Here is a 72,089-nt window from a genome sequence, read left to right as displayed (position 1 = left end):
TTTCTGTGATGAGATCTCGGTTCTAAAAAATGAATGTGACTGGGCCTTGGCAGCGGCTTCTCCTGATCTCTGGGACAGTTTGACTCCTTATATCAGAACTGCTCAGACCCTAGAAACATTTCAATCATTCAAGAGCAGTCACCTTCAATTGGAGATGTTGATTTCGTCTGTTATTGTGCAATATTTTAAACCTCAAATATACACAATGTTTAACATTTCACATTGCTTTTATATTTTTTCTGTTTATTCTCAGTTTTTTTAATATTATTTTATGTTCAATCTAAGCCTGTTCAGCCCTTTGGTCAACAGTAGTTGTTTTAAACGTGCTTTATAAATAAACCTTTTAACTTGACTTGACAACAAAATACCCTATAGAAATTCAGACAATCTTCCCTAAAATTAAAGTTTAAAAAAGAAGCACAAGAATACATGGTGGCGATGACAGGAACTAGAGAAAGTGAAAGTGTTGACGCAGGATTAGAGACAAATGTTGCAGTGTCGTTGGGACCACCACACAGGCGAAGGCCATCCAACACCTCGGCTCTCTGTTGACAAGTGGCTGTGAGAGACAGGAGCTGGTCGGCACAATATCCAGAGGTGTGCAAACCACACAGGGGAAAATATAATCCCCTCGCCACCACAGAGTGATCCAAATAATGAGAGGGGGTGTTAGATGTCCTCTTCCTGTCTGATTTTGATTTGTTCCTCCCTAATTTCAAAACAGCAACTGGGTCACACAAGGACAGGGAAGACTTGACCACATAGAGCAGAAGAAATGAGACTTAAAGCCGTGTGACGGTTTCACATCAGTGAAAGAAGAAGCCTGATGCCAGATGTTGCAGTCACGGTGGATAATTGATGTCACGTGGTGTTTAAAGATGGAAAATGAGGAGCTTCTTTGAACACCGTGTAATACAGCACACCAGGATCTCCTGTTGCTGGTTTACTTTGTGTGTGTGGGCAAATAATCTTCAACATGCTGCACAGCCCCATTATCTTCCTCATTGTCTTAATAGAAAACTCAACATTCACTGAATGACTGGATTTTCTTTTATGATTTTCCTCTGACTGAGGGCCCTGGATCTATAAACCTGCAACATGCCATTACCATGGTAACACATCAGTTTAATTGTATGTCATTAGTGTGAATAAAGGCTCCATTATGCTTCTACGTATCCGTTTCTCGGAGAGGGTTGCACGGAGAGCGGAGAGTCTTTTTGATTTTTACTTCTCCGACGACTGTACGTTGAAAACAATTCTCCGCCAAACCCATAGGTGGCGCAACGGAAGACGAGCTCAGAGAAGCCTACCCCAAGAAGAAGAAGTCCACGTGTGTCTGTTTACCTCTGTCAGCTAGCCTCCCACACACTGAACCATGGCAACTAACAGAACTAAATAAAGTGACACCCAGCGGGTCAAAATGCTGATGTTATCGTTTCTTAGCGCAGAGGTTCCCCGGTCTTGTTTCCGAACTCTGTTGCTAATTCCACAGCTTAAAGCTCCGTCTAGCTTCAAGCTACACGGAGCCAGCTAGCTCCCCTCCCAGCTTCCACACACAGTCAGCAGGGACTCCCGGCACTAACCCTAACCCAGTGTTTGCTTCTAACCTGGCGGTATTCTAGAAACAGTGTCATGATAGAAGTGGAATTAAAGTCGTGACGGCGGGTTTTTGCACTGTTACCACCGCAGTTAGCATGGTGGCTAGCCCGCTAGCGCCGTTTTGAAAGCTCGTTATAACCGTATGTGACCGTGCACACATGCCGTCAGTGCTCTAACGAGCCACCGTCAGCCAGACAACTCCGCTGGCTTAAAAAACACATCACATTCATCGTAGAATCGTAGTTGTGTTTGGGTTTATTGTCAAGCAGGAAGTTTGAGGTCCGGAAATGTGAAATCTGGAAATGACGTCGTAGGGAAATGATGTCGTTCGCGGACCAATCACAGCCAAGAGCTGTCCGTGGGGTCTCCGAAATAAAGACGGACAGTTAAAAAAATCAGAGGTGTACGAAAAGCTGTCTGAGGCGCTCGGAGAGGGTGTTCCACGACGGATAGGGCGGTCTTATCTGTCCGTTTTAGAAAAGACGGACAAGCATAAATTGGCCTTAAGTCCTATAGATTGCAACAGAAATAACAGTTTTAACAGAAAAATTCAAATACGTGGCTAATTCGGGTAAAAAAATGTGGGTTCTATACATTGGAAAGTAAAATAATAGACGAAGGATTTAATATGGGTGAGGGAAGAACAAATTAAACTCTGATGTGGATGCAGATCAGAGAGCTGATCCAGGATTTTTTTCATCTTTTTTGAATCATTATGACATAGGTAGTTTTAAGACGTCACCTTGATTAATTCATAGCGCTTGATGGAAAAAATATATCTATAAGTGTGAGGATGGTGCAAATCCCCCCAAAAATGTATCGAGTTAAATATAGATTCATAAGGGGACTGTTGGACCTTTGTGACCCTTGCGAACTCTACATAGTGTCAGAGTAGTTTCCGCTTGGTTTAGGTTTGATTGTCAGCATGTAGATCTGACATTTGGTGTTTTTCTTTTTATATTCATGCTATGATTCTAACACTTAATAAGACAAATCCTATGAATAAGATACCAAAAATGAAAAAGAATATTGAGGAAAAACAGTGGGTCACAGAAGGCTGGAAGGACATTGCATGTAGAGACATAGGGTATTTATGTAATATTATCAGAAATCAGTCACCAGCATCTGTTAAAGCGTGTTCATTTATCCTTTAAGAGAAGAAGAGCCGAACTCAGTCTGCTCAATTAAGTATTTATTTAGAAAGCAATGAACAGGTTACAGCAAAGCAATGGGCTTCCACACATTAGTTGTATCAGAGCGCTATGAACATCCGGGGTCTGTCTATTTTATAACAGTAGATCTTCGTTCCTCCTCCTCGGAAGTGCGCAGGCGTAATCCATCCTCCTGGCTTTTGGAATACGGAAGTAGAACAGGGAGACACTCCCAATGACGCTATAGTTGCTTGGCAACCTGTTTACTTCATAGAAGGCCTTGAACCAGCAGATGCAATGTGGGGCAAAATTGTTGTCCAGCGAAGCAAAGAATATTACGTTTCAGCTATATCAAAACAAACCTGACTGTGTAAACATACGGATCCTCGAAACCAAAGCAACATACAAAATTAAGTCAACAACGTCACTCTGTCTGACCTCATATCAAGACAGCTGTGAGACTGACCATCAATATGACACACACACAATTCTAGCTAGTTTCAAGATTGAACATTCTGAGAATCAAAAGATTATTGCTAATATTCTGTATGAAGGCCTAATATCTAACTAAAAATACTTCTATTTTTATTGTTAAGAGTACAAATATAATTTGAAATGCTTCTATCTTTATTTGTTTAGAATTCTGTCAGACACAACCTATAGTTAAAAGTTGGAAATCCCAACACATCTTCATGGTATTTTGAATCTTAACCAACATAAACAACCAGGAAGGGGAGGAAACAGATGGAGAGACATTTGCATTCCCGAGCAGTTGGAGGGAACAAGACACCAGATGCTTTGCTTTTATTTTCTACATTTTCGCTCACTCATTTGATGGTATGGTGGCCCGAGTGGGACAAAGAACCAAGGCCAAATATCTTTGGCTCTGAGGAGACAACAGCTGGAAGGAGCAAACCAGGAAGTCGCTCCACTTCATTAAAGACCCAGCAGGGGAGCAGCAGAGCTTCTCCCTGTCTCCTCCCACTCTCTCCATCATTCTGCTCCTCCCTTCTGTTTGTCATAACACACACACACACACGCGCACACACACACACACACACACACACACACACACACCCTCCCTCCCTCACCAGTGTAGATTTGCAGCATCAACTGAGAACATAAACTCATTCCCACTGCAGAGAGACAGAAAACAACATTTTGAAGTTTGTATATCAGAACATTTGACATTCATAATGCCTGGTGCTCATTTTTTATTTCAAAATGTGTTTTTTAATGTCTGCTGAGATGCATTCTCCTTTAAGCTGAGGTTAATAATAATGTTATGGAGCCCCTAAAATCCTGAAAGGTGACATTACCTCCGCAATGCAGGTCATGTTCCCCCCCATGTCCGTTTGTTTGTGATTTTGCAGAAACTAGAAGATGGATTACCATGAAACTTGAAAGGAGCCAGTATAGTTTAGGAAAGAAACCATTCAATTTCTGTGGTGATCCTGATCAGGAGGCAGATGCAGGATTTATTTCGAACAATCAATTAATTGACCTTGATGGAAAAAATGTGGCCCATCTAGGGGACTGGTATTTATGAGTGTGTGTAATATGATGAAAATATAAAATGTAAAAAATAAAAACCTAGATCCATTGAATGTGTATGTGGTTTCATGAGGGGACTGCTGTGTTCCACTCTAGAATGTTAGTTATTTATCAAATGAGATTTTGATAAAAAATAAAAAATTCAATCAAAAGTTTTATTTTATTCTACTTAATACCTTTTCATCATCTGTGATCAAACACTGTATTGATACTTCACTGTGAGCACTTTTCACTTGCAAAACTGATGAAATAACAAATGTCAGTTACAAGTTCACGGACCTGTCAGGTCTGCAGTGTAGTGCACTCTCTGCTGTGTGTGTTTGTGTGTGTGTGTGTGTGTGTGTGTGTGTGTGTGTGTGTGTGTGTGTGTGTGTGTGTGTGTGTGTGTGTGTGTGTGTGTGTGTGTGTGTGTGTGTGTGTGTGTGTATTCTTAGCTGAGGTGGTCAGTAACTCTTTCCCTTCTAAGCTCTTCTGATCTGATCCTCTCTCCAGCAACAGCAACGCTAATCTCATGCACAGTGAATCCCGGCCACTTTCTTAACTGGTGTTAAAACGCGACATTACTCACACACACAAACACACATTTAAGTTAAAACTTGATCCTTCTACACGCATCTGATTCATATCCTCCAGATTTGACCCTGCCGCTTGAAAAACTGACCAGCACACACTCATCTTTAAGCAGTCCAAAACACCCATTAAACAACACACACACACACACACACACACACACACAAACACAAACACACATGCTGTGGCCTTTTGGCATCACGGGCCCCATCAGCAATAGTTGATCACTTCATGATTTGCTCATTCAGTGAGTGATGGACAGAACCCCCCTCAGCACCACAAAAGAAGACACCTGTTAGAATCTGCTTAATCCTAGTCAGCGGCCCTGCTCTCGAGGCTGTTTGGGGCCCCGTCTAATCCGCACAAGGGCACAGGGCCAAGGCCAGGGTAGATTAGACCCCCACCATCCATCATCTATACACACACACCTCAGAGTCTGCCCCCTATAACGAGGGTTTGAATTGGCCCCTTAATCCTTGGACTCAGCGGAGCCCTCCACGCTGCACACACCTACCTCCCCCCGCCCTCAGCAGAAAGCCTGTAATCTCCATGCATCGCCTTCCCACTTGCAGACCTGGCTCAGCCCAGCCCAGCACTCACTTAGCCCCCCTCCTCCACCACCTTTCCCCTTCCCCAGTGGGGCTGAAAGCCCATTGATTTGTTGATTTCTCCTCTTTTGTTTGCAGCCGGCCGAGTGTTAACGAGACATCCAGGGTCCGGGGCCCAGTGCCAGGACTTTTGGCATGGGAGATTAAGGTCCTGATCTGGGCATCTGTCACTGCCCAGTCTCCCTAGTGGCTCTGGGACAGTCCTCTCTTCCAGCCATTTTCAGAGTGATTGATGCAAAGAGGAGAGGATATGACCACAAATAAAAACATAGTGTTGGAATATATTTTGAGATCAGTTGCAATTTGACCAGGCAGACTGGCTTTGAGTGTCTCATCAGCATAAATACACACTTGCAGTTTCACAAACACATGCAGATACACATGACAAATTGGGGAAAATACATAGAGACAGATTTTGCCTGCTGCCGTCTGGCCGACGGTACAGCAGCATCCGGGCCCGCACCACCAGGCTCAGAGACAGTTTCATCCCCAGGCCATAAGAGTTTTACACTCCTCTGAACTGCAATAACTCCACTAAACCAGCACCGTGGCATATTTGCACTATTGCACATAATTGCACTATTGTTGTTTTTTTTCTTCAGCTGTATATATATATATATATTTTATTTTCTATTTTAAATTTTTTATATTCTATTTTATTCTATTTTATACTATTTCTTTTTTTTTTGGTTGTAATTACTTGAGCATAACCAGAAGAGAGCCTGTAACTCAAGCATTTCATTGCCAGCGACTGCTTAATGTTATTGTTGGGCATTTGATAATAAACTCTTGAATTTTTAATCTTGAATCAATGCAGGACTAGAATGACAGTCAGTAGAGTGCATACCTCCTACAAGGCCCTACGTTTCCCTTATAATACCACACTTAAATTCAATAGATCCAGAATTTTAGGGGGATGATTCTCTGATAAATCAACAATAATTGTGAAAAATACACTCTCTCAAAATGTTAAGGAAAGATTACCCCATTATCCGGATTCTACACCAAAGTTCAATGGCATCTTCCCTGACCCATCCCTCATTATTCTCCTTAATTTCATGGTAATCCATCCAGAAGTGTTTGCGTGATGCTGCCAACTTCGATGATTCTTAATAGAGCCCTAACAGAAGGAATCTTTCCTGCCAGTTTTAAAAATGCTGTGGCTCCACCTATATTAAAGAAACCTCACCTTGAACTCTCTGTTCTTAGCAATTTTGGGCAATCTCTAAACTTCCACTGTTTCAACACAACTTTTATCTTTTATCTGTCATAAAAACATCTCTGAGAAATTTCTGTCAGGTTTTAGATAATTACACAGTACAGACACTGCCCTCCTCAAAGTAACCAATGACCTTCTTTTAGCAGCTGACAGAGGAGAGGACCTCCAAGACCTAAGTGGAGCCTTTGATACTGTAGATCAGATTAAATGACCGTCTTAGAAACTGGGTTGGCATCAAGGATACACTATGCACTTAGTTGGTCTCTATCCGTTACCATGGTGAATGGTAGTATTTATGCACCACATGCACGTTCAACACTCTTCGAGTTAACTGAACTGACTCAGAACAGCTGAACAGACTCAGGGTTGATCAGCACAGAGGTCAGGGTTAGCATCAGTTTGTTGCTTCAGAAACAACACCAACATCACAAAACGAATGAAATGTATAACAAAAATATCATAAAAGCTCTTAGGTATATTGACGGTTTAAACAGAAAGTTTACTTGGACTTGGTCTCCCTCTAGTGGTTAAAACGTAACTCACCTACAGGCTGAAGAGGAGTGTTTTATTAAGATACACTTACAGCACTTATGTTTGTGTGAGGTTAAACTGATGTGTGGGATTTTGAAGGCAAACCACAAAAAAAGTTATATGATATCAACATATAAAATTACCTATATTGTATTTTATATATTTATTTTATTTTATTTATTATTGTGTGAAGCTATATAACCATCACCAGTGTATATCAGTTTGTTTCTCTGTGTTTAGTCGTTGAACGTAGCTAAACATAATGTAAATAAAATAGTAATTTGTTCGAGACCACTTCTGCTTAAGGCAATTGAGCTAGATATTGTTGTCAAACAAAGACAAAAACCCTGCTTCCACCAAAACACTACGCTACTTCATAATGCCATCTAACTATATACTCTGTTTTCATTATTTTGATTCAAAGATCCCTAACAGTAGAAGTTGTGCGTTGGGGTATTACTGTGCCCAAATTTGTCTTATTATACAGGCCATACTAAGGAGGAGGAAACATATAAAGGTTATTGCATTCAGACCAGCCTCTCGTACACCTGAGCCACCACACAGTAAGATGTTCTTCTTCCCCCTAAATTGGACAAACCTGTTCGCCAAAGGAGGGAAATCAAACAAAGCCAGCATAGAAGAGAACTGAGGAGTGAGAGTGTCTGAAGGAAGGAGATCACAAAAATTTGTTTCTGGATATATGTGCTGAGGGAGGTGGCTGTTGATCCAAGAACTGGCTGGTTTTGTTTACACAATCTCCCTGGACAGAGGCAAATGAGCTGATCCCTGGAGCCTGATGAAGGATTTCGAAATCGGTCTAAACTTCTGGGATTTGGCTGTGATCCCCTCTGTCCTGGTTGAACCATAAAAGCCAAGTCTCCGTACTGAAACTCTCCTGGCTTCCCCGATTCCCTTTAATTTAGCCTCGAGTCAGTTTAACCCTCAACCCTGTGGCTCCACACCACGATCACTACTGTGCAGACTCTGACTCAAACTAACGTCAAACGTGCGAGAGAATGTAGTGTCCAACATAATTGACCTCCATTTGTGTAAAACTGGAGGGAGTGGAGTTCTGTCATACATCTATATATACAGTATGTGATACCAACATATATGATGACTGATTTATGTCATGTTGAATTCTGTCACTATGATTTAACTCTGTATTTCAACTCATAGAATCGAATTTTAAACTCCAGCATTGGCGTGAATGTACAGGTGCAGGTTCTAACATCTATCAGAAGGAGGCGCTATGAACACTTAATACATAGGGATAAAAAGTTGTACCCTGTCTCTCTGTCGGACCTTCGCAGTGTGACACAGACCGGAAGTCGAGACAGCGCTAGCAGCGTTACCTCGGTGCTAGCTGTTAGCTGGAAGACAATCGAGTGGTCGTGTCTCGGGTAAATATTCAAGTAGTTGACGGAGCAGTGATGTCTTCGGTTCAGTGCCTGAGAGGCTTCATCAGTGAGCGGCTCACTGCGGCTGCTGGAGAAATATTCACAGTGTTTGAGAAAACCATCGTCCAGTACGAAGAAGAGGTCGCTCGCCAGCGCAGACTGCTGGACGTCCTTTTGAAACCTGAAATAAAGCTACACAGGATCGGTATGTGCAACCACAATAAGACTGATCTAGCTATGGGTAGCTAGTAAGAAATGAAGTCAACAGCTTTTGTGCATATTAAAGTCTTGCATGCATCAGTTGTGCAGAATCAGTCATGTGAAATGAATGGCAGGTGCTCTGTAGGGAGTACATACTGTATGGGTCATTTTTGGACAATTCTACATATACATTATGTAGAATTGGTGTATAAAATACAAAATGCATGTTTGTTCATGAAGTAAGCAAATCAAAATTATGAGTTGAGATTATATAAAAAAAGTTTCAACAAATACCTGCAATATTAAATGATAAAATCAATTTATTTCAAAGATACAGCAAAAACAATACTCAGCCAAGGAACAATAGACTCAGATTGTTCAAATCAGGCCTAGATTATCACAAAGAAGCAAATCACTCTTAAGAACATACTTCATCTTTGTGAAAATGTATTCTATTTTAAAATAAGGAAGCTTGTTTACTTTCATGTCAAGACCACATCACACCAGGTCCAGATCAATAACATCTGAACCTGGACTGGTTCTTTATACGGACCTGACCTTATATGGTCTGGATGGAGAAAACACTACATGTTCCTTAATTTTTTTATTGCTTTATAATTTACTTCATAAATTTGAATGTTTGTTTCAAACAACATTAATTATTCAATGAAAATATTAAACTCTTACACAACAATATGTGGAGCTAAAACTGGAGAAGCAGTTAATATTGTTACTCAGCTTTCACAGTAATTAACAAATATGAAACTATATTGTCTTTTATTTTATCATCCCAGTTGTATCCTCTGTCTTGTGGCTCTTTGTTCCTCCAGAGCTCCCACAGCAGCATGCCTGTAATAAGGAGGAGGTTTTCTCTGACCAGCAGCTCTGTAATCAGGAGAGGAACTCAAGTCTGGACCAAGAGAACCCAGAGCCACGACAAATTAAAGGGGAACAGGAGGAAATGTGCATCCGTCCGGAGGGAGAGCAGCTCGTACTGAAGCAGGAGACTGATACCGTAATGTTGACTCCTGATTATGAGGAAAGTGATCCCAGAGAACCAGAATCAGAGAGTGAGCACCAGCTCTTCTCTCACAACTCTACTGTAGCTGAGAGTCAAGATCAGAACAGAATAAAACATGTGGAATCAGGATCAACTAGAAATGAAGAACCAAACCCACAGAAGAGTCTTCATGGAAACAGAAGTCCCAGTAAAACTGTTTACATATCAGAGATTACAGCTGATACTCATAGTGGTGGAAATTCTTTCAAATGTGACAAAGGTGAAGGTTTTATGTATAAACATCAAATGAAAATACATCTGAGAAACTACACAGGTGAGAAACCTTATATATGCAAAATATGTCAGAAACGTTTTATTGGGATGGTCTACTTCAAAGTCCACATGAGGATTCACGCAGGTGAGAAGCCATATTCTTGCAAAACATGTGGAAAACGTTTTTCAAATTGTGGGCTTTTGAAAATCCATACGAGAATTCACACAGGTGAGAAGCCATTTACTTGCCAAACATGTGCAAAACGTTTTAGAACCTCTGGGCATTTGACTGTCCACATGAGAATTCACTCAGATGAGAAGCCATATTCTTGTAAAACATGTGGAAAACGTTTCTCAAACTGTGGGCTTTTGAAAATCCACAAGAGAATTCACACAGGCGAGAAGCCATTTACTTGCCAAACATGTTCAAGACGTTTTAGAACCTCTGGGCATTTGACTGTCCACATGAGAATTCACTCAGATGAGAAGCCATATTCTTGCAAAACATGTGGAAAACGTTTTTTAAACTGTCGGCTTTTGAAAATCCACACGAGAATTCACACAGGCGGGAAGCCATTTACTTGCCAAACATGTGCAAGACCTTTTAGAACCTCTGGGCATTTGACTGTCCACATGAGAATTCACTCAGATGAGAAGCCATATTCTTGCCAAACATGTGCAAAACTTTTTAGAACCTGTGGGCATTTGAATGTCCACATGAGAATTCACTCAGATGAGAGGCCATATTCTTGCCAAACATGTCAGAAAAGTTTTACAGATAATAGTACATTGACAAACCACATGAGAATCCACACAGGTGAGAAGCCATATTCTTGCAAAACATGTGGGAATGGTTTCAGACGTAGGAGTGATTTGAACGTCCACGAGAGAATTCACACAGGTGAGAGGCCGTATTCTTGCCAAACATGTGGGAAATGTTTTAGACGTAGTGGTGATTTGAAAGCCCACATGAAAGTTCACAGTCGTGAGAGGCCGTATTCTTGCCAAACATGTGAGAAAACCTTTGCACGTAAAAAAGACTTGAAAACCCATATGAGAACTCACACTGGTGAGAGGCCATTTTCTTGCAAAGCATGTGGGAAAGGTTTTGGTCAACGTGGGCATTTGGCAGCACACATGAGGAGACACACAGAAGATGAGGAACCTTATTCTTGCGATACCTGTCAGACAAGTTTTGGAGAAAGAAGTCAATTGAACGTCCACATGAGAACTCACACAGATGAGACATTTTCTTGCCAAACTTGTGGGAAATGTTTTGGAAGTAGTGGTGATTTGAAAGCCCACATGATAGTTCACAGTGGTGAGAGGCCGTATTCTTGCCAAACATGTGGGAAAACCTTTGCACGTAATAATGACTTGAAAATGCATGTGAGAAGTCACACTGGTGAGAGGCCATATTCTTGCAAAGCAGGTGATTGATTGATATATAAATTGAGTGTTGTTGAAGATGATAAATTATCTGGTCATCCTGCAACTATAATCTGCAGGGGAGATACCAACTCATGTAGTAGATCTTCTATGTGGCTTAATGAAATGTACCATATTAATAAACTTGTATTTGAATAACCATAATTTTTTCTTCAATGCTGGTTCTTCAGATCGATCTTGCCAATTTGAGGATAATTATGAGCACCATTTTTACTCGATCGACTATGAAAATAAATAGATATGTCTATTTCAAACTCTGTATTCATCACTGCCTACATACTACCGTGTAGGGCTGGGAGATATGGAAAAAAAATCTTAAATTTAGGGGGATAGACCTAGACATTCTAACATTGACAACAACAGTATGAACCCATTTAATAGTAAATATGGACACATCATTAAATATGAATATCCAACAGTAGTCAAAGATTAACAACTAAAAATCTTAATAAGGAAACAATGGGCTTACTAACATGTGCGCAGAAATGTTCTTACTCCGCAGAAAATAAGTGCGTGCCCAAAATTGCCGCCGGATTCATGACACGTGTGCACCAGCCGATTTTGTTCTCACAACCATATGTTTGTGAATTAGAATCAATCTACAGTGGATATAAAAAGTCTACACACCCCTGTTAAAATGCAAGGTTTTTGTGATGTTAACAAATGAGACAAAGATAAATCCTGTCTGAACTTTTTTCACCTTTAGTGTGACCTTTAACGTGAATAATTCAATTGAAAAAACAAATGGAAATCTTTTAGGGGGAAAAATTAAAAAATTAAATAATGTGGTTGCATAAGTGTGCACACCCTCTTATAACTAGGGATGTGGCTGTATTCAAAATTAATCATCACATTTAAACACATGTTCAATAGTAGTCAGTACACACCTGCCATCATTTACAGTTACTGCTTAATCCCAAATAAAGTTCAACTGAGGGGGAGGTGTGTATGGCCTGTACTTCAGTCAGCCACCAGGAGGCAGTCAAGACTCGGCATCACCATTCACATTGATATAAAGTCATCTATGAAAACAGTTTTCATTGTGTGGGTGTGACAAGATCTGTAAACCGGTTACTTTGGTTTGAGTTTGAAAACCACACATTTATAGCTGAAACCCTGAAATATAAAGTGAGGGAGTAAAGTTTAAAGGGAGGTGGAAGCTATCAGGTGCAATGAAAAATACTTTAAAGTTGCATTATGGGAAATTTAGATCACAGACAGTCCTCCCTTGGCCTCTGCTTCCATGTTCGTTTTTTAAATAATTGTCTCTGACATCAACAGTCTAAACTCATGAAACCAGAACTTTATAATAAAACAGAAAGTTAAACTACTTCACACACATGATCTGTTTGTAGAGATTAGGAAACATTGAACTCTCACACGAAGCTCTCAACTTTCTCTCTGAGGTTTCTACGTCCTTTTTACCCTGTTAAAGGGGATTTTAGTAGTTTTTCCTTACTGTAGTTTAGGCTTAAGGGCAGAGGATGTCACACCTTTCTAAAGCCCTATGAGACAAATTGTGATTTGTGAATATGGGCTGTACAAATAACATTTGATTGATTGATTGAACTTTATGGAGGTACAACACTCAGTTGCTGGAATATCCCTGGGATAGTTTTATTGATTATCACTAACACATAGAATCTTGTTTTTATATGCAGTATATCAGTAGAGGGATTTTCTATATGTTTTTGCGAGTGTAAGAGTGTACTCATGATCTAGATATGTTGGTTGCTTCTTCCACACGTCTTTATGAATGTACTCTCCTGAAAGCACAGTTTATATGTAGTGCAGTGAACCCCTCCCTCTCTTACCTTTTCTGAAGCCTCGTGGGGAAGGAGCGTCTCTTACAGATGTTACGGTAGCACATTGGAGGCCCAGCGCAGGCTGCAGGCTCGAGGCCGTTCTCCATCCGAGAGCTTGCATGCCCTTATGACCAGGGTTTTTACACACAAGCTTTTGTTTGCGTGTTTGAGTATGAACACAGCAAATACACACGGAGACAATCAGTCAGAAGGGTTGTGTTTGTATTATATGATGTTTGTTCCTCTAATATATTATTATTTATTTATTTGATTTGAGTTCTATACACTCAAAAACATTATTCAAACCCTTCTTAGAGGTGACACATTTAAATATCCTTTGCTTTATTATTATATATCCATTTAAAAAATGGACATAAATATTTTACAGATGTAACACACAATATTTAAATTGTTTCACCGATCACATTCATGAACGCAAAATAAATGAGATTAATTGGGGGGACCGCCCCTGGTGTTTGATTCTCCAGATTTTCTTTGGCGACTATTTTCTCATTCTGCTTCGAGGTGCAAGCCAGAGTCACTGCCGCAGGTGGAAGACCAAACCTTGGTGAGTTGATATATTTAATGTTTCCTGCTGTCAAATAATGGGCTTTCCATAATATTGACCGAAATATGCGCAATAGCCGTCAAAACTTAATCCAGGCAACATCTGCTCGGTTTTTAGTCAAATCAGAATTGGCAGGCAATCTGGCTAGCTAGCTAGTTATGTCAGCCTTTTCCACGCTGCAGTGTGACAGTGACTGTAACTCACTAAAGGTTTAAGTGAGTTACAGTGGTGACTTGCCCAGGTCTATAACCACGAGTCTTTAGTCTTAAAGCACCGGTATTTTTAGTAGCCACAATGTGGATTATGTATAGGAACTATGAGCTCATATAGCCACCTACCGGCCACATAACGTCCGCACAACGCCGGCACCGCGGAATGTCGCCACCGTTGAATGGCTCCGTGTCACGGTTGTCAGTTGTTCACACCGGCAGCGGCTCTGTTTCATCATTATGAATTAGCATCTCATTATTATCAGATCAAAGTCATGGACAATTTAGGAAGGGTGATAATGGGGTCCATCATGCTGTTTGGGCTTATTAATGCCCTTGATCGGAGCTTTCCAGACAACCTCAAGTACACTTTCGAGTTTATTCAGAAATGAATTTGGATTGGCACAAGCTCAATGCAAAGATACAGCAGCTGAAAAACAAGTTGTCTGCATGAGTGGGAAACACAGCCGACAAAGTTCTGAGACCTCAGGGGTGTTTTTCCTGGGTCCGATATTTTAATGAGTGGATTTCCATGAGCTGGGAGAAGTCTGTCCACAAATGGAAATGTTGTCCACATAACTTCCCCTTTCCATCTATGTGACACCACCTGTGTACTGCTGCCTTGTCACCTTCATGACGCTCAACTCAGGCCAAATGGACATAAACACGATTTGACTTTAGTTTTCCTTGGTTGTGAATGACCTCTTAATGCTGCTAGTCACTCTGTTACAGAATAGAAGCTACATTTCAATTACCGCCTTAATGAGTTATAATGAGTTAAAACCGGTAACTGTAAATGTTTTCATTTACAGACCAACAAGTTTTTTTGCCTTGCTGTTTTGGGGACAGATCTGTAGCTTTTCACCAGCTACAGATCTGGGCATGAGACTCAAACTGGTGAAAGGCTTTTTTCTGAACAATTGTGATCAATATTGCTAGATGTATGGACCCAAGGGGATATATTCCTTTGTAAGTTGGCTTCTTTATGACTGTATGGATGTCATGTTAAATATAAGGAGAACACTGTAGTTTTCTTGGCCTCTTAATGCTGCAAGTCACTCTGCCACAGAGCTGTAAAGATTACCATTTGTTTCCAGTGCACTTCAAAAGGTTTAGCATTAAAGAAAAGTGTATTCAAGTAAAAGATGACATATTATAAGTATACAAATAAATGTATTTGTATTGATGTTTAATTCAGTATAACTGTCAGGATTGTGTTGCTTTTATTTCCTGATCAGGTTGTTTCTTGATATTTGTTGTATGTAAAACAAACAAAAAAGTTTTCAATGTTGGTTAGTTTTTACAATGCCAGTTTGTGAGCATTTTAAAATAAAAAAAACCTCAAATGAGGTTTGTCTCATGCGTCTAAACGGCGGATCAGATGAAAAGCAATATTACCATATTAATTTCCAATTATATAATTTTGAACTAAAATCAATTTACATTAACATCATCATAGATATTTTACTTTAGCTGCCTTTAAAAAAGATAAGTTGGTGTTATGTAAATCAACTTAACTAAGCAACCAGTTAATGTAATAATGTTATTTTATGTGAGAGAAATTAGTTGGACTAATGGAAGAAATTATATTGCAGGGATTTTATTAAATTGAGTTGGAGCTACAATTGAATTGAGTTCACCCAATGAGTTATTATTGGGTAGCCACTTACAGGAAATATCTTTTACAAATTATAAATAAATTCATTGATTTCAGGGTATTTAATGGATTTTACTTTCACTTTTTCAGAAAGTGTAACTGAACAGTTGATTGGCTGGTGTACTGCAGGAGTCTGTCTCAGGATGGTTGGGGTCAGGGAGTAGTTCAGAGGAACATGTTGGTCTCCTCCATCCCAGTTCAGCACAGCTCTAACACAGCCTCAGAGTTTGAGACGAGAGAAAGTCGAAAAATGCCAAACAGTTACACAGACAAAGGGAGTAAACAGTCCTGCAGATGCACTCGTTGATGTTACCACCAACAAATGTCTGATTTCCTTCTTGCTCACTATGGATGTCTTGCAAACATAAAACAGCTTTAAACATAAGTTTGGTGGGAATTTTAGGCCCTATAATCAAACTACAATGCCACTGAGTAAACTGCATAACTCCACCAAGGCCCAACATTCCCCTTAAATTCAACCAAGTTGCACCAATCGTGCTTGATTTCTTTTTCAGTCAAAATACATAAATGATTTCCTGAAAAACCATCAAAAATGTTATCAAACACTCTCATCTTGCAGTCTTAAAGAAACTGAAAAAATTCCTGGACCCACAACAACATTATCTGAATTCTTTCTATAGTCCACGATGTGAAAACAAAGGAGGAGCACTGATTCCTCTGTGAGCATCAGGAGACTTTCCCAATTATAGTAGCTGGGAGAGAGATATCGGAAAGAAGCAGCTATTTAGATCAATAATGTCAGTTATAGTGAAGAGTAATATATGTGAATTTAAATATTGATCATATTGTTGCATCACACAACTCATCCAGCTCATCTGCATGTTTCCTGAGGTAATGTCCTGTCAGTTGTCTAAATAAAATAATAACTTTATTTTCCAGGTTTTTTGGAAGAACACAATGTGCTTGAACGAGAAAAACATTTAAAATATATTTAATGGTGTGTGTTCAATGCTATAGAGCTAAAGTAAACATGGAATGAATTAAAGGTTCAGTGTGTATGATTTTGGTGAAAGGGATCGATTGGCAGAAAATTAATATGAAATAATCCTACTGATGTTTTATCTAGTGTGTTTCATCTAAATTAAAAAAATGTTGTACTTCTTTCCCCCTTAAATGAGCCCCTTATATTTAAATACTTTATCTTGTCATCAGGAGAGGGTCTGGACGGGGAGCGAGCTGTGAGGGGAACTCAGCTGAAATGTGCAACTGCACCACTACATCTTTCGAATTCTAATTCTGAATCTTTAAATGCACATCTTACTGAATCAGGAATTGGACATGGATGTTTGATATATCATTGGCCCCTCTGTTTAAATTGTGGCCCCTGATTTATGATCAGCCTCTGGAGAACAACCCCCCCAAGCTAGCTTGTCCTTGACCATGACCTGACAGACATGTTCAGCCAGAAGTGACCACACTGAAAGACATGTTGGTCTAATGTTTAATGTGTATTTTTCCTTTGATGCAGAAAAACCTAGGTGGAGGTTTCCAGGTTGATCGTCTGCCCCATTTTTATGAAAACATGTCAAATTCTGTACGAAGCTTCAGTTGAAGTCAGATATGAACTGAAACGATGTTGGTGATTGAAGGTAAAATGTCAAGGTCACGCTGACCTCATGTTCTTGTGAATGTGATATATCACAAACACCTTCAGGGAATTTTGTTATATCACTTCAAGGATGATTTGGTTACAACTGAAATTAGTTCAAGGTCATTGGCTACACAAAAAGCCTTTTTTGCCTCGTTAATGTCACGTTTGTGCAGGGAAAAATACTTAAACGACAAATTTAATTGGTTACACTCAGAAGGCTGGTAAGAGAACTCAGGTAATCCAAAAGCTGAAACTCAAAACAGAGACAGAGGAGCTGGACTGAACAGAACCAAAGTGAAGAGACAACCGCACAGAGACAGAATAACTGAACCCAGGTGAAACAGGTGAGGTCAGGTGCGCACTCCGAAAAAGGAAATGGCACAACATGGACGTAACTAAACTGAGGCGAGGGACACACAAGAAAGAGGAATATTAAAATACAGAGTACCAATCCAAAAACATGAATATACGAAAAACGAAGTCCAAACAAAAGATCATAACTTAAATGAAGAGTCCGAAAAGTGTTTGCTATATAGAGCACTATAAAGTGAGCTCATCGGAAAAGAACCAGAAGCTTTCAGACACTAATCCGAGCATTTTCTCTGCATCGAAAAATGACATCATTGCCACAGGAATTAAATGTACAACAACAGCAACGTGTAAAATCCGAAAGTCAATTTTAAATGTTTATTTTGTTCCTGCTGCCCTCGCTCCTCCCCTCACTCCACCACGAGTGCATGCATGATGGTATATACTGTTTGGTTAGTGACCATTGGTTGTACACTACTTCTCATGATGCATTGTGGGAAACAATGAGTCCATTATAAAAAAAACTGTAAACATTTGGACACCAATAAATAATGGCGAACTCAGCATTTAATGCACTAAACAGATATTAGTGAGGGATTTGGAACACAGCCATAGACTCACAGATGAACTGTTTAGATTTCAGTTGGTGGTCGTTAACTTATAAAACATGTTTTAGCCTCTTGAACATGATATTTCAAGTCTGTGTTTCGATCATTTCCTCACATTTTGAGCAATTTTCACTTGAAGATGTTGAAGACGAACAGACTTGATTTCAGTGGTCAAAGGTCAGGGTGACCTCATATGAGTCCAGACATTTTTTTATGCAGAATTAAACTGCACAGGTTGAAGTTAGGCAAACCACAGGGTGAAAGTTTATTTCTGAGTTACTTGGTTTTGTGAATTGTCTGAAAGGCCTGATCGAACTGTCCTGTGGGCAACGTGCAGCCTGGAGACCAAAGGTTCCTCACTGTGTTTTGAACAAAAGATCCAAGTACTTCTTCACAAAGCTACTACCACTGTAAACTTGTGTTTTCTTTCTCTCCTCATTCTTGAAGTGAAGCTGCAGGACTCCTCTGGACCTGAAGGACCCTGCTGTGTAAGCAGACATTCTGAAATCAGCAAGTTTCCAAAATCCACCCAGAAACACATTCACAGACCCAGGACAGATATAATACAGAGTTTGATGACATCAAATAACCCTGAGGGAGATGAGTGAATACAAAGAACTCCTGCCAGAGAGGATTTACAATGCAAAGCAACCAGAACACTGGAAAGAAGAGTTACCATGTTGACTCCTCTGAATTATTTTAATAATTCTTCAACGCATTGCTGCTGTAGAGCTGCTGTTTTTGGTTGAGATCAGGAAACACACAACATGAAGGACTTGATCTGAGACATGCGGTGCAAATTGTGTCTCCATGAACACATCCATGTTGTAAAGATGAACACTGGATACCTGAAGGCAGGCTTCAATATCTAGTGGGGTTACGTTGTCAGAATGGTTGTTGTAATGAACATAATTTATAGATGATAGCATCATATTAATAATAAAAATAACAATAATAATACTATTTTTTAATAATACTCATAATTTATTGTTCTTCTCTTTACATCTGATCTACATTTTGGATGGAATTAGATTTTGTTTGCATCTTTGCCTTTTTGCATAAAGAAACAGAACACTGACTAGTGTCAGTAGAAGAGGAGGAGCTGGTGTTACATTTCCCTAAAGCTGCACGAGAACTGGTTCAGTTTGGTGTTAGTGGTGAACACTGGCACAGACAGTCCACAGAGCAGCATCAGGATGGAAGGGATCTTCATTGGTGTCTTGTGTCTCTCAGGTCAGTGAATTTCATTGTTTGTATGATGTCTAACAGGAAATCTGAATATAGAGATTAACTTGAGTCCTCATACATAACACAAATAATTGGTTTCATCCTCAGGGTGCCTCACCTTCTGCACATGCCTCCCCCATCAGTACCACTTTGTGTCTGATGCAATGACTTGGACTGAAGCTCAGAGCTACTGCAGAGCGACGTACACAGACCTGGCCACTATTGAAAACACTGAAGAAATGAAGAATCTTAACGACACAGTTTCCGCTGTTGGTAACAGCTCTGAGGTTTGGATTGGTCTGTACAGTCATATTGACTGGAAGTGGTCAGATGGATTCAACCAGAGTGGAGCTCAATATAGGAACTGGCGTCAAGCTGAACCAAACAATTATAAAGGCAATGAGCTCTGTATGGCCATGACGAACAATAGAACATGGAATGATTATAACTGCAATACACAGATTCCATTTGTCTGCTACAATGGTAATGTTGTGCTTTATATTGATCTTTACTATACAACATAATGTATAAGATATGATTTTGAAAACCATTATGTGATCTCAACAATCCCTCTTTTCTTCTCACACTGAACTGCAGGAACATTAGATGATTTTGACTTTGTGCTAGTGAATCCAGCAAAGAATTGGTCTGAGGCTCAGAGGCACTGCAGAACACACTACACAGATCTGGTCACTGTGAGGAACGACACTGACTACAACAAGATACTGCGCACGGCACCGCACTCGAACAAATGTCCCAACTTGGCATGGATCGGTTTGTACAGAGATCCTCAGATTTACTGGTCCGACGGGAGTAACTACTCATTCAGCTCCTGGTATCAGAAGGGACACCCACTTGGCTCGATGAAAGACGTATGTGGTGTTGCAGATTTGGAGAAGGGAGGAAACTGGAGCTTAATTTCCTGTGAAGAAAGAAAACCATTTGTCTGCTACGGCATGCGTGGATGGTGCTTCCTTGAGTGAAAGAGAGAGAACACATCCTGACATTAGAAAACAAGTTATGTTATGTTATGTCTCAATATGGATTCTAATAACATTAATGCATTAGTGAATATTTGGATGATGTTTTTTCTCTCCATTGATTCTTTACAGTGAGTGAAACTAGAAATGTCTTGTGATGTACTTGTATGTTATTACTTCATGAATCTGCTCTGTGATGGTTCTTCGAGACAAACTGACACTTTGGAACATTTCGACTCTATCTGGTTTCAGACTCCTTCACTAATTCTCCATGTGAATGAGATTTCAGCTCTTAGCTTTCAGCAGTTTTTTTTGGTCAGATTTAAAAGCATTATTACACTTCACTATTTTGGGTTTTATGGAAATGCATGTCTTATAGAAAACTGATTGGTAAGATTAAGTAGATGGACAAAAAGGTGTAAATTAATAAATGCATCAATAAATATATTAAATGCAACATAAATAAATGACTTGTATGTTCTTCTATTTTATTTTTGACACAAAATACCTTGAGCAGCACACATTAGGGGCGTCATTAAATATATTGTATTGAAAAAGTGACCAGCAGATGCCGCTAAGTGTTACCAAATTCCTCATATCTCCAAATACGACCAGCTAATTAATATTTTGAATGGACATTTTCCTCCTCGGTTACATTAGTTCATAGTGGATGAATCAATTGGCCACGGCAGTATTGATCATCGGCTTTTTAGGCTGTTTATTTAATCATTAATATTTAAATCATAATGTTGGATTGCTTTGGTAGTGAATACAATACAAAATCAATGTAACAATAATATTTCACTGCTCATTAGAAAACACATGAGGTAGAGAAACATAAAATAAACGGAACACTTGGTTATATTGTAGAGTTGTGCTCAGTGAAGAGACTACCTCTCCTCTCTATTACATATTCTATATTTATAGGGAATGATCCCCCTGCTCTCAAGGTGCGTAGACATTTATTTTATATTCTCCAGCTTGCCCGGCCACACCCTGCAGTTCACCTATAAAACACCTGTGTTGTTGTGATATCCATTGATAGTTGAATGACACATGTCTCCGAAAGGCCTTGTAGTGGGAGAAACAGTCTCTTCACTCAGAGAACCACGGTGACAATGTAACCCAGCATCATCTGTTGCATCGAGATTATTTCTAAAACATTTTCCATATGTAAGGGGCAAATTTTTAGACACCTTGCAAAGAGACAATACATCCCACAAGCAGTATTTGACAAATGCACAATTTACAAATGCACACTATTTTCATACCAACCAGGTCAAAGCCCCACAGTACAAAGGCCAAGCCAGATAGGCAAAAGGGCTGCAGAGGTTAGTCTTCAAGAAGCAACACTGAGCAAATAAAACAAATATTGGCCCTGCAAGATGCAAGTAAACAGGATGGCCCCTCTGGCCAGCTTGTGATCACTACATGACTCGCAGTAAAGTGCAAACCTCCGCCAAGGCCTATCTGCCCCAATAAATTGAAGTAAACTGCACCAAATTGCACACATTCATAAATATCAGTCCCCTAAACATGCCTGATATTTTTGCATCAAGTTTTAGGAATTATTTCCCTTGGAAATGAACTGAAATGTTGTAAAACGCCCTTTCTCACGTTCTATTTCTAATTCAGTTCAAATTCTATTCAATTCAACACATTTTTATTTGTGTAGCGACAAATCACAACATGTCCTCACTATATAAAGAGCCTCCATATAATGTATGTTGTGATATGAAGCTATATAAATATAATTAAATTGAATTGAACATATATTATCTCATGCCACTTTACATAGGACAACTGAGACCTTATAACATTGTAGCTAAACCCAACAGCTCCCACTATGAGCACTGACGACTGTTGAGAGAAAAAACTCCCTCATTAACTGGAAGAAACCTCTAGAACCAGACTGAGTGTGGGCAACATCCGCCTCGAACGTTTGGGTGAGAGGAGAAAAATGGTGGAAGGGTGAGAGGAGGAGAGAGAGGGGAGAGACAGACCTTCGTTCTCTCCTCGTTCTTGAAGTGAAGCTACAGGACTCCTCTGGACCTGAATGACCCTGCTGTGAAAGCAGACATTCTGAAATCAGCAAGTCTCCCAAAACCACCCTGAAACCCATTCACAGACCCAGGACAGATGTGATACAGAGTTTGATGACATCAAATAACCCTGAGGGAGATGAGTGAATACAAAGAACTCCTGTCAGAGAGGATTTACAATGCAAAGCAGCCAGAACACTGGAAAGAAGAGTTATCATGTTGACTCCTCTGAACCAAATTATATGTATCCATGTTATTTACCTATTAGGATTTTACTGATCACTTTTAAAGCACGCCATGGTCCAGCCCCAAGCTACATCACAGACCTGTTGACCCCTTATGTGCCTGCACGTACCTTAGATCCTCAGGTGGAGCCATGCTTGCTGTTCCAAAGTCAAGGTTTAAAACTAAAGGGCCCCTCAGCTTTAAACGGCCTACAAGAGGACATAAGGCTTGCAGAGTCAGTAACTTCTTTTAAATCACTTTTAAATCCCATTTTTATAGACTTGTTTTTTATAGACCTTTAATTTTCCTTGTTCACTTATTTTTATTGTCATATAACTGCTTTTACGTGTTCAAGTTTTAATTTACTTTTCATGCCTGTTGTCAAAGCACTTTGTAAACTGTTTTTTAAAAAGTGCAATATAAATAAAGTGTATTACTATTATAACTAACTGACAGACAATCAGACGAACACATCGCGGATGCAATCAAATCTATTCACTGTCTGTCTTCACAGCACTAACTCTGTAGACATTAAGACAACAGTCAGTATTCTTGATTGCATTGTTGGAATATTCCTATAGTTATAGCATGAGATGACGTAAGAGGGCATGACATGTGGCTGAAAAGACAAGGCTGCATACAGATAGGCCAGCATTATTTTAAAGGTTCTACATGTTGAAATGAAATAAAGAAAATTCTGATGTAAAATAGACATCCAACTATGTATTGATAGAATGTTTTTTAGCACTTTAATTGAGGCTTTTTCAACAACAAATCACACAAAACCTGAGGCAGTTGGGTCAAACTATATTGTAACAATCACTGATCTATAAATTATTTTATCTTTATTTTCATCGTCTGCAGCCTGCACCACTTTTTGCCCTTCAGGATATAGCTAAATAAATATATTCAACATTTTAAACTAATTTAGCTCTTCAGAATGCATCAAGGAAATTAAAACCGAATAATGTGGTCCTTTGAACAACACTCAATAAAATGTAATGGTGTTAACCTCTTGGTTCTCTCAGTGCTGTTTATAAGTAAATGCCCAGTTACGCATTAATCTTTCCAGCTCAAGTTGCTTAAAATAAATCTTTTTCCTTTATCCGTTACCATGGTGAATGGCAGTATTTATACACCACATGCACGTTTAACATTCTCAGAGTTAACTGAAATGACTCAGAACAGCTGAACCATCTCAGGGTTGATCAGAGCAGAGGTCAGGGTTAGCCTCAGTTTGTTGCTTTCTGCAAATTACACTACAAACAATACCAACATCACAGAACTAAATTGGGCTAAAAGAAAATATACAGTCAAAGTATATTGATGGCCTACTCTAAACAGAAAGTTTTCGTAAACTTGGTCTCCCTCTAGTGGTTAAAACATACATATTTAGCTCATGTTTGTGTGAAATTAAACTGCTGTGTGCGATTTTGCTTTAAAATAAACTTGATTAATTTAAATTTTAACAAGTTAAGGAAAACGTGTAAAAATGAATAGCTGGTACTCAATTGATGAAGGCAAACCACCAAAAACGCAGATTTGAACATAGTTAAATCATAACACGCAATAATTAATAAAATATATTAAAGATGACATTCATATATATATATATAAACTGTGAGTTAAAGGTGTGTTGATAAATGGAAATTCACTAAGAAATTGTAAGTCATGTTGCTATCTGGTGGTTGATATGCATATGGGTTCTTGTTTTGAAGATACAGAAGATGTTATTGTAATCCACTTTGGATAAAAGCGTCAGCTAAATGAAATGTAATGTAATGTAATGTTGAAAAACAGATATGAAGCAAAGGCATAGATGTAAAAGTATATTTTTTTAATAAGGCACAAATGAATATTGTTTTATGATAACGTTGGCGTAAAAAGAAAATCTGAACATGGTCCCATAGACAATTTAAAATGCTTTTATAAAGTATATTTCTAAAAAATGGTTTATACAGGGAATGAGCCAACTGGCTCGTTATGAACAAACCAAATTATCTTTAAACATTACCACCCAGTCTTTCTTAGATCATTTACATCCATCAGTCAAATCCAATGGTAAACAAGAGCTTCAGACAAATGTGTATATTTCACTCAGAGAGAAACAACATCTTGAAGACATGTTTACGTTTTGACATCTGCAGATGAATTATCTCCAGACATCCAAAAATGTTAAAAATAAGTTTTCAAAATTTCCCTTGAACTTCTGATCTTTTCCTTTCCACTTAACATTTACATGGGAAAACTTTTCAAAATGAACAATTGAAAAATGTGCAAAAGACATGACTGTCAACATGCAGTACATGAAGCCACATTCCCAACTTGCCCTGCGGAGGAGCAAAGGGGTCAAGATGAGCAAAAGAGCCAGATTCCTTCAATGTTGAGAATTTCAGCTGGCATGATTATTAATCGGAGATGAGCTTGTCACATGGCAGCAGCTGGCTGACGCCGATTTTCTGTGCACATTCATTCTGTAGACAAATCAAAAATCAAGTCAGGTTAGGTCAGCCTGAAATAGTATTTGGCTTAATGCACTAGCGGGACATTTAGGGTAATATGCTCAACTGATTTCCTGCAGAAGTTATGCCCCTTTTCCACCCGTCAAAAACCAACTGACATACTTTCACTCCTGGATAAAATGTTTCTGCAGTAGTTTTTTTAATTGGCTCTGGCCCCAATAGGCAGGGATGAAAACATGACACTTTGGTGAACGCGCCAATTTTGTTCTTCTTACGGGCATCGACACATAAATAGCCAGGAACAGGAACGACTCAACTGTTTAAAAACACCAATTGTACTTGCTAATTTTGGTCTGAGATTTATTAGATAAGATGATCGATATCATTGTCATGTGTGTACAGTAACCATGAAGCTCAAGCGGGCAGCTAACTGTCTCAGCTTAGCATATGAGCTAGAAGGGACACAGCGAGCCTGGTTTGGTCCAAAGATCAACCTACAGACACCCCTAAAGCTCACTAATACACCACATGCTCTACAGGGCTCCACGTTCCAGACTGTTTGGTGTCGTCACTTTCTGAAATCTTACCATGAAGTTGACAACATTGATGTGGTAGGGAATCCCACCCATCTCTTCACACTTCTTCATATTCATCCTCTCTGGGTCTCCAGCAGCCAGGACAGGACTCTCTGCATCAGCCTAGGACCACAAAAAGAAGTTAAACTAGTCACTTTGCTTTAAACTTGAATAGTTTTCAGCATTGCAACATTAGGATGTACTCACGGGGTCCAGGCCTCTCTGGATGGACAGCAGGTCAGCCATCCTGTCGTTAAAACCATCAGCAAAGTTCTCTGGGTTGATCGCCACAAAACACTGACCCTGTGAACATAGAGAGGACAATGACCAGACTGTGCACATAGAGCTAATATAAAGTAAAGGGACTTATAAACATGTCAGAATCGAGCCAACGTCTGACTCTGTGATTTCTTTTAGATAACAGTGGCTGTAAAAGTCTGCTGATACAACTCGGCTCCACAGAACTCTGCCCATCATGCCTCATTTATTTGCTGTCGTTAACAGAGTAATAAATTAAACTGATGCTTAGTCAACTGGGCAATAATAAAACAAACCGGTCTTTTATCATTACTTTGGAGAGAGGAACGTAAGATACGTGGCTCCATGCAGGAGTTAAATACATTTCTAAAGATTACTTTTCCAATCCAGATAATGAGGGGTTTTGAAGTAGGGTTAGGGTTAGGTCAAGTAAAAAAAACAAAAAATAAAAAAAACGTACCAGGTCTGCAACACGATCCGTTACTTTCCATGTGCGGACATGTTTGCTGTACTTGGCGCCGGCCAAGATACCACAGAACACCTCCACCATCATTCCCAAGCCGTAGCCTTTATATCCTCCTGAAACAAACAAACAAAATGATATGAATGTAAAGGAGTCGTTTAATATATAGAAAAAATCTGTACAGTATAGAAAAAGAAATATACCATGGGGCAGAATGTACAATTATGCAACAACAGAGTGAACTAGGATATTGCCCCTCCCACCCATTAAGAGCGCAAATTAAACTAAACTAGAAACGGGCCCACATGTTATTTCATGTGGGCCTTTTGCATTCCTTATGTAGTGAATGATAAAGTAGAAAACAGTTAGCTCTGTTAATTTCTCTTCAAAGACGATGTGATAAATTTCATCTCCTGACCAATGAAAATAAATTTCTATGAGAAGTAGAAAGTGTGAGGGCTGTTTCTGTGTGTGTTCTTTCACTCTACACCTGCAGCTGACGGCTGTGTCACAAGCCAGACACAGTCAGACACCTCAAACTCACGGTAAACTGAGACAGTTGATAACCAGCTTCGTAGTGCAGGTTATCAGGACGGCTTATGTTCGGTTGAGTGAGGCCGGAATACAAAAAATGTCTTGGCTACGTTAAACTTGCTTTGCAGTAAAGGCCCCAGGATTTCTATCCCCCTGAGTTGAATGCCAGCAGTTGTATCTTTTGGTTTCTGACCTGTGGCTTCACTGCCGCCGACAGGCACCAGTCCTCCTCCGTCTAGGACTCTCTTGGGATCTGTTGTCAGCTTTCCCTGAGCGTCACAGCCCCAGCCCTCGGGAATGGTGTCTCCACGACGCTCATGCAGCTCCACCTGTGCACATTACACATTCAGTACAAGAGTGGGATGACTTAACATACGCACATATCTCATTTAGCTGATAAGAACACAACATGTGATGTCATTGTATCAGGTAGATAAAGATTCTGAGTAGTCATTTCTGTCTAATCACAAACTTAAATAAGGCTAGGTGTATATGAGTCAAATAATTTAACTTCCTTGTCCAATGAACAACCATTGTGAACCATGTTAAAAAATCAATTCCGAAAAGTTTAGATATTTATCAGACAAACATGTGGTGTTACATCTAAAATAATCCACATCCAGCTGCATTAGTGTGGCATCGTTTCTCTGCATTAAGGAGGTGACGTGCAGTTTGTACGGCATGCTCTGACGACCTATAATGATAAACCTGATCTCACCTTTCCAAGTGCCACTGCTGATGTGGCCATATCCAGAACAAAGCTGTCTCCGTCTTTGGAAGGAGCTGCCACACTGATGGGGTTGGTTCCCAGAGTGCACTGCAAACAGCAGGATCACAGTGTTAGGAGGGGACAGATTTTTTACATGTTTTTTCACTAAATAAATAAAAACACACAGTAAATGCATAAAACTTCCAGAGTACCAAAGGACCCGCTCATAAGTGGCATGCACATATGGTTTATATTATCAAATACATTTACCTCTTTAGCGCGTGAAGGAACCACCAGTGGGGATGTATTGGTAAAGGACATGCCCTGTGTCGGTCAGAAGATTATTATTAATACAAATAGAAAATACGCTAGGAAATACTGCACATTCACTCACATTTGTATTTCGCAATGACACACAACATTGGATACATGTTTAAATTCCAGCTTCCATCTGGAAAAAGAAAAATGAAATGAAACTGAGAGATTCAAAGTTTTTAAACTAGATGCTGAAAGCATGTCAGCAATCCTTGTCCAGTCTTCTCCCCTTTTTACATAACCTGCATCAGACTTGCAAAGATAGAACAAGCCTTAATAAGAAAACAGGAACTCCTTCAAAACCAGTGACGGGAAACCTCAGGTCTATATCAAAATAATGAACTTCTTTATAGAATTGTCAAGGACTACTTGCCTACCCTCGACCCACTCACACCTCAGCATGTTAAATTGAAGATCTCTGTAAAGCTGAATCCAATCCCACACAAAAAACATTGCATCACAGTTCAGATTTTGTTTTCTTTCTCATCAATATTCTCTACAAAAGCCATTTGTGTCCACTCAGAGACAAAGTCCAATAATCAGGATCCTGCTGTCTTTCGGCCCTTGGACATCACTGCTTATACCCTCAACATGCAAATATGTCTGACATTTCCATTGATTCTTATCTTTTAACTAAAATGCAGCAAAAAAAAGCCCATACAACCAACCTTAACCCATCTGCCTCTTTCGACTTGACTCATACCTCAGTCCATACGAATCTATATTGACTCCAGGCTAGCCAGAGCTCACCCCCACCCCCCCAAGGCCCTTTATTCATCTCAGAATCAGGTGAGGTGGTCGCAAGCTGAACAGAATTATCCTGCATGCTACAAGCTGAGAATTTTTTCCACATCCACGCTTCCTTCACTGCTGGTAGGGAAGATGATGTGAAAAACGTCTCAGTCGCTGGTCTTCCCCAGCATCCTTACCTACAATGTATATAGTTTTATAGTTTCTATACAAGATCCAAAACTATCCAGGCAACATAAAAAACACCAATCTACATCTTTCCCAATGAAAATTGTCTTGGGGGCTTTATTCATCAAACTTACAGAGCGACAGGCCCCTGACTTTGAGTCTCAACTCCCCCGGTTCCCTATGGTATTCCCACCGCTGCAGCTGACATCAGCACATCTTCTCCCATGACCTCAATTCATTGCTTCATGTCTTAACCGTCACCCCCATCTCTTCATTTTTCAACCATTACCCAAAGCCTTCATCCTTCAAACCTTCCTCCAGACCCTCAATCATTTCACCTCACATTGTACAATAAATTATTCTGATCCATACGATTATTGGTATGGTCTTTGGTAAGGAAATAAAATAGGAGAAACTTAAGATGATTTTAACTATTTGTCCTCAGCAGCAGTGTAATGTTAAAGATAGGTCAATAGGCTGAGAAATGCTTCACTCACAATCATGTTTTCCTTCAGAGCTTGCATTGCATAGTATCCGGCAATACCATAATGATTGGAACCTACAAAAGAAAAGTAGCATTAGCACACATGGTTTAAAAGAAATGGTATTTCATTGTCGATGTCAAAATTGACTTGAGAGGGATTTTAATTTCCGAAATTAAAGTGAATTGTAAGGAAATACCAACTTGCTGAGTGCTTATTATCCAGTCATTAATCTTAACTACAGTTTACTGTTGTGTACCAAATACTTTTCATCTTATAAAAAGTGAAAATAATTCCTTATGAACACTGAACATTCAGTCTACTCAAATAAAGACCTGTATCTGATGCCAGAGCATGTTGGAGTGAAACATTGATATTACACTCACAATAAAGTTACCATGGTCTGAACCTTTATTGTTGTGGCCTTCTACAGTGTTGATGCAGTTAAAAGAAGACGGGACTGACCATGTGCCACCACCCAGCCAATGCCGACTTCTTTGGCTTTCTTTACAGCCAGATTCATACAGAAGTTTCCCACCACAGGACCCAGGAGGTTCTTCCCATCCACCAGCGCAGTGGCCACGCTCTCCTTCTCGATCATAGGCTCACCGTCCTTGGCACAGATCCCTGTCTTGATGTCCTTCACATACATGTCTGTCAAAAAGAACAGCAATAGTCCTATTCAACCCACATCCTTATTACATGCAAAGACAATTGTGCTACTACCTTAAATTAAATGTGCAGGTAAGTTCCAGCACCGCACTAACCCATCCTGTTGAGTCCATGGCTATAGTGGCCTCTGTGGTCTCCTTCCACCAGCACCTCAGCCAGGCTACGGGCATGATGCGGCTTGGTGCCAACAGCAGTCATGCATCTCTCAATGAAGCCTTGCACCTCCAACTGGCTGATCAGACACCTGCAGAGAGGACAAATGGTATCAGATGTGAGAGGCGGGAATCTTTGACGGAAACGAAGAGCCAGTCAGACACACATTTTCTCAGGTCAGACACTTTTAATAACAGGTTTGGGTCAATACTGCACATGCAACTACACAGATATCCACTAAAAGAGAAACCCACAACTTGTATAGGTTTAGCATATACAGGCTGGATAACATGTGGAGCTATCCTCATAGTATAGTCTGTATAGGGACTCTCCTACACATCTGCAAACCATCAAACAGGCTGCACACCTACTGGCGCCCTTGGAACAACATATGCTTGAGGAATGTAGCCTGAAGTCATCAGCAGATTGTTACACAACAAGGAAGAATTGGTTGAGCATGGTTCAATACAAACTAAATAGCAAGAGGATCTCAACATTGTCGGAATCTTTTTTAAGCTGCAGCAGAGTAATGCATTCAAAAGATGAAAGAAAAAGAGTTAGCAAAACATTTCTTAAGACATTACAACAACAAAGACACATACAAAAAAACTAAATCCAAAACAAATCTGTGAAGTCAACACAATGAGCTATAACAAAGGATCTAACCATAAGAAAAGCAACTGCTATAAAATCTTGAGTTGCATAACTGGTTAACAAAAACAGAGGCTCTGTTTTCGACCTTAACCTTTTAAACATTTAGAGGGGAGGATATTGGGAAACTGTCCTCCAGCCGTTACTCAGGAGGAAACGTGTGAAAATCAAGATCTGGCAGAAGCAAGAACTCAAGAAAGAACTCTGTGTACGACTTCAAGTACTCCCCCACCAAACTTGAGCTGTGACCAAAAAACACACAACGTGTTGCATTACTTTTATCGGACACCACCGTGCTCTGATGTGTTATATAACTGAAAGATCCCTCCCCATCTTACAGCAAACACGCTGAACTTTCAACACTGATCCAATGATTCAAAGCAGAGAAGTGTGCTGAGGGATGGATGCCACCGTCATGTGCCTACAGTAAACATGAAGCTACAACAAACAGCCAGTCAGTGAGGGTAGCAAAAGTATCAGCACATATAGACTGTAAAAACTGAACGTCAGCATTTGTACTCCTGTTGGTTGGCAGTCACATCCTGAAGTCTTGCTAGACGCCTGATAACAGCTTAATAAGGATATTTACTGGCAGATAAACTCCCCCAATACTGCACATACAACTACACAGATATTCACAAAGGAGAAACCCACAACTTGTATAGGGTTAGCATATACAGGTATGATAATGTGGATCTATCCCCATATTATAGTCTGTAGGGACTCTCCTATCCATCTGCAAAGACATACTGGTGCCTATGAAACAACATAGGCTTGAGGAATGTAGCATGAAGCCATTGGCAATTTGTTTCACAACAAGTAAGAATTGGGAATGGTTCATAGCAAGATGATTACATCATTGTTTGAAGCAATTTTAGCTGCACCAGAGTAATGCATTCATAAAATGTTAGAACAATAATTAGCATTACATTTCTTTAAATTCAGACAACATAGACCCAGACAAAAAACCTTAATCCAAAACAAGTCAGTTAAGTCAACACAACAGCTTTCGGTTTACATAAATGTTGGACTCTGATATCTGGTCTAAAAAGCAAAGCAAGGCAAATGCAAAGTTGCCAATTCATGTCATTTCCCACTAAGGTCAACACTTCCATTGCCCCACATTCTGCAGGGTTGGACAGCATGGACAGTGCCCTGCTAACTCAAAGTTTGAAGTCTGCGTTTGCAACACAGACTTCAAACTTGTTATAAAATGTTATCACTGTCTCTGTCAAAGTTTTATTTATTTATATACACATATTATTGCTTATACATTGTGCTCACATAATAAGGAAGCATAATTGATCCAGCTCAAAGTTTACTATCATTCACAGTTTACAGCCACAACCTGAAGAAGCAGCAAATGAGAAGTAAAAGTTGAAAGAAATTATAATGTGACATTTATCCAGATAAATATAGATATCCACTGAAGGGAAACGATCTTTGAATTTTTTCAATTCCCTATTCCCTATTAAGGAGTTACATGTTTGACTAAATGCATGACTACAGTCAGCCCACTTAATCTTTGAATTCACATTACGAGATTAGATAATGTTCCAGGGTAAATTTCAATAAATGTTAAAGGACAATTTAACATAATGATCAAGTGCCATTTCTACCAAAATTCTGCAAACGCTATTTAACTGGAAAATGATGACCACAGTTATGAGAACATCTCGTCTTAACACTGATTTTTTTTTTTTTTTTAAAAACCCACATCTGTGTTCCAAAACTGTATTATGCAATGTTCCATTCTTTTTCCTCTGTTCTCCTTCATTTCCCTCAGGTTTCCACCACTGAGCTTTGTGGTATTTGTTGGTAACTGTTTTGTCGACTTGTGTCATAAATTTAGGAATGCACCATGATTGAATCCAGACCTAGGCAGGAGTGTTGGCGGGCTGGCCTTTCACTTCCTGTGCAAAGAAACCGTTTTTCTGTACGAACGGCTTCACCATTGACTGATGCACATCAGTAGGAGCCTCTGCATTGAGCATTGAGACTGTATTTGGGTAATTATCGTGTGATGCATCACTTTTTGCTGGCTGGTTCTAGTTTCTTACAAGGATCAAATCATAAAAAAATCACATGTTGTAAAATCTTGAGAGTTGCATAACTGGTTAAAAAAACAGATGCTCTGTTTTCGACATCAACTTTTTGAACATTCAAGTCCTTAACTGAAAAAAATTGGGGAGAATAATGGAAAACTGTCCTTCGGCTGTTATTAAGGAGGAACTGGCGTAAATCAAGATCTGACAGAAGCAAGAGCTCAAGAAGAACTCGTATGACCTCAAGTCCTCCCCCACTAATCTTCAGCTGTGAGCAAAAACACACAAAACGTGTTGCATTACTTTTATCCCAGACATCTGACACCACTGTGCTCGGATGTGTTACATAACTGAAAGATCCCACGCCATCTTACAGCAAACACGCTGAACTTTAACACTGTTCCAATGATTCGAAGCAGAGACGTGTGCTGAGGGTTGGATGAGAAGATGCCACCGTCATGTGTGTACAGTAAACATGAAGCTACAGCAAACAGTGAGGGTAACAAAAGAATCAGCACGTCTAGACTGTAAAAACTAAACCTTAGCATGTTGACTCCTGTTGGTCGGCAGTCACATCCTGAAGTCTTGCTAGTCGCCTGATAACAGCTCAATGAAGATATTTTCTGGCAGTTAAATTCTCCCAATTGGATGTTAAATATTTAAAACATATTGACTGTATCTGAAATATGAGGCAGATTTTGTAACATTTGGATAAAACTATGCTAGGCTAAGCTAGCTAGCTACTGTTTAGCTATTGTTTTGATATAGCAGAAACATAATATTCTTTGTCCCTCATAGCATCAGCTGTGTCAAGGCCTTGGGAGTGGCTCCTTGTTACTTCCGTATTCCAATGCCAAGAGGATGGACTGTTATAAAATAGACAGGCGCCGGCTGTTTGAGGCGCTCTGATACGACTGGAGACTGTCCGGTACTGCTAGAGTACCGGGCAGTGTGTTGGATGCCCATTGTTTTTCTGATTCATACCTGTTCATTGCTTTCTAAATAAATACTTGATTGAACCAAACCATTGGATCGGCTCTTCTCATATTTTAGGATAAACGAACACGCCTGACAAAGGTCAAGCTTTAATTTAACCTCACTAGGAAATATTGGCATCAGATGTTATATTAAACCATTTATACATGAATTCAGATTACTTTTGTGTATACGAATCACCTGGACAGAACAAGGCTAGCAGCCTCCCTCCGTATCCAGTCTTTATGCTAAGCTAAGCAACAAGCTGCTGGCTCCAGCCACATATTTAGCACAAAGATGTGAGAGTGGCATCAATCTTTTCTCTGCAATACAATAATTTGTGTATTTCCTTCAATGTTGTTCTCCTCTATATACAGCAGCACTTTAGTTTATTTCCAGCAGGTCAAACCTTAAGTTGACCTCACTTGCTAATAGTAGGTACTGAAATCAATCAGTTTTACATTATATTTACCAGTTAACACATTAATTCAAATTATCATTGTGTGTTTGTAACATTTGGACCGAAGTAGTCTTTGTTTTCCTGTTTGCAGTTTTTACGCTAAGCTAAGCAAACCAACCACATATTAAGCATACATATAAGAGAGTAATATCAATCATCTCTTAGAAACTAAGCTAATAAGTGTAGTTTCGACAATGTAATAAAGGATCTCAGCAGCAGTAGTTGTGTATTTTCAGCAGAAGGTCAAGCATTTGACCTCACTAGCAAATATGTAAGCCTAGTGAACTCCACCAAATTCAAAGCCACACATTCACATTATATTAAACAATGCATACTTATTATTATGTCTTCCTATGTTCACATGACTGCAGAAACCGCATGATATTGCAGTGAATGATCAAATAAAGCACATTAAATTGAAGTGTCGGAAAGGAAATCGAAATGGACATATCTGCATCCTGGTTCTGGTGAGGCTTCACATTTACACGCACACAAACACAGGTTCAATTGTTCGCACTGGTCTTCGAAAGTTAAAATAAGCACATCAGCCAGCGAGCATGTGAACACGATAGTCACTTGTGCAGAATACATGCTCTGTGCACAAAGGAAGAGCTATGAAACTGATAGAGCTGCCGAGACTCACCCTTTTCAGTTGAGCTTCACTTACTTCCTCTACTTCCTCATTGTCACAATTAGCGCTGACAACCGCACGCTGTCCATTATTGAGAAGTTGAATGAAGTTAAATGCAGTCCTGTATTTGCATTCATTAGAATTTGGGAGCAACCCAACCACAGCATGTTGCTTGCGGTGTAGCAGAAGGTAAAGAAGATGCATAGATCCTGAGGTGCAGAGCCAGCGGGCCTTCCTCTGAGTCCTGAAGCAAAGTGAAGTGTATGGATCGGACTCATCTAATGCAGAGATGCTTTCAGTTTCCATTTGATACCTGCAGGACACCGTCTCTCCTCTGCACACGGGTTAACACTGGCACTGGGAAGAGTTCCTTACCTGCTCATGTTGACTGTCCTTCGTGCTTCCACAGGTCGGTGTGTGTGTGAACGTCCTTCTTTCCTGGTTGAAGCAGCTTGTGACCCACAGCTGGAGTCGATGATCCACCATGGACTCCACCTCCTTCAGCCTCAGGCCCCCCCACACAGCAGGGTTTGGAAACGCCCCCGTGTCGTAGACTCTCCCAGGTGTCCGGACTCCTGGCTGCCTGTGGGTGTGTTCAGTGGGAGGGTTTTTATGAGGAGAGGCCTGGAGGGGGAGGGGGATGGGGGGGGGGGTTGTCTCTGTCTACCTCCTTAACATAGCATCAGTGCCTGATACTGTGAGTGGGGGTGGAGGTGGGAAGTTATGTAAACTTTGAGTGGTGTTGCTGCAAAGTTTGACATTGTTCCCTTGCAAGGAGGCCACCAAGAAGAATAGCAACACAACCGCAGTGGATACAATAAATCTAAGGAATCTATATGCATGCTAACATATCATACATATATAATTATTCTGTGTGGGCATTTGGCCCGTCCCTTCTTAGAGTGACAAGACAACCCTTACTTACAAACACATACAACCTCTTAGATATTGTATCATATTTTTAATCATACTACATATAAATACATACGTACATAAAAACATGTGGGAAAATAATGAAGAGACGAGATTAAATGACTTCCAAATTAACTTAAAGAATTATATGTATTAGAAATCTGTCACTGGATTTGATAATGAGCTTTTTTCTCTTCTCCCAGGATTTCTCCAGATAACTGTCCAGTTCATTAACTTATACTTATATAAATATGCCTACTTAGATAAAATATAAAAAGTTTCCACACTGTACAGGTACATAGTGTACCTCAAAGGCAATGTGTACATTTTTGGTAATACAATTATATATACAAAGATTTTTCTCTGTACATGAGTAATATGATTCTCCTCATCTCCTCTTTCAAACAAACAATGACTTTTCACTTATTGGCCCAGGGATAACCATGCAAAGTGTTCCGGGTAAATCTCTGTAATTGCACATTTTAAGAAATGATAATGGACAATGCGTACTGCATATAATACTGACAGGACTAGGGCCTTTCAGTGGGGTGTGCAGTCTGTCTGTGAAGCACGAAAACATCTTAAGTGCTTGAAAGAAGTGGAAACATGAGACTTGCTTTAACCGTGGGGCGTTTTCAGTTACATAAGACCCATGGAGGAAGAGGATCAGTGGAGAAAAACTTCTAACCAATCTGAGCATTGCTCCCTCTAGTGATGTTGATCATCTGTTTTAGATCAAGTCCACCATTGTACGTCTTGAGCTCATGGTGGAATGTTGGAGTGGAAGCAAGAGGAGCAGAGGAAAAGCAAAACACAAAGTTGAATCTGGCTTCAAGCATATTCTTAAGAAAAAGGAACCTGATTATGATTTGGTTGTCACATGTTTTTGTCTATTTTTTGCAACATAAATTTACAGAACATTTCTGAAGTTCAGCAGACCACAGGATCAGCCACTCACTAGGGGTGGTGAAGATGCACACAGCAAACTGCATATAACCTGTTCAATGCACAAGTGTGTTCCATTTGGACACAGTCCACACAGTTGGAACACATCAGTCGAAACATAATGCATCCCAGATGTTGGCAAGCTTGTGTTCGGACACATTTCACTGATCTGCACTGATCTGCCGTGAAGGAACCGTGTTCACGTTCGCCGTTTAAATGTTCAGACAGAAAGAAAACAAGATAATGATAATTTAATACTTCGATCTCTGCAGTTTAAAATACTAGTTATAAAACTGTTGTGAGTTATGAACTCATTTACACGACAAATAAAACTCTAGATAAAAAAAGGCTTATCTTATTCAGAATGGGAGTAAGGCTAATAGCTTAATGTGGCCAGTGTTTTCTTTTATAGTGTTAACATCTATGAATATTTTTGATAAAGGCTTAACCTGACTTTATCTTGCTGTTGAAACTGGGAGAGCAAAGTCTGTGGAAACCAGTTTAACGGCTCTATTAATTACAGGTCACATCACACAAAAGCTTCTACTGTTCCATGTTTCAGGCACTGTAACCAAATCATGTAGCAGGCTGTGCATAGATACAATAAGTTTACAACCTTTTGACTAAACTCTGTGCCCAATCCCACATTTATGGTCTGGGTATTTTAGAGCTACAACCTCCCGTGTTCAGGAAATCTCTTATAGAACTGGACATAATCAGTTGTTTACTGTTGTGTCCTTCAGCAGTCAATGACAGGAATTGTCCATTGCTACTTTCCTGCAGTCACTGTACGACATGCATCTGTTAAAAATACGGGCTGAGACAATGTGTTCGTCTGTTTACCAGCCGGAGGATTCCACTTGTCTGCAGTTAAACCCCGGGCTGGGAGGAGCACATCTGAAATGTCAGGAGACACAGTGAAACCCTGCTGCAACTTGGAAACGTTGGTCATTTAGACGTTAATAATTTTCTTTCAGAGGATGGTTAGTTTACATTTGATTACAGTTACTTCTTAAAAATGCAAGATAGTGCCTAACTTTTACACATGATTTAAAAAATATGAGTTTCATAAAGAGTCCAATGTGGTGATCAGCATGTCTCAACAGGAGCAAACAATGAATCAGAGCTCAAAGATGGTGTCTGTAGATGGGCGACACGTCTCCACTTCATCCCACCTTCCAGAAATATCCCGGATGCAAACACTGCCATCTGGCGGCAATTTAGAAATTTGGATCCACAGTCCACACAGTTGTGATTGGGGAAGGGCAATCGAGTCAATCTTTCTATAGCATCAAATAACTTAAAAAAAAAAAAAAAAAACTTACTGGAAAAACTATCACTTGTACAAACATTAGTGTGACAAGAACTACCTACAATGACAGAAACCACTGAGAAAATATGTATTTGATCTGTACTGTATAACACTGAAGAGGCAGGGTTTATGCTGTATACTACAACCAGCCAGCCAGCAGGGGGCAATCAAGACACTGTGGCTTCACTTTTGGAGAGCAGTGATGTCGTCCATTGTTTTTTAACAGCAGGAAACAAAGGCTCAGATCAACAGTTACTTAATGTGTGTGCGTGACAGGATGTTTGCGTGTGACTATGTGTACTGCACGTCCTGCTCTCTCCACCGGGATCTGTGAACAGGGGTGTCATTTAAAAACACTTCTGTGTGTCGTATCTGTATATGTGTCACAATTCAGATGAGATTGCAATGAAATGCTTTGAATAGTCTGGGCGTTATCTCAGAGTTGCTCCCTTGGCAGGTGGCTAAGGGGGGGCAGCTCAATTTGGTTGAGGTCTCCTATAACTTTGGTTTGATTGTTACTGTTTTATTCATCCTAATCATGTTACACAGACTTTATGATAAGTCTAAAACATACCGCTTACTGTAAGTAAAAACATTTTTGTGTGTGTTCTTCCAGCATGTCTTCCAGGCAGAAGTTCCTGCCCTCTCCCTCTGTGCAAGCCTGTAATTCTCCTCTGCTCGAGGACATCTGTAAGTCATTCTCTCAAACCACAGGAGGAAAATAGAAAGTTGGAAGCTTCAGGCTGTGATTTGGGTATGTATAAATAAAGTAGCGAGCAGAGGAGAGGCTGCTAATATGATGGCATTACAGAGGGTGGGAGGTCAGCAGGAGCAGGACACCCAAGTTATCAAAGACAGGGGAGAAGGAGAGGCAGGAGAAATCAGACCTCAACGGGGTATGGCGTCCACATTTAGTTTCTGTATTGCTCAAGAGCTTCTCCGCTGGGTTTATTCCAAAATTCTGACGTGTACTGACTGGAATCGTTCTCAGCTATCACTTCCTTCTTGCTTGATTTACATTTTGCCGCCCCCCCCTGTTTTAATCATCACATACTGTATGAGATGTTCAATGGCTACACATTGTACACACAGTTCAAATCTTTAGGAGAAATTTGGCCCAAGCCCAACTGTCCCCTTAAATTCAAGCCGCACCAAATTTCACACATTCATAGATATCAGCACCCTGAACATGTCTGATTTTTTTTCATCGGGAACCATGAATTTTTCATTCGTGAATCATTGAAAACACCCTATTTCGCAATGTTAAACACAGCAAATATTATTTTCTTGATCCGCCCCCTGAAAAGCCTGATAGGTTGCCATGTTTGGTCTTTGGAAACATGGACTTTTGACTTTTTGTAGCGTTCTAATTTATTATTATTTGTTCCAGCACAACATGTGATGGTGATGCAAAAAGCATAGACTCAGGCTTTGTAGATTTACCAGGACCACTGGAGGAGTGGACACGAGCCATCGTACAGCTGCAGGCTTTCAGACTGCTGTTAACTCCTCTGTAGTGGTCTGCCCGGGCAGCCCTGCCTTACAGCTGGACAGCACATACACACTTCCCTTAAATGGTATGTTCTGTTTATAGCTGGTACAGCAGCGAGCTCACAGCTGGGATGAAAACAACCATGCCTCGCCTGTTTCACACAGACACCACCCCAGGATCAAACTCGAACATGGAGCCCATAAGTATCCCTGTAAAGTTGGGTGTAGGTGCTGCAGCAGAACCGCAACCGCCATCTGAACCTTCATCTCTTCATCCCTGTGTTCATTAGCTGAGAGGTGATCTGAAAATGACCTGAACATTTTGGTGTAGTTGGTAAAAGCAGAAAAAGAAGGTTAGTTTGTTTTCTAATACTGAGTTCACAGTATCTGTTTATTAAGCTCATTCACAAGAGGTTGGAAGAAGATCAAGATACGTAGAACAACAAATAAATGAATAAAATACATGAATAATGACATCAAATATATGTAGCCTATTGATGCAGTAATACAATTAAAAAAAAATTATTTAAGACATAAAATAGAGGACCGTCAATGAGAGGTGGGTGTTGATCGTCCTTTTAAAGTGGCTTTTCATCATCACGGTCTTCAAACTCCGCAGTTCTCTCTTCCCTCTCTGTTCTCTCTCTATCTCTCTCTTCTCTCTCTCTCTCTCCTCTGTCTGCGCTGACCAGAGGGAACTCCAGCTGTTATCCAAATTCCCCATTCATCATAAATACAATAAATAACAACAAATATGACTCAGAGTAGCTGCATGATCAGTCTTTCAGTCTGGATTCAGCTCTTAGTCATTGTTCGTTTTATATTTTATTTCAGGCATCTTCAATCTGTGCATCAAATTTCTAACCATTTCTGAGAGACTGGCAGGTGCAGGCTGAACAGCCTCTGATAGTGACATTACAATTAGGAATGTACTGATACTAATTTTTTTTTTAATTCAAAATACGAATTAGGAGAAATGTTAAATCACAGGGCTGAAAATGTATCACATGGTTGACCTATTCAAAAGTCTTACGCTTTATTTATGATTTTTTTTAAATGTGTAACTCTCAGATATAGGTCAAATTTCCTGTCTAGTTTCGAATTGACAAATATTTGATTTCAGCACTTCATTATCAATGCATCCCTATAACACACAACCCCAAATTACACTTACTTTTGCCAATAGGATCATTTTAATACTGAACAGGTTTTCAAAAGCTCGGCAGTCTCAGACATCCGTACAGAAAAGAAGGCTCAGACTTGTATCACATGCTGAACTCTGACTAAGGTTAAAAGAAGCTGTCACGTCTGACCTAATCTGCTGAGCCTAATCAAATGCCTTTTCCTGACGGTGAATGTGAATGGGTCGACATTTTGAGATTGATGTGTTTGTTTGTTTGTTTCCTTTCTCTCTCCCTCCCCCCAGTCGATCTACCAACTGAACAGGTTGAAGAAGTTTTTGAGGCCGTCCTCTCCAAGGAAGTCAAACGAGCCCTGGGACGAGCCCAGGTGGACGAGCAGGAGGACCAGGATGCCGACGGCCAGGAGAGGGATCAGCATGTTCCAGCCGGCCGCCAGGATGTTGTACCACTTGGCTTTGTCCGAGCACTCCTGGGCCAGCTGCAGGTTACCCTGGGTCTTCTGGTCCCTGGCCTGCACACACACACACACACACACAAACACACACACACACACACACACACACACACACACACACACACACACACACACACACACACACACACACACACACACACACACACACACACACACACACACACAAACACACACACACACACACACACACACAGTTTGTGTTTATGCCCATGTAAACAGTAGCTAAGTGTAGACCAAACAAAGACATGTTATAAAGTTAACTTTTAAAGTGTTTTTCTTTATAACCAGTTCATCACAACTTCTCCCATAGTTCTGTGTTTTTCCACACACACTGAAGATAGACTGTACAACACTTGGCGAAATCTTTGAGCTGCTTCCAAGGCTATCTTAGTATTTTTTGAAGCAGACTGGGCAGAATCTTTCCCCAGCACTCTCTAATTTCCCATGAGTACTTGCCCATTAGAGAGATGCCAATTACACCATTTTTAACTCCCCATGCAGACAGGCAGCCAGTCCCTGTCTTTAATTTGAGCATTGAGCCAATGCAGGGCCTGGCCTGTCATTCAGAGCGGCACCCTACACACAGACGGATATAAAAGACTTAAATAAAGGGTACCCACACATCTGTGGTGTAACCTTTATATTCAGGTGATCTTACAGTCCCACCCTGCTTTGCACTGGCAGTGTTCAAGGATCTTTTGGTCGTCTTACAAGTGAGAAAGATTTTGTTTAGGTTTTTGTTTCTGCACAGCCCCATTCCTGCGGTGAAGGGCACACCAACCTTCTCCTGTGTGTGCTAGCTGACCACGGACAATACCAGGTCCCTATACACACACTGCATTTCCCCATTTTACAACAAATTTATTTGCATGACATCTACACGGCGGACCAAATGCTAAACAACCTTTTTTATGGCATCTACTCTACCTGTTGCAAAATTCTGGTACGGCAAATCCTGACATGGCAATTTTTACCTTGACTTTGGCAGAGAAGTAAAAGCGTGTTCCCACTTGTTGGTTGAGAAATCGGTCTGTGCTTCATTTCCCAATATGGCATTTGGCACACTGCAAACTGTTGTGTGTTTCTCTTGGCAGTTTGACACATCTTTTGTCTGGTACTGCTAAGCTTGCATTACAGAGGGCTTTATAATCATTATAGAGATGGTTTTGTTGCAGATGGGTTGCATCAGAGTTGCATTTTTAAAATCTAGTGGTGCATTGTATTGTATTATTAACAAGTTTCAAAATAGTAAAATGTAATATTTATGCCTCTGCTGTGTACAAAATCACTCACCTCTTAAAACTTTAAAACAATTCTACAAGTATTGGTTATTATCAAAAGAACATAATTTAGTCAAACTGATTTTTGGATCCGATCAATCTGATTTTAAACACTTTAAAAGAACAGTTAAAGTGTCGATGTCAAATTAAAGTATTTTCCAATGACAGTGAACTATTTTATTTTTGGAATCCATCTATACATCATAGTGTGTCCACCAATACTTGCTGCGACATCCTTATTCAAACATAAAAAAGTTCACGCTCATGCTCCCTTCTCCCTTTTGACAAATTTCTTGGTTAATTGGTACGTTATAATAATATGAAAATAATGTCCCAACCGTAAACTAATCACTAAGGCTGGCACAAAAGTAAAAGACAAAGAGCTCACCTTGATGGAGTAGATGAGAGCCATGAATCCCAGGCAGCAGAAGTTCACGTACAAGGTGTTGCACAGCGACCAGAGGAGATAGTCTCGGGGGGGACTCTTACCAGCGTTGCCCATGTTCACCACGGTGGATCCACCCGGCTTACGGGCAGACTTGCAGTTGGTGAGCGGGGTGCAGTCGGAGGGGAAGTTGTATGAATGGTTGTCCATGGCTTCGTTAAATCAGGAGTCTCGAACAGAATAGATTGCTTTGCGAACTACAGCTAGTCCTTGTGTACAATCACTCGTTGGAAATTAGTGCCCCCCTCTGTTAGAGACGCTTATAAAGGCCCACGGAGAGGGCGGTGACCGGGCGAGGACGCATGGGCAGGGTCCTTTAATACACAGCAGGTCTGTCATTATGTGGTGAGGCCTGACAGAGAGACTGAAATAGAGATAGAGAGAGACCGAACATTGTATGAGAGAGAAGCCAGGAAAACAGACAGCAAATAGATACGGGCAATAGGAGAACAGTCCTCTTCAATTTGATTAGCGGTCCTTGTGGTGTGGGTCAGGTGGTTGTGTTGGAAGGTGGCGGTAGGGAACAGTAGAGGCAAGGCTGTGCTGGTGCAGAGGAGCTCATCTGAAATGTTGCCTGTTAGGGGCCACAAGGGATGAATCTAGTTCTGGAAGGAACCTGAGTCTGTATAAAAGGTCCCACTTTACAACAGGTATGCAAAACATATGACAACGCCACTATCTCCACCGTGACAAGAACTTTTATAAAGGTTCTGGCCGAGTATCATCCAACACAATTAACAGAAAATTTGCCTGTAACTTGTGTGTAGGTCACATCAGTAGGAACGATGCTGTAAACTGTATTCAAAAAAGTTTGTGGAAGCCAGGTGTCTTCAAGATGTGGATTCAAACCTTTCTCTCTAGCGTTTTAAATGTTCGGTATGTAGTGACATTGAGTAGTGAAGTTGCATGTTGCAGCTGAATACCCCTCATCTCACCTCCCCTTCCAAACATGAAAGAGAACCTGCCTTCAGTTGTCATATGAACTCTAAAGTTGTTTAGTTCGTCCAGTTTGGAAAACTGTAGAAAACACGGCCGCCTCCGTAGATATATAAGGTATTTAAATTTAAATGGCTTATTCTAGGGTAAAGAAACAACAATTTGTACAATTCAGATGAAACACACTTGTGAAAGCATCACTAGAATTATTGTACGTTCAATTTTCAGCCAACAGATGCTTTTCACCTAAATCGTACACACTGGACCTTTAATAGATGCATTATACATTATTTTTTACATAAAGTCCCAGATGTGGGGAAGATTTCAGGGCAAATAAGAGGGTTCACGGTTCAGATCGGCTTCTTCACTTCAAACAGTGTAAACAAATGTTAGGGAACAAGGACACGACATTTTATAGTTTTATTAGAAGAATAGTTTCACCTGCTGAATGATAGGACAATCTAAAATAATAACGTTATCTAAATTGTTATTCCTGCATTATGTGAAGTTTTGACATAACATAAAACCTCTCTCTCTGCTGGGTTCTTCTTGGCAAAGGTTGTGAGGTTTTTCTTTCAGTCGGTTGCAATTTGCAAATGCCATCACTAGGTGTCACTCAAACCTTCACAGGGAACCCACAAAATGGATGAGAGAAACATACATTATAAATATGTTATTGTGAAGTGTGCAGATTATATGCCATGTCACCATGATGTATAATAGGAAGAGAGAATAAAATAAGCATTTAAAACAATGGGGCAACAACTGATGTTTTTTTGTTTGTTTTTTTGCACGTTTTTCATGTTTGACCGTTAAACAGGAAAACCCGAACTTATTTTTCTTCGAATGCTTGTAGAAGTTGTTAAGGTGAATCATTGCATGGATTGACATCTCATCACCGTCGTGCCTTAAAAACACTTAGTTTGAGGTAAAACTGTTACATTAAATAAAAGGCTTTTAATCCGATTGTGTGGGGGAATTACAATTCTAAATAATATAATAATAACGCTTCAGAAAACGTCTGTAAATAGGAATCCATACTACTGTCGCTTTAATGTTGTTTTTGACATTAAAAAACAAATGCGTAAGAAAAAAAGAAAAAACACTTAGCAGAGGATGGTTTCGATCCATCGACCTCTGGGTTATGGGCCCAGCACGCTTCCGCTGCGCCACTCTGCTTAATGACGATCTTGAGGATACGTAGCAATATATAGCGTATCAGTTAGGGTTGTGATATGACGTCACTCGATCGCAATATGAAGGTTAGTTTATAATGACAATACGTCCATCTCGCCAACATAGTCTTCAATAAAAAAAACACAGTAACAGAGACTTAAAGGCAACATGTAAGAACAACAACGCCTCTATAAGAGGAGTGAAGCTTATCGAGGAAGTCCCCGTTTACCTCAGATCATGTTGCAACGACGCGGCTCTCCAGAGAACGGAGGTAACATCAAACACGATGATTTGGGTTAAAAAAGGTTGTTTATAACAGGCCTTAGTGGGCTAATTCAAACCAAAGAAACACATGTGTTCGCATCCTTTTGGATAGTTAAGCCTAAATTATGCATAACTAAAATTTCCTCAACAATTATATTTTCAGAAAATTAGTTGAATAATTGTTATAATTGTTCAGTTGATGATGCAGAGTGGGATTAATCTAGATCACAGATCAAGGGACATCAGTTTTTCAGAGGCTGAGACAGTATCTGTTAGTGTGCTCAGAAAACACAGGAGGGGGTATGAAGAATGTCAGATATTTGATCAAACTTTTGTTCATGCTGTATTACATGATGCATTCAAAGGAGAGGTGGAACGGAAGAAATGGAGACAAATAAAAGCTGCGGATAAACTTTGATTATAAAATGATTCATACAGACCAAGTATACATCTCAGTTGAAAAAGAAGGAGTGACATTCAGATGAGATCACTTGAGAGTTCAGTACACAACAACAGCAGGTTACATGGATAATTCGTATTAGATAGCGATGCATTTGGTTTGAATAGCTAAGAGCGTTGTGATCTTGCTCCAACATGACACATGTATACTTCTCCAGTGACAAAAATCTGTCACATCTGTAATATACCATTTAAACCCACAGAAACAATGATATGAATGTTATTCATATAAGATTTTAACGTATCACAACCTGTAGATCTGACAATTTAAATCTTCATACATTATCTCTCTTTCTACATGTTAACAAGGAGCCATTTTGTCTTAAATCCAAACCAGAAAAACAGATTCTGTCAGATTTAAGGTTAAAGTCACTTGTATTTTCCAGTTTTTGTACAAAAAAAAGGCACAGAAGAGTGTTTTTGATTTTTTTAGCTGTGAGAAAATATGTCATCTGGAAACGTATTCTTGGTGAATTCCATTTCAGTCGAGACACGCCGGGAAACAACCATCTAGAGATTTCTTACTGCCTTTTTTACTCATCTGAATTTAACAATAAACTGTTGTCTGTGGTTCAATGTATCATGAGGAAAAGTAGCTTCAAACTCATCTTTACGTATAGTGAAAACTAAAACGCCACAGTCGGCAAAGTCTGGGTAAATCCTGAATCACAAATACAGACTCAAAACCCAAATTCTGAATTTAAGTAGCTCTCATGTAAATTACATGACAATGACTTTTTTCCCTAGCAGATGTTATTTGAACGTTGACAGCTGCTGTACCCGTTTTCTTTCAACTTTACTTAAAGAGAAAAATCTGATCATAACAACATAGTAGTTTAATCACAACCTGAGGAATTATTGGAAACAATCTTAACTCAAACTACTTCACAGCAGTTGGGATTATTTCATTATATGCCATACAATCAGAAACACAAATAAAATATTATTTTTTAAATCATTTTCAAGGCTTAATGTAGCAGAAGGTAAGCGGTATAAACAAACAATGAGCTATGTTTTAATCAAAAATAATCATGAGCCTCTTGAATATTGCCAGCTTTGAGAATGTTGAAAGAAAACATTTGTTCAGATTGAGTTAAAAATAAACTAACTCTTACCCTGACAATACAAGGTTTACATTTCAATCATGTTAAGTAATATCTAATCTGGTTACTGGTAAAAGCTGTTGGTAATCACATTAGTGCATTTGATGTGAGTCGGGGATGATTCTCTGACAGAAATCTAAGGCATCACATCTTTGAGGCGGCAGCAATAGCTGAGGCACCTGGACGGCTGTAAACATGCACAGCTGAGTTCTGAGGAAGATAAAGAGGAAAAGACAGAGATATTTGTATCATTATAATGTACAGAATATGCAGTGGATGACAATGATGAAGTGGTGTAATGACAAAGCAATATGCCCAGTTTCCTCAGTTTCTACTTGTAAACTTACCTGCAATGTTCAAAGACGTCTTTAAATGGCTTCACTTAAGTCAATTCACTTATTTTCATACAGTATCATTCAAGAGAATATTTTATGTTCACATATTTGGAGTTAATGAATATTTGGAAAATCTCAGTGAAGCTGCACTCACTGAGCTAAATACTAACTAACTTCATTCTCTGGGGTTCACGAATTACTGTTCCAAATTTTGTCAGGATTCCTAATCTTGAGTTCAAATCATAAACCTGTGTTTACCTTCTCAGCCTCTGCATTGTGCTTGTTGAGAAGAGTCTGAACCCTGTTTCCATAGTCTGGATGGACGGCCTTCAAGTTCTCCACCTGCAGGAAGAGCCAGACAATGACACTTAGAAAGGCCATGAAAACATATTAGCCACTATATGTAAACTAACATCCTCCAAAACCAAAGACCACCATCAACCATTAGTTTTTAAAATACATTTGTGCAATTAATGTGATTTTAAAAGTGGATTATCTGTTTTATGAAAACGGTATTTGGTGCTCAACCAAACAAAAATACAACATTTTTCCAGATTTATAAAAGCAGTCTCATGTACAACAATAAGGTGAGACAGACTGTGGTCACTACAGTTGACTCACCATGCGGTTCTGGATGAAGTGCTGGGCTCCCTTCAGGGCGCCGGCCATGTTCTGGCAAAGTCTCTGACGCTCCTCCTCATTCAGCACCTGGGTGTAGAAGGTGCGAACCTGAAATAATAAACACAGAGACACTCTCAGAAACTGAGGAAAGAGGATCACATCAAATTTTGGGTTTATTATATATTATTTTGGTGCCCTTCATACAGGAAAAGCAGTTTATAAACCTAAACCTATTATTATGCTTTATTTCAACTAACCATACAGTGCCCTGCCACTATACTGTTCGCAATGACAAGGCAAAAGATTCAAAGCAGCTATTCCTGTCCTGGTCAATGTAAAGCTCTGTTCCTCTGGGTGAGCGTGTGTGTATAAGTGTATTTTATAAACTTAAATCAAGAACACTCACTGATTGAACTATTGTGAACTCAAATGGCTTGGCCACAGAAGACATGCCCATAAAATGGTGACACTACGCTTACCTGTGTAACATTATCTTCGTCGTCACTGTTGTAACGGGCCACATCTGGAGACACCTTAAACTTGCACTCCACACAGTGAGGCTGGGTCTCTGGGGCACTGAAGCTGTTGGGATAGTAGTTTGGAGCGCCACCTAGAGGCCAGACAGACCAAGCACCAGTGAGTCAGGTGGAGGCAAAAAAAGTATTGCTGAGGGTTGAAAACTACAAAGTACTGAGACGACAAAATAATGATTCGAGAGGAGCCTGTAAAAGGACTGTGTGATTTATTGTTTAGTTTTTTATTGTGTATCGCAAACTAGTAAATATTTGGTATCTTGTCATCCCTACAGATTTCAGGAATGGGTGTGGAACAGTTAAATAAACTACATTAACGACATCAACTGGTTATTAAAATAGAGAGCATACGGTTTAATGTAGAAGATTATTTAATCCTTGAACTAAGTCTTGGGCAGCAGTTAGCTCCCTAGTTCTCTGGTAAATATATTCGAGACAAGAGTAAAATGTTTAAATTCAGAGTTGACCAAATATTATTAATATGAATAGGGACTTCTGTTTTATCTCAGGACTAAGACAGTCTACATCTAAAAATAGCTGACATATTATTTCACCAAAACCTCCGATGACTCCAAACACGGATGTAGGTAAACACATTTGTCCATTTTCGTAATTATTACCTGTACAAAAAAGACACACGGGTGGGACTTACCTTGGTTGTCACCCATACACATTGGACCGTCACGCTGGTAGTTGGCCACACGTGTCCTGAAGGGACAGTTAACAGGGATCTGCAGGTAGTTGGCTCCCAGCCGATGTCGGTGTGTGTCTGGGTAAGAGAAGAGACGACCCTGGAAACAGGCACGGGAGAAGACAAAGCAGTGTTTTACTGAGGTCTCTGTCCCGTTAAACAAGCAGTGTATACCAAAGGCTGGTTTATGGTCTGTCAGAACGAAAAGTATTCATAGATCTTCCAAACTGCAACACTAAGTGGTGCCAGTTTTCACTAAAGACATTTGAAAATGGAGAAATTGCTTCACACGCTCATGTGGAAACGAGACACAAATAGTTGTGTAACAAATGAAAAAGCAAGAGAGGTTCTGTCGAAGGTTGGTTTCTTACTTTCTCAGATTTTACCAATTTACAGTAAGAAGTGGGTGTGAATGTCCAATCTCAAGTGCCTGAAGCTTATCAGTATGAAGCAAGCTTATCTAGGTTTTGAGTAGTTTACTCACAAACATTCAGTCCAGCTTTAGTTCTGCTAAGTTGATGAAAACATCTGACCTAGAGTATAGTCACAGTGAGATGGCTGAACTTCTAAGGGAACATGACACCAAAAGTTACAAAACCAGTTTGACTTGATGATTTCAGGTGTTCTCCATGATCAAGCATGGTTAGGATGTGACATATACTGGACGGATATGTTCAAACAATAAATAAAAAACGATGCAAAAACAGTAATACTTTAAGGAATTTGTTTGTCATCAAATGAGAAAAGACAACATTTAAAAACACATTTTGTCAGCATTTCTTTCATGTTAAAAAGACGGACAGAGCATCCGTCCAATCAGCTACGAGCCTTTTTGATAGTAGGTACCTACCCTTTCCCTTAGAAGATACATTGTGTTTTGCACTTAGGGGCCACTGTATATTTATTCTATGAATACATAGTTTGGTTGTATAACGGCAGCAAACTATGGGTTTTGGAGACTGTTTTGACTGTATTTACTTTTGGTCAGACCAATCTGAGAAAAGAGGACGCCGGTCGGGGCGTTACCTGCAGCATCTTGTCGGGGCTTGCTTCAATGCCTGGTGGCATGTTACTGGGGTCGAAGGCCAGCTGCTCCACCTCTGCAAAGTAGTTGACTGGGTTCCTGTTGAGAACCAATTTCCCCACGGGGATCAAGGGGAAATCGTTATGCGACCAAACCTGAATGAGAAACCACCATTATCAGATAAATGCCAAAAGTGACACGCACAGGGACGTTTTTTTCATGTAAGCAAACATTTTGACAACGTGTAACACCGATAATACAGTTTACTGCAGCAACCCTGTGGAGGAAGTTGTACCTTAGTAAGATCGAAGGGATTGAACTCGAACTTCTCAGCCTGCTCAAAGGTCATAACCTGGATGAAGAAGGTCCAGGATGGGAAGTTGCCATTGGCGATGGAATTAAACAGGTCTCCAATAGCATAATCTGGGTTGGTGGATGCCAGGTGGTCTGCCTCCTCCACCAACAGATTCTTAATTCCTTGATCAGTCTAAAAAACATGACATGAAACACAAGTAAGCAATGACCATCTCAGGAGGCAGGATCTCTATAAAGTTAAACTCAAACTGACCTTGAAGTGGAACTTGCAGTAGACAACCTCTGCTTCAGCATTGACCAGTTTGAAGGTGTGGGAGCCGTAGCCGTTCATGTGACGATGGCCATCAGGCAAACCTCGATCACTGAACAGGAAAGTCACCTGCACAGAGGACAGAGGACGAGATAATGTCATATATATATATATTCCCTTGTTGTCTTCAAGAACAGTCTCATGCTCAGGAAGCAGTTACCTGATGCAGACTCTCAGGCCTCAGGCTCCAGAAGTCCCACACCATGTCAGGGTCTTTCATGTGGGTTTGGGGGTTGCGCTTCTGGGAGTGGATGAAGGACGGGAACTGTAAGTGGTAAAAGGCACAAGGTCAGCATGATGTATTTTACACTTGATTCATACATCATCATGTTTCAGATCATATTCAAGCTACAGTTGGGATTACAGGTTTGGTTTAAATACTTTTGTTTTTAATTAAAATGATGAAACACTTGCATGAATTCCCTCCACCCACTTACCAGAAGGGCGTCTCTGATGAAGAAAATTGGGGTGTTGTTGCCTGTCAGGTCCCAGTTGCCCTCCTCAGTGTAAAACTTGACAGCAAAGCCTCGGGGGTCTCGCACTGTATCTGCTGATCCAGACTCCCCAGCTAAAATAAAACAAGAAAATAGAGAGGTGACATGGTGAAGGCAGCTGAGAAAGGTGTGTGTCTGCACTCCCTGTGTATACATGGATATTTACGCAGTTAACCACATGTTTACATTTCAAATAACTTGCTTCATACAGCCGACAGGCTCACGATGTCACCCCCCACTCTCCTCGCATCTTTTCCCTTCAGTTGCACACTGTTCTCATACATATACCACCTCTCTAGAACAAGTCAATAGAAAGGCATGTAAGAATAGAGAACTTTTTTTCCCAAAATACCCTTACAATAGTAACTTTAAGTGAGCATGTCATTGTGCGCCTTTAAATAGTACATTAACCATCCAAACCCTATAAATGTGCCGAACTATCAGATTCGGAGATCACCAGTGTGGTGCCATTTTCATACAATCAAAAAACTGAACACACAAATTATACACACATATGCAGTATACCAAATACATGCCTATTTTTTACTCCTTTCACATTTCCTATTCAAAACATAATTTAGAGCTGATAAAACCATTATATATTCTTGGAGGAGTAAATATCACATTTCTGTTATATCATTTTAAAGAAGAGGTCTGAACATTATAACCTTATGAAAGCAGACAAACATGAAGTTAATACACCATCAGAGGACCACTGTGTTAAGCCAATTTGTTTGCATCACTGATATAAAACTAAATGAATAAATAATGCACAACTTATTTAGTATTTTCCAATCCACTTCTACAATGGAAAGAAAGGGTGAAGAACGTTTCCAGCATAACTTTGGCAGTAATAGTAATGATAAGATAAAAAACTTTATTATAGCAATTTTCTCAAAAATGTGTGCTTAACAACAAAACCAGACCTGGCAGTTGAATAAAAGGGCGTTGGCCACGTAAGATAAGAAACAGAAAAAATTACTAAAACAAAACTGAAACTATTAAAAACAGTATAAACATATGCATATCAAACATTCTTAAAAGCTTCCGAAAAGAGATGGGATTTTAAAGACGCTAGGAAGTGGGAAACATGACAATGTTTAAGGCCATAAAACCATCCCATCTTTAAAAAGAATACAAAATATGTGTTTTTGTTATTTAAAAAGGGAAATGTAAATCCCAAAAAACAATGACTTTAAATCATGCTCAAACACAATGAAGGTTATTCTTACCGACTGTGGAGAAGCGAATAGCGATAGGTGTCGTCTTTCCGATATGCTCAAACACCTTGGCCTTGGAGTAGCGGGTGATGTCATGAGTCACCTCCAAGTAGCCAAAGGCCCCTGCATCGTGGAGGAAAAACAAAAAGACAGGTCTTTATCAGCCAAGACAAGTCTGGTGTCAAATATTTGTGGCCGACTTCTCAGACTTCAGTGTTTTATCAGGCAAAATAAATAATTCAGCATCTTCCCTGTGACTGTGAGTGACCTTGAATAGATCTTGGCACTTGAATAGTTTAGTATTTGACTGGAGCTAATCCACAAACAAGAATTACCCTCATTTGCCTTTTGCCTATAGTCAGATAGTTCTGTTGCCTTTGTAGGGTTACTGTTGTTGCATCAGTGTCATTTTATAGGATTTCACAAGGATTTTTAAATCTATGAGTCTTTACAATTTGGTGCAGATTATATGACTATTTCCTTTTTTGTTTCTATTCTAAGAACCGTACAGACGTGTGTTGACCCGTGTGGCCTTGGCAGAGGTTTCGACTGTGCCATTTCAGATAAAACTGTTCACAGTCTTCCAAGTCTCTAAGTTTGAGGTGCAGAGTATGAATGGATCATGACCATCGCAGCATGTGGAACAATGCTGTGTTTGCTTAGTATGGCAATATTTCAAGTATTCAAACAAAAAAGTGAAACCATAGCCCAAAAGACAAAATGTCTACGTATCCCATGTCCACTCTATGTTTTAAATCAAGTGACATACAGTACTGTGCTATGTGCAGTAGAATCTATGATTTAAGTTTTTTTATATCACAAAGATTACATTACCGCAGAAAATAGGAATTTAAAAATGTGCCAAGAAAGAGAATCAAAACCAGTAGTGAACACTAAACAAGTTTGCACAAGTTTGGTTTCCTCTGTAACAAGTTTATTATGTCTTCCCTACATAGTAATAATAGCAATAATAATTATTATATTATTAATAATCTTTTTTTGTAAAAATAATGTTTCTTTATCCTGTAAGAGTACATATTTAGAGTTTCCTTAAGGAGGAATAAGCCACAGGTTCCTTTTTGTAATAGGGGAACAATAAGAATATGAAATCTGACAGTTATGTGTAAATACAAAAATTTTACAACAGTTCCTTTATTGTGCAACGTCAACCAACCACAGACATGGCACAGAGCAGGCTGCATGGTAGCAACTGATCCGGGTTCCACACTCACCTGCACCCTTGGCGTGCACCACTCTCTCTGGGATTCTCTCCCGGTCAAAGTGCGCCATCTCATCGGTGAAGACCACATCCTGGACCAGCAAGGGGCCCCTAGGTCCTGCAGTCTGCAGGTTCATCTTGTCTCCAACAGGATGACCAGCTCCTGTAGTCAGTGTGTCTGGCGTCTGAAAACAAACACATTCATGTACCAAAGATGCATGTTTGTATGTATGACAATCTACATTTCAAGTCATGCTGCAAGCAGATCATTATGTCTAAGTAATAGTAGAGACTGCCAATACTTGTTTATTAATGACAATATTGTTGATTATTTTCTGATCAATTTGATTTATTCTAAAATTTCACACAAAATTGGAAAATGATGGATCTTGTATTTTCAAAGTAAAAACACACAGACGTTTACATTAAACTACAACAGAGTAGGTGTTGGAGCTGTCAGGGAACTTCCTTTATTCGTACTGCAGAGACAGTAAGTTTGCCAAGAATTGGCTGACAGATTCTTTTTTGAAACCCCAAATTTCATTTGGCACGATACTGACAGCTGCCGTGTTGCAGGAGAAACGTGTAATAACTGGATCCACCACATAAATAATGCTAATAATGATTATTCTATGATCATACAGCTGTAAAGCATTCTGAGAAGTTGTACCGTGTACATGAATGTTACAACAACATTCAGGCAGCTGCAACAATGCAATGCAAATCATCACAGAGTGGCTTCAGTGTTTTTACGAAGTGTGACTTCCAGGTTTTCTGTGCTGAGCTCTTCTTACATAACAAGCAGGGTCGAAGTTCAGCTGCTGGACACTGGCCCACTTCATATCTTCTACACTCTGGGCTTAAGGTCATTTTCGCTGTTTGTTTGTTTAATAATTAACTGTAAAACACCCAGTGGTTACTCGTGGGTTAATATAGGAGGCTCAATTAGCCCGTGACAGGTTAGCAGACAGCTGTTTACAGGTTGGCTAGTGCTATGAAAACAAGCTAGCTGCAGGTTCAGGCTGTTAGCTGCTTCACCCCAAACGACCCGAGTCTCCCCCAGCGCCCCGGAGAGAGGCAGCGCTGTGCGGCCACAGCTCCTCGTCCCACCCCGGGGAAACACCACCGACCTGCCGGGCTCGCCCCTGCTGCCACATCTTCATCTGGTCCGTGCTCTTCTCTCTGTTCTCCGCCATGTCGACCGATCAGCGCCACTGGACGTTACACACAAACACTCAGAGTCAAATTGTCGAAGAAACACTCGTTGTGGTTTTTTATCCGGACGACTTTGGTCGATATGGCCCCTCCCTCAAACTGGCGTCCCTCCCCTCTGATTGGCTGAGGGGAGCAAGTTGACCTATTTTTGAGGCGAGGGGGGAGAGGGAGAGAGAGAGAGAGAGAGAGAGAGAGAGAGAGAGAGAGAGAGAGAGAGAGAGAGAGAGAGAGAGAGAGAGAGAGAGAGAGAGAGAGAGAGAGAGAGAGCACCATATCAACTATCGTCAATATCAACTATCGTCAATTGCTTTTACGTGATGCAGTAAACATGCTTTGGTTTAGAGTTTTAATGTGTAAAACTATAAAAGTGAATTAGGTGAGCCTGCATTGTGGTTTATATGCTTTACAGAATTACATTATTCCTGTAGTTTATTGTATTTTAGATGAAACTGATGCAGTGATGTACAATCTTATCGTCACTTGTCGTCTATATATGAAGCTTTACTGAAAGAAAAGAACAGATCATGTGATCTGAGAGTGATAGTTCACAAACAGCTATTAAATGGATTTTGTGGTGAGATTGTTTTGTCAACTCCTGTTGCAGAGATCAATGATCAACTTTGAATTGCAGCTTATTCTCATTATAGTATAGTATAGTAATGATTATATATGTTTAATCATTTATTAACCTCAAATGGCCGCTGTAATGTCTGCTCATCTGATGTGTTTATGAGCACATGCAACAGTAAAGATGAACACATTTACCTGCAGATACCTTGGTATTAAATACAGTAGACAGACACTTGCTGACGACAAAGTTGGGTAAAAATTTAGAAGGAAATTGCAAGTCATCGTATTACTTACTGCATTCCAAGCTGTAATTTAAAGTGACCAATTGTCTACATGTTTTACAAAATCTTCCTATTTCCATAAATTTGAAATCTAGGTGACACTTTATATGCTTAAATTAATACTTTCTCAACATAACATTTCAATCAAAATATCCCTAGCCTCTATGGGAGCAGCTGTGTATAACTGGGCTGGGATCAATGCCTGTGATGTTAAATTAATATACATCATTTCACAGATGATATTTAAAAACAATAATAGTGTCAGATGGTACATGAGAACACATTTTAGTCTGCATTAATGATTCTTTGAGATTACTTCTTTGGCACAGAATAAACAAGGGCAGAGTGAGACATCTTTCTTTTAGCCCCCTCTCAGAGCACAATAAAGATAAACAAGTGGCCAGTGTTACGGCTGAACTGCTTTTATTTCAAACAGCATTCACACAATACACTGAATTCTTGAGGCACATTCACATCGAGTGCTAAATAATTTCATGCATGGTCTGATGTAGGCTACAGCTCTGTTGGGTTGAATGCAAATGCAGATTGTAAAATGAAAATATTGCTTTATTATTTGGCACAATAGGAAATATTGTCTGTTCTATGACCACAGGTTTGTTGTTGTAGAACAGTGAGGAACGTGGTCGGAGCTCAACCAAAAAATGTGAAGTGGGTTCTGCTGGAAGAAAAAATTTAAAACGATGCATGAGGCTGACGATGCTTTAAGAGTTAGCAGATATTCCACATGGTAATTCACATTCAGAGAGTTACAACAAAACAGCACTATTGCACAATGTTTTAGAGAATGTCTCAGACAGATCAAAATCCACCTTGATGTTCTGACTTTCACAAGACTTAATTTTAACCCCAAAAAAACTTTTAATCCACATTACCATTCTCACTGAGAGCTGCAAAGTGGCTCCAGTTTCGGACTCATAGGAATCACCTATGCTTGCAGGTGGTTTTACGACAAAAGCTATCAAGGTGTTTCCTCTGACATTAAATAAATTAAAACCTGTTTAAAGGGGTTAGTATACTTTACATCACAAGTTAAATTCCCAGAGGTGTTTTAATCATAATACATTATTGATCAGCAACAATACTGGTGTGAAATACAGAGTTGTGTAAATTAAGTTCATTAATGTGTGATTGTATGATAAAAACATGATTTGCACCCAGAATTTAGGGGAGAAAATGGCAATGATGAAGACTGTTGTACTATTTACACTGTTAAATATGCTTCTGCAACTGGTATTGCCATTAGTGTGGTTAAAAATAGAACAAACGTGAAGTGAAATTTATATGTTGAGTACATCTGATTTGGCCACCCTGTAACAACTGCTACAAATTACAATAATTTCACCTGGATAAGAGTACCTGGATTTAGTTTTTTTTTGTTTTCTTTTTTTTAAAAGCACAATAAATACTGAACATACCAAAAACCTCTACTGTTTGTCGGTCTCACTGTTGACACAAACCCAAACCACATCCAATAGAGCGGACTAGGTCGAGCAGGCCCCAATCGATGACTTGGTTCGAAAAAGATAAATGAGAGTTTTCCTGAAAGAGAAGCAATCTCCCCCCCTCCCGTCCGGCCGTTCATTCTCTAGACAACTATAATAGGCTACAACCAGAGTAGGCACCATGCAGAGAGGAGGGTGGAGGGGGTAGGGGGTCTGGCGTGGTCACCTTGTTCTGAATTAGATCTTGCATCAAACTCCACACTGACGTTTCTGATCGAGATATTTAAGAATGGGGGAATCAGGCCACTTCTCAAACCAAAGGGGGAACTTGCTAATGTAGGGAGTACAGGATAAGTTTGGGTTGACATCCCCCTGGTAAACACCACCCTTCGCCATAGTGCATCTGAGCCAGGATGAAGCCAAATAATAAAGACAGGATTCAAATGTATACTTGATCCCTATGCACCCAAATACACCCAGTTCAGGGTCAAACCCTTGCTTTTCAGAGAGACATAAACCACACACAGTATTCTCCTGTGGGCCACAGAATAAACTCTTATCTCCCAACACAGATTCCAGCATGGCACCACATGAGGGGGGGAGACGATGAAGAAGCGAGTGTTTTAACTTGAAACAGGTCTGATGTGTGGAAGGGCAGAGGGGACTAGATCCTGCGCAGGGGGTGCCACATGGACACAGGTTTCCTCAGAGTGGCCAGCATCTGGTTCCAGTGGGTGATCCCCATCCCGCTGGCCTCGGGACCGATGATCACGTGACCCAGGTTCTCCCCCCGACCGTCGTCTGTGGCCTCGGCCACTGTCACCCTCAGCGACAGCTCCTGCAAACAGCATAACATGGTTACACAAGCTGCTAAGTAAGCATGACTCAGCATCTATTTTACAGCAGGGATACAGTTTAATGGACATGAGCAGTAACAGCATTTGGTGCTTTTACTGCTTTGGCATTTTAACCTCATCACCTTCTTATTCACAACATTTCATTTTATTACTGTTTGGCTCATTTTCAAAAAAAAAGTGTGCTTTAAACAGTTTTTTAAACACTTATGTCTTTAAGGGGCACATGTTATACTGCAGGATGATTTTAATGAGTTTGTCATTGTTAATTTTGTATAATATTCTAGGGATGGTTTTGTCAGTCTTGAAGTCAGTCAGCTCCTGGATTGTTGTGACATTTGGTAAACACACATTCATCTCCCCTGAGGAGGCTGGGGCGGATCCAGGGGTGCGGCCAGGTAGGCATTGCCAAATTAAATCTGATTGGCTTCCCCTGGACTTATAATTATTTAGAAATTTAGAAAACTCCACCACTAGTCATTTGTCCTAATTTCCTTGATCCCTTATCCCTTAAATAGTTTGCATTATGACCAATAACCTGTCAAACAGTCCCGTGGATTTCATGCTAAATCAATATGCTGAACATGGTGAACATTATACCTCCATCAGCATGTAAACATTGTGTGACACTGACATTTAGCTCAAAACTTTAATCAGGCAATCTTTAAAGAGGCCACAAGGGACCAGTACACATAAACACACAATACATGTACAATATATAGGTTTAGTCCAATAAAAATAAGACCCGAGCAGAGAGGTCTGAGTATTTATAATTATAGATAATTCTAGATACTGTAAAATCATTCTAGCCATTAAATATGTTATAATTGTCAGCAGCAGAGGCACATCTATATTAATCACATTTTTCACATTTTTTTCACATTTAATATGATACTGTTTGGTTCATTTTCTCAACACTCAAAAGTGTAGAAGTGACCACATGTTTTAAAGATTGTTAAAGACTAAGGCACATGTTACACAGCAGGAAGCTTTTAAGAACTCTTTTAGCCTCGCTGAGAGTGAAGCTGTTGGGATGACACTGTCAGTGTCATATCTGTTTTCTGTTTATGTTCTTTTTGTTGCTTTAGTAGTGTAACTACTGTAGCTAGAGATACTGCTGCTAATGCTGCTTTGTGAAAGCCCCTGCAAAGAGTTTTTTACGGATTATGAAATTATCTTAATTTAATATTTATGACCTACAACAGCAAATGAGACAATCAGGAAGAAAATTTTATTTTTCTATAAAGTATTGTCAATGTCTGTGATCAGGTCGGATTACCCGCGACGTCAGAGTAATGATTTACTGAATTCAGGCTGGAAATGCCCATGTTCAGACTGTCGAGTCTGTTCCTTGCCAGTTCTCTTACAAACAAGATGCATGAGATTAGAATGAGAATTAGGATACATTACCTCATCACTATGCATCCTGCAAACAGTTGTGTAATGGTTTGGTTTGATATTCCAGCCAACTTTAGGCCCCTATACATTGAATGACTTGGTATCAGGTGGGATGTTCCCTTCACCCACGAGAAGAGGATGGATGGGTTTCTAGTACCTGTGTTTAAAATTCAATGATTATGTTGAATCTGTTCTAACATTGTTAGAGGATTGTCTTTTCTGACGAGTGGGTTCATATTTTCTGTATCTTAATTTGTATGTGAATATGTATTTTGTTTGTATGTGAGGGACTTTCTTATCGTCGAGCCAATTGTGTGTGCGCTCCCAATTCTGTTTTGGCCAGATAAGGTTACAACTGGGAGTGGTTTCCTTCCCATACTGCAGCCAAGTATGGGAAAAACAAGTTAAGCGAAAACACTTCTGCTTTTGTCCACAGAGGCGCCAAAATCGACCAAAATGAAAAGTTCCTTGCAGCAGCTTTAAGGGATAGGGGTGAGGGTTACTGCTATTTAATCATCACATGTATCACATTTCAGCTTTCTTATCTTTTCCTTTGACATAAATGTCCTGTTTGGATATAAAAGTTTTCATCTTATCGTTTCCTCATCAAGAGTCTGAGGTGTCACCTGCAGGACGAGGGACGGCACAGAGAAGATCATGGCCTCGTTGAAGATGGGGTTTGTGTCGTCCCTTTTGGTCGACGTCTTCTTCTTGCTGATCTTCCTGCCGTCTTGCAGGAGATAAACTTTGACGAACGGGTCTGACAATGAGAATGAGTGAAGGTTAGATAACATCCCCGTGTCAGGCCTCTAGAACCCAACATACACATACACGTTAATATACAACGCCCCTCACAAAGTTCTTAGGCAGTGTAACAGACTATGGTGGGATCAATTAGAAGCACAGTCCTGTACACGCTGTTAGCTCATTGGATGATAAGGACATTGCTTTAGTAAGTGACCTTTATCAGTGCAATGTTAAAACAGCACTTATGTGGACGTTTAATGTGATGAATAAGTCATTGAATCCCATCTGCCTCTCTGAAAAATAAGAGGATCTTCTCCTCTTATTAGGAGTCATTAACACTCTGTTATTACTGAGCCAATACGTGTTTTGTTCAGTGGTGAGACGATGAGTCACTTTGAAACGACAGATTTGAAGGCAGAGAGACGGATAGACCTGCACAGTGCATAGGTCACACACTGAGGAAGATAAGGTAGACAAATACAGTACAGACACACACATAAACTACAGCCAACAGATGAAGGTCCCTGACCTGCCGTGGTCCTGCCGTTGGTCCACACTAGGCTCTTGCACTTGGCCACAACGACAGTGAGGCGCTCTGCTGTGGGCAAATAGCTGAGAGACAAGAGGATCTCACCGACTGCATCTACGGCCTGTGGAGTCAAAGCAGAACATGGCAACACATGTCATATAACACAGGATGAGAGACATGTGTTCGCAGGGGTCTGACCAATCAGAGTTCAGTGCTTTTAGTAGGTATACTGCTAACATATCTTCAGATAAAATATTTAAACTAAAGCAATCACATCATCATTTAAAATGTAACATGAGGCCGACATATGTAATATTTAAAACCTTCTCAACATGTTTGATTCCATTTTAATATCCAATTGATAATCAATCACTCTAAGAGAAAATATAAAAATAATAATTGCTAGATTTAAGGACCTTTTATTGTTTTGCTGTGCATTAGTTAATGGAAATTAACAGAGTTACAGCCTTTTAAATATGCTCCATCCATTTAGTTGATTAGAATTAAACATGGTAAAAGCCAATAACTATTCCAGAGGCAAACTCTATTCCCTATACTGGTCAATATTCTTGATATTCAAATTTTAGGTTAAGTTTATTTGTTAAACTTGTTAAACTTACATATATATATTTTTAAATAACTCAGTATTGTTACCATGGTAACCTCCAATCTTATATACCTGCCCCACTGAATCTGAGTCCAGCCAAACAGAAAGATGTTTTTCAATGCAGATAGCATAAAAGTGTTTCAATGAAACAGGCTTTTTATTATAACTGACGTCATCACCAATCACATCAGTTCTGCATTATATTGTGCAGCTAAGTCTTGTTGCTATTTATTCTATCTGACATGTAGTTTGGCTAAATGTCCAGCAGGGGGTCTCAGACACCACTTTGCCCTCCAACACATTGCAATGTAGACCTCATATCATATGGAAACCGTGCTTTAAAACCCATACTTCTGTCTTTCCTTGTGTCATATCAACTTGCACATTACGACACATCTCAGTATTGAAGTTCACCTTATTGACATCTTGAAGGTAGAGCCAGGCGTTGAAGGGTCTGATGGTCAGGTCCAGGTCTGACAGCTTGAGATCTGCCACTCCTGCGCTGGTGTTCCTCTCGTCAGCGTCGATGCCAAACGCGGAGAATAGCAGGTTGTACTCATCCAAATTGGACGATTCCATGGGGATGGAGAAGCGCTCTACAAAAATCACGGTGAATGCATTGGGCTGGACCTGTGGGAGGCAGAGGGTTGAAGGGGAAATGTTGGATTGTAATTCATAACAATGGCTGGACCAGGCCCTCATAAGTAGAAAACACATGAAGTAAACACATAGGAACCAAAACCACAAGCACAAAATGTAGTGTTGCTTTCGAGATGAATCAAACAAGTTTCTAAGAAAAGATGTGGTGTAGGCTGTAACATATGCTCCTCTCCTCATCCTCTCCCTGACTCACTCAGAGCCACAGAAGGACAATACACTTTCTATTTATGACATGATAACTCAATCAACTGTGGAAAAACCTCTGGTTCAAGCAGGCTGAATGAATCCATCACCAAGGTATCACATACAGACGACCCCAAACAAAGCAGGTCTGCAGGTAGTTTTTAAAGACAACTAAAAAAAATAAATGGTCATTTCAAAATGGAGAGAAGAGGATGCTTTGACATTTATGGTGTAGCCTACACTATCATCTTCAACTACATTTGTTGAAAGATCAATTTACCAAAAAAAACAACAACAAAGTATTCTATATCACCTAACTCCATGTGGCTCGAGGTGTTAAAATATCAGCTTCTCAGAAACTTTTTTTGTCAATTCCAAACAGTGAAGGCAAACTTTTTTGTTTTTTTGTTCGAAACTACTCTCTCCTGAAGAAATTGTTCCTACAACACTCCTGGCAGTGTGTGCTATGGTTGGTCATTGTCAGGTATCTCAGGGGAAATCCGTAGACAGTTCCAACAAATATTAAAGTTACATCAATTCAATAGCATATATAGTCCATATCGGCTCAGTGTTCATTCTGTGCACATCTCACCATAATGCACTTAGCTACTGTTTGCACTTTCAGGCTTGATGCCAAACTGTCTTTGGAGCTTCTTCTGTGCATTGACAGCAAAGTGTTGACTGGGAATCACTGACCAAATGGCTTGAAACTACAACATGTAAGACATATTTAATATGTATATTCATTATATTTGCATGTGGGATTTCCAAAACTATTTCTTCACTTTCCTGCCAAATCGTCAGTTGTGAGGCATAAGTAACATCTTGTGTGTTTTTTTTCAGCAGCCCACACAGGGCCGGGTCTAGACAGGCATGTATGAGGGGGCAGCCACAAATCTTGAGGGGGCATTGTGCTTTATTATATTATTATTATTATAAATTGGGATTTAGTTTGAGGGGGCACAACATTTATTTGAGGGGGCCAGGCCCCCTCTTGCCCCTGCCTAGACCCGGCCCTGAGCCCACATCAAAACCAAGCAGAATCACGTCACAAGCCACTGTTGCTGTTTTTAAAGAGAATAAACCCAGTCTGAGGGCAGTTTGATCAGCAGAGCACACCATGACTCAACACCAACTTAGTGTCTGATGCCGAGGTCAACCATCAGATGCTGAAGCCCACGTGGAAACAGGGGGGTTTTCAAAGCGGAGGGAAGTTACCAGGCAACTACATGCGTAGGGGAGTGGGTTTAATAATAGCATTTTTTTTCTCTCACACCAGTTATTTATTTAGTTTATTCTTGAAGTGTGAAATACAAGGAGGAATCTTTCTGATAATTTACACAAGAACAAAAGCTGCTGCGATGCAAGGTCACCAGAAGATGTTATTGATGAATAGGAAAAATAATATCTGCCTGAACCGAAGGAGAGTTGTGAATTCAGAGTACAGCATCCACAAATCAGCCTGTGTGAGGCCGACCTTGGTTTGCACCTCACATAAAACATCGGAATATCATCATAATCATACATCCAACACCTACAGCATCCAGTATACGGCTCTGCTGCTGCTGCTGCTGCTGTGCAAATACAGGATGTACATGAGGATATAAAGCATCCAAAGAGGTATCTCTCTCTCCTTCCATAATATGAGACTGTCTGTCTTCATTATTTGCCTTATCGCCTTTGGGATAACAATGGTGATGTGTGTGGGGAAAATGAGGCAATGAAAATAGAGAGAAAGAGAGAGAGAAAGAGAGGAAGGCATGTGTGTGAAGATGGGAGCGTGATTTCCACAGGAGACAGCGACACAGAGAATGGTGACTGGCGTGAGCATTATTACTGGCAAAACAAAATCAAGAAGCAGTGACAGCAAATAAATGAGAAAGAAGAAAAGGTGGATGAGGGTGAAAATGAGAAAGGAAAGGTGAGTGAAAGGAAACAAGCGAGGAGCTGGGGATGAAAGTGAGCGAGAGAGAGAGCACAAGAAAACAAAGGCAGAGAGAGGGAAAGAAAAAAAAATCTGGCTTGACCAGCAGGGCGAGTGGAGCTGATCTAAGCATTTCCTTTGGTTGTCAGCATTCAAGAGAGAGCCGGTGAATCTGATGCATGAGAGGCTGCTTCCCTTTCTTGTTAACATCAACATGCTCAGGTGAGCGGAGCCCCGATGAGTGTGTGTGTGTGTGTCCCTGTCAGTCTGCACAAACTGCACAATCTGCACAGAGCGACAGACACACACACGAGGCGCCGTCCACTCAGAGCTCAGCCGGACAGGAATCAGAGAAAGCTCTGGCACCGTGGAGCTGAGAGCAGAAGGCCAGCGGCCGGGGAGCAGATGGAGGAGTGACGCTCTGTTCTTTTACTCACAGTCACTCCACCTTACAGAAAAGCACTTTAGGAAATTGGTTCAGTAGAAAATGTAACAATTAAGATAATATCTTTTAAACCTTTTAAAACTTTAAAAGATACATGATGACAAAATAAAAACACATGAAAATAATGAATGTGTTTTAAAATTTAAATCTTTTTTTATTGTAAAAGTTATTAGATTGTAACTTTAACGTTTTGAGTTAAGCTGAATAATAATAATAATAGTATTATTATTATTAATAATAATAATAATAATAATAATAATAATCAGAAGATGGATAAATTCTCAATAAGTAATTTAAAAAAACGGATTTACAGACTAATACAAAACAATATATTAGCTTTATAGCTTTAAAATGCTCTTTAATACCAAATTAAAAGAACAAATGTAAATAAAATCAAATATAATTAAAATGCTATTCTAAACTTGAGAGTTTAAAAAATATATTTAAATGAAGATAAAGAAATATGAACTCAGTTCCAGTGAGTATTTTTAATTTGATTATGTTAATCTTTTATCTTATTATCTGTTTTCTGGTAAAAATATAAGTTTGCACAAATTCATAAATCCAATATCTACATGTCATAATGTATATTCTGATATAAATATGCTCACATGTTTTCAGGGATAAATATTAAATAGGAAACAGTTTGAATTTAACTAGACAGAAATATCAGTTTTTCACAAATTCAGAAAATAAGATTCCAGTAAAATCAATGCACTTCATCACAGTATGAGGTTCATTGACTTGAAGAACTGTCCCCGGAGCCTTATTATACATCCAGAGGTATTAACAGGATATTGTGGAGGAAAAATCTGGAACTGTCTCATAGTGAATATATCGTTATATAAGCCAACACTATTATCTAATCTAAACTCATCTATGTTGTGACCTGCAGCATTGCCCATTTTAAACTGTGAACAAAACACAGCCTATCATTATAACCTAAACTGCAGGTAAAACAGAATCATTGTTCCATCTCAAACCACTGAGAGTTAATCACGTGCTCTCCTGATGAAGGCAAAATCTTCAACAAAATGTACCTTGCTTTGTACATCTAGCCCCCAGGGGGCCTCACTGCTCATCCACATGAAACAGGCTCTGGTGTCAGACAGGAGAGGATTGGGCTCATCGAGCTGCAGGATCAAGTCTCTCACCCCGCGGGACGGATCGCTGTCCAAACTTCACCCAGGGCTAAAGTCTTAACCACAGTTCAAGCGAGCCGAAGCTTCCCCATGAGCGAGAATGTTTCAGACACGACTGTCTTCGGTCCTTTATTCGAAGTTCAATCACTGCGGCTTAACTGCAGATCACCTTTCTGAGAAGCTGTTCCTGTCGTTTCCATCTTCACTATAGAAAGTCTGAGATGCGTTGGAAGTCCCTCATATGAAGATTCACTGTATAATTTGGATTGCCTTTATTTCACATTAACATAAATCCATCTTCTATAAAAATGCCCTCACGCTTAGAAAAACACATACTGTGCTGAAATAATTAGCTCAGGGATTTATGAGTTGATCAATTTTGACAATTAGATAAACTAGAGGTGTTTATCCAAATAACAGATTGTCAAAAGTGAGTGAGTGGCTACTATCACTTTTTTGGCTCCAGGTTTGACAAATGGCAGCCCACCTCTTATCATCACTTTAATACAATAATCAAAATATGATACGTTACAGCCCTAAGACACAAAACAGTGTCAGTCCAGCTGTGAGGAACTTCCCGTTAAAGATGCCCTGTGAAAATATATGTTAGTCAAACATAAATTACTTTTACATTCAGTTTTTCACATCACAATACATAATGTGAATCCTTGAGGTCTAATAAATTAGCTGAATTGATTTTCCACATAAAACACCTGCAAAGCTGATTATTAAAACACCAGCAGTCTTCTTCTTCTCATATCTCTCTAAATCCTGCTGGTGAATATTACATGTGTGTCACCGCCATCTGCAAGTCACTCATACAGTTTAAAACCATCGGCGGAAATCTGTGTTGTATCTGTTTTTTATCATCCATATGCACATGAATGTCATTGTACACATGCTTGAGACCAAGAAACACTGATCTATAGAGTGGCCAAACACTACATTGGGTACCTTACCTTATTAATTACCTATATTCCATTTCTAACTTATAACCAATATTACTTTCTCATTAATGGATGGACAGTTTTATCCACCAGGAAACACAGGAAACATTTCTAACGTGTCATAATCAGATGAATCAATGTCGTTGAAAGTAATTTTTTGATTGTGACTAATTCTAACATCAATCTTTGATGCGCAAGACCAAGTAGCTCCACATGCTAAGGAGAAACAATTGTATTACTTACTGATTTTTTTCTGATCATTTTGAAGACATAACAGATAATTTAAAATTACAAAAAAGAAACAACTCCTCACCCGTGTGACTCCCACAGGTAGCTCCTCTGGCCCCAGGGAGATTCTGATGAAGCAGCCTGGGAAGTCTCCCTCCTCTTTCTCCAGCAGGTCCTTCCCCTGGTGCAGGGTGATGTGGAGCATCCCCATCCCCTGGCCCGGTGGCCTGGGCGGTTCATACTCCAGCGTCACCTCCAACTGGCCCACCGTATAGTCGTGGCCGAAGTTGTTGGCGATGGAGGAGATGGAGCTGAGCGAGTCGGTGGAGATGGAGCGGTTGAGTTGGGCCATGCCGCTCGGGTCCAGCTCCCTGCTCATCAGCTCCAGGTGGCCCAGGTCCCTGAAGCAATCCGTGGTTTCGCCGAGGGCCAGGCTGGGTTTTCGGCTGGAGGTGGTGGAGGTCCTCCGGTGGTTGTTGGCCACCACTCTCTGGATCAAAATACATTTTAAAGTTAGGGGGGTGTGGAAATCAAATACTTCCTGTTACTTTCTCTGCTTGTCTGCAACTGGATCCTATTTCAGTGAGAAGTTCTATATAGGCTGCATGGTGGAATGGTTTTGTTTTTGTTGTTGTAATTTTTTGTAATTCTGACCATTTCATAACAAGACACTAAAATGTAGTCATGTGAGTTTTACTCCTAAGCTCCAAAAACGATTTACCAAAACGTAGGACTTAGTAGACAAACAACTCAGATCTTCATACTTCAATTTGACTTATATGCTGGTTTTATTAGTAAGTTCAGTAAGTTTAATGCTGTTCTGCACTATGAGCTCACCAAGGCCAGTTCTTTATTAACCATAACCCTCCAATAACTCATTGATTTTGGTCTCCACTAAATCTTGTGGGCAAAATCTGACTCTTCAGCTTGTACATGCTGCACTATGTCCACCATCTTGTTGTGTCTTTGTGCTGAGTAAGTGTGAAGTATCTCAGGTGTTGGCCAAAACCAACACAATGAAAGCAGCAAGTTAACTAAACAGAACAGTGTCAAAACATCTTGATTGCCCCCTGATGGCTGGCTGCAGCATAGGACAGAACCCTGCTTCCTCCATGGGAGTGGACATGTCAAATAAATTTTTCCCAAAGTCAGTTTCTGTCATTTGACGTTATGTGCTATTTTTCACAGTTTGTTTTTAATAAGTTACTGGTCGCAATTAAAACGGAATGAAACGTCATGATTGACAGCTGAGATTGGTCAATAATTCTTCTTAATAGCTTTAGCTCAATTGTATCAAATTGCCCTTTGGTTGTAGTAACATCGCTGTTTCCAGGTCTCTGAAACTACTTTATTTTTCACTTGTTATCATAACCTATGGATACGAATAAATACTATTTAAGAAATAAATACTAAAATAAATCTAAAATAAATCTAAAATAAATCTCAATCATAAAGTAGATTAGATTTATGCTATTGAGGGCCAAGACTCTGAAGGTGGTGCTGAAGTGAATTTGAACCTTCAGCCTCAGGAAGCTTTCACAAACCAGCTGCTGCACCTCAGAAAGAAGACCCTGCAGACATGTTTGTTCATCACAGCTCCAGGTGAAGAAACCCCTAACATCTACTTCACAAAACCTCTCAGCTCCATGCTTTTAGACATACACAGCATCTTTTGTGCACAACACTGACAACATACAAACCCAGTTGACTTGTGTACATACACTCATGGTGTATAATTTCATGGGGTTGGTCATTAGTCTTTCTAATATATTGCATATTCTCAGAGGTGTCAAGTAACGAAGTACAAATATTTCGTTACCTTACTTAAGTAGAAATTTTGGGTATTTATTTTTCATACGACTTTTTACTTCTACTCCTTGCATTTTCACGCAAATATCTGTACTTTCTACTCCTTACATTTTAAAAATAGCCTCGTTACTCCTATTTCATTTTGGCGTGTTTTCATTCTGGGTTGTCATCGTTGGAGTCGAATCAAGATTACAATACAGGATTGAGTCCAAAGGTCTCAAGGTCTCTTCCAATAAAGGTTATTGATAACATTCCACTGAAGTTTGACTTTTTGCACTATTACAATACTTATTGGCAACTAGTTATCATGTCTTCTGCTGAAACGCATGTTAATGCTCAGTAGTACACATATGGGACTTTAATGTATTTGCATTGTAATAAAATGTGATCATTTTCAATGGGCATATATGCAGCTGAAACGGATAGCCTAGTGCCTCCCACATTTTTCAACATAACATTTTAATATAACATTATAGTCATAATGGCCTTTAGAAAACTGTTTTTTTTGGAGGAGGTGGGGTAGTGCACTATAGGCCCCTGAGACGCGGCTTAAGAGTTTGTCCTTAATGGAAAAAATGTCCCCTTACATTACTTTTACTTTTATACTTTAAATAGTTTTGAAACCAGTACTTTTACACTTTTAATTAAGTAAAACGCTTGAGTTGATACTTCAACTTCTACAGAAGTATTTTTTAAACCCTAGTATCTTTACTTCTACTTGAGTAATGAATGTGAATACTTTTGACACCTCTGCATATTCTCCTACTTTCTTTTCACATCTTTTTACCTTTCTTTAACATGTTTTGTTGTTGTTTCTGTTGTCCTCGTCCATACAGCTATATGCATATTTCTATGTAAGTACCGTACCTTTTGTCTGACTTCTGAGAAGGAAGTTCCATATTTCTCTTGCAGGTACCGATAGTCAAAGTTGGGGAAGGGCGACGGCTTGGGGAAGGTGCCAGACTTCCACAGCTTCCAGAGGTTGATCCCAGCCACACACAGCAGCACGAGGAAGCCCACCAGGTAGATGCCCACCTCCCAGCCGGGCGGGTTACGCACCACTGAAACAGACAGAACAAGCTGTAATCTCTCCCTAAGCATTTCCATTTTATCAGCAGCATGCAGCTTAAAGCTTGGCGTCATAACCGTGTCTGTATTTATGGGCAGAGTTTGATCACTGTGCACAGTAAAGATTGTTTAGAAAAGCCTTTTTATGTCAAGACCAGCAGGAGTGTTAACAAGCTCACAGTCACTGAGCTCAGCCACTTGTGTCGAGACTCCTCATTTAGCAGTGAGTTGTGGCTTTAGGTGGTCGTCAGGTTTAAAAAGTGTAATGTCAATCAGATAATGGTTTGGGAAGAAAGCTGAGAGACAAATTGGAACGCTGCTCTGAATTCAACGTCGGAGTTTCTCACATTACATTGAAGAGGAGGCTCGTACTGAGCCGTCTTCCTCCAGATGGATTGCATCTGTGGGAGGACTCTGACAGCTTTATCTCCTCTTTCAAACACCAGAGATAAGTCAATTATGGGGCAAGTCCAAATGTTTTGTAACACCGACGGCCTTCAGCAACAGATGAGGACAGAGATGTTGTAAATCTTGCGTGTAATGGCGACAACAGCTGTCAAATAAACCCGAGAGCAGACACACACACACACACACACAACCACACAACAGCGTCGGTAAAAAACGTAACTGACAAGCATTCATCGACACAGGGATTCATGCAGAGATCAGGGCTGTGCTGGAAACTGTGTGTGACGTGCAGCGCTGTCCACTCACCGCTCTGATGGTAGCCTGATATATCGCCACTTTGATCCGAGGACATGGTGCTGCGGCCAGCCTGCAAAAAAACATCCAGACGATAATCTCTTCAAGTGGCTTTAATGTCAAAGGCTGTAACAGAGCAAAATCTGACAAGGGGTGACCTGGGAACAAATTATAGACTTTTGTAGACGGCAATTTGTGTGATCATGCAGAATAAAGTTTGAGTACATTTTCCTCTAAAATATATTGTAAAATACATCTGAAGGAGCTTTTTATTAAAGACTTGAAAAATGATCTTGTAACATCCAGATCTGAATCGTTTTCCTTCAACATGAATCAGAATAACCATGTAGTTTAACCTGCTCTGAGCCGCAGGGCCAAATTGCACCATGGGACACCAGTAGCTCCTTTCATCCATTGCAAGGTTCAAGATGAAACGCATGAACAGGATACATGTACGATGACATGCATGCATAACAAGGAAGGTCAGGGCTCATGATACATTTGAACATTTCTACACAGGGGCCAACAGAGGGCAAACATTCAGATTTTAATTTCAACCAACGATTTATCAAGAACCACTATTTAAAGTGCTGTTCAGATCCAGGTCCACTGCTTTTCAGCCTGGTGTTAAGTTTTTACTGGTCAGGATGTCGTGGTTAAAAGAATCCAGTCTTAGCTGATGATGGGAGGACAATTTGAAAAGCAGCTTCAAGGGCAGAAGTCAGACTATGTTTGCTCAGACTTTCCTCTTGACAGTTGACACACACCCTGAGAAGCACTATAGCTGTGTAAATATGGTTTCACTGTCACTTACCGGAGAGAACACCCGGAATTTGTTAAACCACAAGAAGTTGATTTCAGGATTATAGAAGATTATAGAAGCTCATATAAGAAAACAATATGTTGTGTTTCAGTCATGAACCAACAATGGGGAAAATCTTGCTGGGTGAAGGAATTATGTTTTTTCTACCAGATGCATCAGGGAGACCAGACAGACAGAAGGTTAACAGGTAAACGGTCGTATTGCCATCACAAATATCTAAACCTTGGCTCATCCATTGTTGTGTCCCCTCTAGATGTCTCCAAAGAAGTCAGAGTGTTCTCTTGCTGAGACATTATGTACTTTCCTCCATTTTTTTTATCTTTCTATCATCCTAAATCAAATAAAGAAATGGGGACTAGGTATTATAACCCAAATCCTCCTGGGTTAGAGAGGCCAAAAACATATGATTATTCATACTGAGTGAAAAATAATGAAAGTAACTACAAGTTATTAAATAGTTATTGTAAATATATTAAGGATGCAAGCTGGAATATGATAAGAGGCCTTTTTAAAAAATCAATTATGAATTAGATTCGACATTCCTCAACTAAATCAAGGTTTCTGGCACATGGGTCACGCAACTGTGTCACCAGAGTCCAGAGGTCTTTAGGTTTTTGAGTAGATAAAATAAATTGAAAAAATAATTTGCACTTGAGGTCACAGTAGACTATACTAGAGGCAGTTATTCAGTA

The 72,089-nt window shown here is 39.9% G+C and overlaps 5 protein-coding genes across 5 annotated transcripts; 1 reads left to right on the top strand and 4 right to left on the bottom strand.

Annotated features, from left to right (window-relative positions):
* The first annotated feature begins 8,584 nt into the window (after positions 1–8,584).
* Positions 8,585–11,699, top strand: LOC133009340 (zinc finger protein 883-like). The gene is made up of 2 exons (XM_061076821.1): positions 8,585–8,837; positions 9,664–11,699. The coding sequence occupies exons 1-2, from the start codon at positions 8,666–8,668 to the stop codon at positions 11,544–11,546; spliced, it is 2,055 nt and encodes a 684-aa protein (XP_060932804.1). The 5' UTR covers positions 8,585–8,665; the 3' UTR covers positions 11,547–11,699.
* A 12,920-nt stretch (positions 11,700–24,619) lies between these two features.
* Positions 24,620–35,628, bottom strand: LOC133009347 (uncharacterized oxidoreductase YjmC-like). Its single transcript, XM_061076829.1, has 11 exons — positions 35,476–35,628; positions 30,281–30,429; positions 29,979–30,167; positions 29,529–29,590; positions 28,069–28,122; positions 27,808–27,906; positions 27,283–27,418; positions 26,553–26,671; positions 26,042–26,137; positions 25,847–25,957; positions 24,620–25,271 (listed from the first exon to the last, which is right to left on the bottom strand). The coding sequence occupies exons 1-11, from the start codon at positions 35,481–35,483 to the stop codon at positions 25,206–25,208; spliced, it is 1,089 nt and encodes a 362-aa protein (XP_060932812.1). The 5' UTR covers positions 35,484–35,628; the 3' UTR covers positions 24,620–25,205.
* Positions 35,629–40,163: 4,535 nt separating this feature from the next.
* Positions 40,164–43,396, bottom strand: ifitm5 (interferon induced transmembrane protein 5). The gene is made up of 2 exons (XM_061076832.1): positions 43,046–43,396; positions 40,164–41,413 (listed from the first exon to the last, which is right to left on the bottom strand). The coding sequence occupies exons 1-2, from the start codon at positions 43,250–43,252 to the stop codon at positions 41,192–41,194; spliced, it is 429 nt and encodes a 142-aa protein (XP_060932815.1). The 5' UTR covers positions 43,253–43,396; the 3' UTR covers positions 40,164–41,191.
* A 2,479-nt stretch (positions 43,397–45,875) lies between these two features.
* On the bottom strand, positions 45,876–55,065 carry cat (catalase). The gene is made up of 13 exons (XM_061076822.1): positions 54,933–55,065; positions 53,816–53,987; positions 52,596–52,706; positions 51,307–51,437; positions 51,030–51,134; positions 50,813–50,938; positions 50,540–50,731; positions 50,247–50,399; positions 49,182–49,320; positions 48,476–48,606; positions 47,997–48,104; positions 47,634–47,717; positions 45,876–47,250 (listed from the first exon to the last, which is right to left on the bottom strand). Exons 1-13 carry the CDS (start codon positions 54,996–54,998, stop codon positions 47,185–47,187), a joined length of 1,584 nt encoding a protein of 527 aa, XP_060932805.1. The 5' UTR covers positions 54,999–55,065; the 3' UTR covers positions 45,876–47,184.
* A 2,869-nt stretch (positions 55,066–57,934) lies between these two features.
* syt12 (synaptotagmin XII) lies at positions 57,935–70,632 on the bottom strand. Its single transcript, XM_061076825.1, has 7 exons — positions 70,587–70,632; positions 69,672–69,865; positions 67,081–67,485; positions 61,881–62,096; positions 60,860–60,980; positions 60,210–60,343; positions 57,935–58,169 (listed from the first exon to the last, which is right to left on the bottom strand). The coding sequence occupies exons 1-7, from the start codon at positions 70,630–70,632 to the stop codon at positions 57,996–57,998; spliced, it is 1,290 nt and encodes a 429-aa protein (XP_060932808.1). The 3' UTR covers positions 57,935–57,995.
* Between the last annotated feature and the right edge of the window lie 1,457 nt (positions 70,633–72,089).

Source organism: Limanda limanda, chromosome 8 (assembly GCF_963576545.1).
Source record: "Limanda limanda chromosome 8, fLimLim1.1, whole genome shotgun sequence".
NCBI lineage: Eukaryota > Metazoa > Chordata > Actinopteri > Pleuronectiformes > Pleuronectidae > Limanda > Limanda limanda.
This window is presented reverse-complemented; position numbering and strand designations above follow the sequence as displayed.

Excerpts from the sequence above, each read along its gene's own strand:
- LOC133009340 (XM_061076821.1), top strand. The coding sequence starts at position 8,666 with ATGTCTTCGGTTCAGTGCCTGAGAGGCTTCATCAGTGAGCGGCTCACT. Across the intron at positions 8,838-9,663 it reads AATAAAGCTACACAGGATCG|AGCTCCCACAGCAGCATGCC; the intron begins GTATGTGCAACC and ends TTGTTCCTCCAG.
- LOC133009347 (XM_061076829.1), bottom strand. Across the intron at positions 26,138-26,552 it reads CGGATCGTGTTGCAGACCTG|GGTCAGTGTTTTGTGGCGAT; the intron begins GTACGTTTTTTT and ends CTATGTTCACAG. Across the intron at positions 25,958-26,041 it reads TCCAGAGAGGCCTGGACCCC|GCTGATGCAGAGAGTCCTGT; the intron begins GTGAGTACATCC and ends TTGTGGTCCTAG.
- ifitm5 (XM_061076832.1), bottom strand. The coding sequence starts at position 43,252 with ATGGACAACCATTCATACAACTTCCCCTCCGACTGCACCCCGCTCACC. Across the intron at positions 41,414-43,045 it reads CTCTCATCTACTCCATCAAG|GCCAGGGACCAGAAGACCCA; the intron begins GTGAGCTCTTTG and ends GTGTGTGTGCAG.
- cat (XM_061076822.1), bottom strand. The coding sequence starts at position 54,998 with ATGGCGGAGAACAGAGAGAAGAGCACGGACCAGATGAAGATGTGGCAG. Across the intron at positions 50,939-51,029 it reads GGCCTGAGAGTCTGCATCAG|GTGACTTTCCTGTTCAGTGA; the intron begins GTAACTGCTTCC and ends TCCTCTGTGCAG. Across the intron at positions 49,321-50,246 it reads GCCCCGACAAGATGCTGCAG|GGTCGTCTCTTCTCTTACCC; the intron begins GTAACGCCCCGA and ends GCCTGTTTCCAG.
- syt12 (XM_061076825.1), bottom strand. The coding sequence starts at position 70,632 with ATGTCCTCGGATCAAAGTGGCGATATATCAGGCTACCATCAGAGCG. Across the intron at positions 67,486-69,671 it reads TCTCAGAAGTCAGACAAAAG|AGAGTGGTGGCCAACAACCA; the intron begins GTACGGTACTTA and ends ATTTTGATCCAG. Across the intron at positions 60,344-60,859 it reads CAACGGCAGGACCACGGCAG|ACCCGTTCGTCAAAGTTTAT; the intron begins GTCAGGGACCTT and ends TCTCATTGTCAG.